We start from the raw sequence: 72,089 nt of genomic DNA on the forward strand, positions 1-72,089 counted from the left end.
AAGACTCTAGTATTAAATTCACTAATATTAATATCCCACTATAAGGATAATTGATATATATTAATATGAAGAGAGAAAGAAAGAAGGGCTTTATTAATATGAAGAGAGAAAGAAAGAAGGGCTTTATACCGTACGTAGAGAGAGAGGAAATGTTTTATTGATTGTTGTGTGTAATTTTTTGCCTCAGTTCATGCTTTTATAGGCGTACAAGGTTTGCTTGTCAATCCTCGTTAATTTTGTTTCAACATAAAAACTTGTTCCTCTCAAAGTTGCTCATTAATGGACATCCATTCTTATCCATCATCGTCACAACACTCTCCTGAATGTCCATTTAGGATTATGCCTCATTAAAACCTTACTAAAGAAAAACCCAATGGAAAAAAACTTTAGTGAAGAAAAAAGAGTACAGTATCCTTTGGGGACTGCCTCATTAAAAACCTTGTCAAGAAAAACATAATGAGAAAAAAACCTGACTAAGGAAAAAAAAGTACAGTCTCCCCCTCTTGTCGACATTATTTTATATCTCGAAATTGGCGCATCCCAATCTGAAGTACCAATCTTTCAAAGGAAGATTTTGGGAGTGACTTTGTAAATAAATCTGCCAGATTGCCACTTGAGCGGATCTGTTGGACATCAATTGACGCTTGATTTTGAAGATCATGAGTGAAGAAGAATTTGAGAGAAATATGCTTTATTCTATCACCTTTGATGTATCTGCCCTTAAGTTGAGCAATGCATGCTGTATTATCTTCAAACAGGACAGTTGGAGCTATCTTCTGATCAATCAGTCCACATGATGATAGAATATATTGGATCAAACTCCTGAGCCAAAAACACTCACGACTAGCTTCATGTATCGCTAGTATTTCAGCATGATTAGATGATGTTGCCGCAATCGTTTGTTTTGTGGATCTCCATGATATAGCTGTACCACCATATGTGAATAGGTATCCTGTTTGAGATCTCCATTTATGAGGATCAGACAAGTATCCAGCATCAACATAGCCAACTAATTGTGACTTGGATCCATATGGATAAAACAATCACATATCTACTGTCCCATGAAGATATCAAAAAATTTGTTTGATTCCATTCCAATGTCTTCTGGTTGGAGAAGAACTATATCTTGCTAGTAAATTCACAGAAAATGATATATCGGGTCTTGTATTATTAGCAAGATATATTAGCGCTCCAATGGCACTAAGATATGGTACTTCAGGACCAAGGATATCTTCATTTTCTTCCTTAGGACGGAATTGATCATTTTCCACATCCAAAGATCTTATAATCATTGTGGTACTTAATGGATGTGACTTGTCCATATAAAATCTTTTCAAGATCTTTTCTGTGTATGTTGTTTGATGAATAAAGATCCCATTTTTTGTATAATTGATCTGCAGGCCGAGATAAATCTTAGTCTTTCCAAAATCTTTCATCCCAAACTCTTCTTTTAAAGCTTTTATAGTTGTTGGAATCTCTTTAGGAGTTCCAATGATATTTAAATCATCAACGTACACAACAATTATAATTAATCCAGATGAAGATTTCTTTATGAAAACACACGGGCAGATATCATCATTCTTGAATCCGTTTTTGGCCAGATACTCAGTAAGACAATTATACTATATTCGTCCATATTGCTTTAGACCATATAAAGATCTTTGCAATTTAACTGAGTATAATCCCTATGAATATTCATTGGATGGTTTAGATATCTTTAGTCATTTAGGGACTTTCATATAGATATCACGATCTAATGATCCGTATAAATAGGCTGTTACCACATCCATTAAATGCATATGTAGTTTATGATATGCGGATAAACTGACCAAATAACACAATGTTATTGCATCCACTACAGGGGAATATGTTTCTTCATAATCTATATCGGAACTTTGTGAAAAATATTGTGCTACAAGTCGAGCTTTGTAGCGTACAACTTCATTTTTCTCATTTCGTTTTTCTCACAAATACCCATCGGTATCCAACAGGTTTTACATCTTCTGGTGTACGGACTATAGGTCCAAAGACTTCACGTTTTGCAAGTGAGTATAATTCAGCCTTCATGGCTTCTTTCTATTTTGGCCAATCATTCCTTTGTCGACATTCTTCGACTGATCATGGCTCAAGATCCTTACTTTCATGCATGATATTCAATGTCACATTATATGCAAATATTTCATTGACAATTGTCTTATTTCGGTCCCATTTTTCTCCTGTAAAGACATAATTTATTGAGATCTCGTCATTTTCACAATTTTCAGGTACCTAAACGTCTATGGCGTTAAAATTATATCAGAATTTTGGACAACTACAGGTGTCTTTACTATGTCTTTTTCAACAGGAATAATATTTACCTCTTTTTTTTTCGAGGATTTTTGTCTTTGGAACCGACAGGCCTGCCACGCTTTTGGCGTGAATTTGTTTCAGTGGCTATTTGTCTGACTGGGACATCAATTCGAATTGGGGCATTTTCCGCTGATATATAAGATTTGGTTATCCTCTTTGTATCGGAAAATGCATCAGGCAATTCATTTGCTATTCTTTGCAAATGTATAATCTTTTGAACTTCTAGTTCACATTGCCCGGATCGAGGATCTAAATGCATCAAGGATGATTCATTCCAATTAAGTTCCTTTTTAGGAAGCTTATTATCTCCCCCTAATGTTGGAAATTTTGATTCATCAAAATGACAATCCGCAAATCGGGCTTTAAATACATCCCCAGTTTGTATCTCAATATACCTTATTATAGAGGGAGAATCATATCCAACATATATCCCAATTTTTTTTGGGATCCCATTTTGGTGCGAGAAGATGGTGCAATGAGAACATATATCGCACACCCGAATATTCTTAAATGGGAAACATTTGGCTGCTGGCCAAAAGCTAATTGCATAGGAGAGAACTGATGGTAACTCGTTGGCCTCAAACGAATAAGTGCTGCGGGATGTAAAATAGCATGCCCCCAAATTGAGGGTGGGAGATTTGTTCTCATTAGTAAGGGTCTATCAATTAATTGGAGGCATTTAATAAGTGATTCTGCTAACCATTTTGTGTGTGAATATAAACCACTGGATGTTCAACACTTATTCCATTAGCCATACAATAAACATCAAAGGCTTGGGAAGTAAATTCACCTGCATTATCAAGACGAATTGCTTTAATTGGATTTTCTAGAAATTGTGCTTTTAATCGAATAATTTGAGCAAGTAATCTCGCAAACGCCAGATTGTGAGAAGACAATAAGCACACATATGACCATCTCGAAGATGCGTCTATTAGGACTATAAAATATCTAAAAGATCCACATGGTGGATGAATAGGTTCACATATATTGCCTTGAATCCTTTCTAGGAATTCAGAGGACTCAAATCCAATCTTTACTGGTGATGGCCTTGTTCCGAGGGTTACCTGAAACTGAAGGTTGATCTCGGATGAGATCTACTGTGGTGGCCAAAGTTGTCGTGTCCGACTTGTTGGATCTAGTGGCCGGAGCTGTCGTGTCCGACCTGGTGGAACTGGTGGAGCTGGAGATGCTGTTGATCCTTCGTCACCGGAGGGTGGTGGTACCTACAAGAGACTCCGATGCTTAAGTTAGCATGGGCTTTAAGCAGGTTTATTGTGTAGAATCAGAGTATGAGTTATACCTGGGTGCTCCAGTGTATTTATAGTAGTGTGGAGTGACCTTTCTGGATAAGATAAGTTAGTTATCTTATCTTATCTTTTAGTGAAGTCGTCTTATCTTTTTAGGGGAACCGCCTTATCTTTCTAGGCTTTTGACGCCTTTAGATTGGGCTGTGTTCCTTTGTTTGGGCCTACTTTGGGCTTCTATGCCAATTTGGCCGAACTCTTTGTGAAGAGGTCGGTAATGGGCCAACTTTCCAAGAGGTTGGTCATGGGTCAACCTTCTAAGAGGTCGGTCATGGGCCAACCTTCTAAGAGATCGGCCAACCCGGTCCTTTATAGCTCGAACCGATGTATGAACAGTGCCCCTGCTTGAGCTTCGACCTTTCCATGAGGTTGTGCTTTCTGAGCTTCGACCTCTTTGGGGAAGTCGTGTTCAAGCATCTTCTTGCTGTCCGAGCTTTATAGTCAATTTCCAACAACTTTTAAGGTGTGTCCTCATATTGAACCCTTTCCTTTTAGTTTGTTTGGACGACTTTTTAGCTCCGTCTTTGAGGCCGTGCTGTTCGCTTTTTAAGTAGTGTCTTTTTTCAAGACTTCGTACCTTTCAGCGAAGCACTTCTGGCTTTGGCCTTTTGACCTTTCCTTGGCCTTTATGATATGTTTATAGAGTGTTGGTACTTTGCTGTCTGACCTCTTTTTTATCAGATCTTGTTTTGTCTGTCTTCTATTTGGGCGAGATGACCCTTGGGGCTAACTTGTCCGACAACTTTTTAGTGTTCTGGTAGAACCTTTTTAGTTAGTCTGAACAATTTTGATAGCCTTGTCATGGAGCCGTGGCTTTTTGGGCAAAGCTACGTCACTTTTAGCGCACGCTTTTCGTTGGTCCGACTTCTCTTGTCGATCCTTCTTTAGCTTTTGTGGGTCCGACTTCTCGTGTCGGCCCGAGCTTTAACTTTCGTTGGTCCGACTTCTCTTGTCGGTCCAAGCTATAGCTTTCGTTGGTCCGACTTCTCTTGTCGGTCCGAGTTGTAGCTTTCGTTGGTCCGACTTCTCTTGTCGGTCCAAGCTGTAGCTTTCGTTGGTTCGACTTCTCTTGTCGGTCCAAGCTAAGTTATTTTTAGTAGTCCATTTTTAGTCAGACCTCGTCAGGCCGCTTTTTATGGATTACTTTTTATAACTTCTTGCATTAATCTATTTTTATCGCTTTCACCTTGCCGACCTTGTCGTAATCGGGTGATGAATTTGGTTTTCACCTTGCTGACCTTGTCGTAATCAGGCGATGAATTTGGTTTTCACCTTGCCGACCTTGTCGTAATCGGGCGATGAATTTTTGCGCTCAGATTAATGCGTCTTGGTAGGAAACTTTTTAGGAAATCTGCAAACTTTTAAACAATAAAATGAAGATATGAATAAGAGTGCGTACATATTAGTGCTTACCCTTCTAGGTCAGGCAATCTTTTAGATCTCGGCCTAGCGCCCTTCTTAGATTGCAGGCATGCCATGACCTTGGTCGAGGTCGGACACGTTGTGGTGACCTTTCCCCAGTACTTCTGAACAACTTGGTATGGTCCTTTCCAGTTGGCTGCTAGCTTCCCTTCTCCTGACCGACCTTAGATCCATTCGACGCTCTAGTGCTTCCTCTCTAATCTGAGCTCTTTCTCGGACTTCTGGAAGTAGGTCGAACTCTTCCCTTTGATTTTGGGAGTTGGCCTCTTTATTGTAGAGGATTATTCTGGGGGATCCTTCCTCTATCTCCACTAGGATTATTGCCTCCATTCCGTAAGTAAGTCGGAAGGGTGATTCTCCTATGGTGGAGTACCTCTGACTTGAGGTAATTGATTATGGGGGTCATCCACCCTAGATTCTGACCTGATATGGTTAGGACCTTTTCTTCCTCTGAGATTGATGGATTTTGCAGTGTTTCTTGGATGAGGCTTCTATTATTGCCCCCTGGTTTGGTGCTGGCTAGTTTTGAAAGTGTATCAGCTCGGGCATTCTGTTCCCGAGGTATATGTCAGACCTCATATCCCCCGAATTATCCGAGCTGTTGGTGCTGACTTTGTCCAGGTACTTTTTCATGGTGGGATCCTTAGCTTGGTAGTTCCCTTCTATTTGTGAGGTGACTACTTGTGAATCACTGAACACGGTAAGCTTTTGAACTCCTGCCTTTTTAGCCAGCCTTAAACCAGCCCATAGTGCCTCGTATTCAGCTTGGTTATTTAGCTCGATTTGGGTTTCCTGATCGCTTTCTATAATTACACCTGCGCCCCTCCCAGTTTTGTTTGAAGAGTCATCCACGTAGAGATTCTATTTTGTGGGAGTTCCTGGGGTGTTAGTGTATTCTGCAATGAAGTCGTCCAGATACTGTGATTTGATGGCTGTCCGAGCTTCATATCGAATATCGAAGTCGGATAACTCCACTGCCCACTGTAGGATTCTTCCAGCTAAGTCTGTCTTCTGTAGGATGCCTTTTATGGGCTGGTTGGTCCGAACTCTGATAGTGTGAGCTTGAAAGTATGGGTGGAGTCGTCGAGAAGTGAGTATAAGGGCGTAGGCGAACTTTTCTATCTTTTGATAGTTTAATCCAGCCCTTTGTAAAGCCTTACTGATAAAGTAGATGGGTTGTTGCCCACTTTCGTCTTCTCTGACTAGTGCTGATGCTATTGTCCGACTTCCTACGGCGAGGTATAGTATGAGCTCTTCACCTTCCCAAGGTCGAGTAAGGACAGGTGGTTGCCCCAGAAATTTCTTGAAATCTTGGAAGGCTTGTTCGCATTTTGGGGTCCACTCAAACCTCTGTCCCTTCCTTAATGTTGCTAGAAGGGGAGAGATCTTAAGGCTGATCCGGCTAGGAATCTAGATAACGCCGCTAGTCTTCCATTGAGTTGCTGGGCCTCCTTGACACAGGTCGGACTTTTCTTGTTGAGTATGGCCTGGCATTTATCTGGATTTGCTTCGATTCCTCTTTGGGTGAGCATGAAGCCCAAGAATTTGCCAGCTTCTACCGCGAAGGTACACTTTGCGGGGTTAAGTCGCATACCATGCTTTCTTATGGTGTCGAACGCTTTAGTTAGGTCGGACAACAATGATTCCTCACTTTGTGTTTTTACCAGCATGTCATCGACATAAACCTCCATTAGTTTTTCAATGTGGTTGGCGAAGACTTTGTTCATCAGTCTTTGGATATGCTCTGAGCTCTTTTTCTTGTAGGCCAAGCTTGTCGGAGGTGGTTTTGAACGAGATATCAGCAGAGCTTCCTTGGTCTACTAGTGTTCTGTGGAGATTAGCGTTGGCCAATATGATAGTAATGACCATGTGATCATTATGTCCCGGGATAATGGCCGTTGCATCTTCTTGGGTAAAGGTGATGGTGAGGAGGTCAGATGACCTCTCTCCTTCCCCTACATGGTACACCTCTTTGAGGTGTCTTTTGCGTGACGACTTAGAGATTCCCCCTCCTGCGAATCCTCTATTTATCATATGAACATATCTCTCAGGGGTGTGAGGTGGGCGTCTGACTCGTCCGACCTCTTCATCCCTTCTTCTTTTCCTTGGCTCATCTGTTTTATTAGCTAGAAACTGATCTAGTCTCCCTTCTCTTGCAAGTTTTTCAATGACATTCTTTATATCAAAGCAGTCGTTGGTAGAATGTCCATAGATTTGGTGATATTCGCAATACTCTGTCCGATTTTCTCCTCCTCTTTTATGTTTAATCATACGAGGGGGTGGGATCTTTTCAGTGTTGCTTGATCTCTTCTTGTACAGAGCTTTTGTTTGAACTGTTGGTAGAGAAAGGTTGTAGCTTTGATGATGATCTGTTAGAAAAAGGTTGTAGCTTTTGATGATTTTTGCGCGGTCTGTTGATGATGATAGCTTTCTTGCTGTTTGTATGGAGTGACGTTAGAAAAGAATTAATCTCTTTGTATTTTCTATTGAGAGGTTTTAGGGCACAGACTGTCGACTTCCCTTTTTCTGAATTCTTGCCTTGTTGTTGTCTCCAAAGGGTGCCCCTGGACTTTAGCGTGAGTCCTGGGGTTTCCCTTTTATTGTCATATCTGATACTTGCTGATTACTTTTTATTGTCCGAGTTGTTTCCTTATTTGCCCGAGTTGTTTCCTTGTTTAATTCCTAACAGGCTTGGGGTGTGTTTGGTCTTATCCTTCTAGATGGAGAGCCTAGTGAGGAACTTTTTGGCTAGGTCGTCAAAACTTTGTGATTGATCTTGGAGGTAAACTGTCGAACCATTGCCGTTTTCGTCAGAGTAGTCGGGAATGCTTTGCATCAAATTGCGTCTGAGGCGTCCGTGAGATACATCCTACTTCTGAAATTGCTAAGATGATGGCTTGGATCCGATGTGCCATCGTACGGGTCATGTCGGGGGCTTTGAAGTACTTTGGAACTTTAGCTTTCATGATCTATTTGGTGAATGGGTCTTGATCTCTGTGGGAGTTATCTTCATGACTGGAACAAGTAGTTTTAGTTTTGAGATCGGCCTCGAGCTTAGTGAGTTTGTCTTCTAGCTCTCGGCGACGTCTCGTTTCTCTTCGAAGGTCTCTCTCGGTCTCCCGCTAATGTTTGGCCTCCTGTTCGAGCTGTTTGAGGCAATTCTGCTTGTTCGTAGAGGGCATCTAAGATTTCAGTGTTTGGAGATTGGTTGTCCCCCTTGGATTGAGGCACATCCTTTGATGTGGCATCCGTATTTTTAAGCGGGGTTTTTTCTTCCAAACTGGAGTTGTGATCGTTGTCAAGATTGTCCGCCATGATGATGGGATGACTTCCAGGTTCCCCAGCAATGGCGCCAATGTTCCAAGAGTTACCTGAAACTGAAGGTCGATCTCAGATGAGATCTGCTGTGGTGGCCGGAGCTGTCGTGTTTGACTTATTGGATCTGGTGGCCGGAGCTGTCGTGTCCGACCTGGTGGAACTGGTGGAGCTGGAGATGCTGCTGATCCTTCGTCACCGGAGGGTAGTGGTACCTGCAAGAGACTCTGATGCTTAAGTTAGCATAGGTTTTAAGCAAGTTTATTGTGTAGAATTAGAGTATGAGTTATACTTGGGTGCTCTAGTGTATTTATAGTAGTGTGGAGTGACCTTTCTGGATAAGATAAGTTAGTTATCTTATCTTATCTTTTAGTGAAGTCATCTTATATTTTTAGGGGAACCGCCTTACCTTTCTAGGCTTTTGCTGCCTTTAGATTGGGATGTGTTCCTTTGTTTGGGCCTGCTTTGGGCTTCTATGCCGATTTGGCCGAACTCTTTGTGAAGAGGTTGGTAATGGGCCAACCTTCCAAGAGGTCGGTCATGGACCAACCTTCTAAGAGGTCGGTCATGGGCCAAACTTCTAAGAGGTCGGCCAACCCGGTCCTTTATAGCTCGAACCGATGTATGAACAGGCCTTAAAATTAACTTTCCCTGAGAACATGCAGCACAACAAAATTCACTAGATTTAAGAATCTTCTGGTTCTTTAGTGAATGTCTATGGGGGTTTTCAATAATTCTCCGCATCATGGTTGTTCCCGGATGACCCAATCGGTCGTGCTAAGTTATGAATTCATTTGGGCTAGTAAACTTCTGGTTTACAATTGCATGTGATTCAATTGCACTAATTTTGGTGTAATATAACCTAGATAAAAGTAAGGGTAACTTTTCTAATATAACCTTTTTATTTAAGTCATGAGTTGTGATACATAAGTACTCATGATTTTTCTCATTCATTGTCTCAATATGATATTCATTTTGGCGAATATCTTTGAAACTCAACAAGTTTCTTAGAGACTTCGTAGATAATAGTGCATTATTTATTATGAATTTTGTTCCTCCGGGAAATAAAATTATAGTTCTTCCGGAGCCTTCTATCACATTGGCTGAGCCAATAATAGTATTAACATATTCTTCTTTTAGCACAAGATGGGTAAAATATATATCACTTTTGAGAATGGTGTGCGAACTTGCACTATCCGCAAGGCATACATTTTCATTATATATCCTTGTCATTTTCTTCAAAGATAAATAATAATAAAATGAGTAGTAATACATGCATAGTCAAATTGAATTCTTGATTTGAATTATTTTTCTAAGAAACACAGCACATAATGTCATATACTAAAATTTTATTATTATCACTATTATTATTATTATTATTTTTAAAACTTAACATATTTAATGATTTCAAAATTTTTAAACATAAACATTAATATTTCATTACTTATATACATCATATTTGAAACTTAAATATATAGAAAGTAAAACTTAACAATAAATTTCTTACATTATTTATTTACATGAATACTTAACAATCTCACATATTAAACTATTCCATCATTGATTAAATGACCAATATTTCTTTCAGGATCTTCAAAAAAATCAGATACATCATAATGAGTGGTGGAATTTTTAACATCATTTGAAACAAAATTTATTTCCTTTCCTTTGTCATCATTTTTCAAAGATGCTTGATAAAGATCTACTAGGTGCCTTAGGGTACGACAAGTACGTGACCAGTGACCCTTTCCACCACAACAGAAACATTTATCTTCTATTGATTTATTTTGCCCAATATTTCTTTCTTTATCCCACTTCTGGTGAGATACTCTCTTATGAACATAATTTCTTTTCCTTCCATAATTTTTCTTGTTACCAAAATCATGCCATTTACCTCTTTTGGGGTAATGACTTGCCACATTTACTTTAGAAAATGGGGCAGCGCCAGCTGGGCGCATTTCATGATTTTTTAAGAGTAATTCATTGTTGCGTTCAGCAACAAGAAGGTAAGAAATTAACTTAGAATACTTTTTAGATCCTTTTTCTCGATACTGTTGCTGCAGGAGCACATTCGAGGCATGGAAGGTCAAGAAATTTTTTTCTAACATGTCATTATCAGTTATTTTTTTCCCACATAACTTCATTCGTGAGGTGATTCGAAATATTGCTGAATTATATTCATTTATGGATTTGAAATCCTGTAGATGCAAGTACGTCCATTCATATCGGGTTTAAGGAAGTATCACCATCTTTTGATGATTATACCTTTCTTCAAGGTCTTTCCACAGATTTGCAAGATCTTTTAATGTGAGATATTCATTTTTCAATCCTTCGTTAAGATGACAACGAAGGAAAATCATGGCTTTGCCTTTATCCTTCTAGGATACATTATTTTTAGCCTTAATGGTATCTCCAAGATCCATTGAATCAAGATGGATTTCAGCATCTAGTATCCATGATAAATAGTTGTTTCCAGATATATCAAGAGCATTAAATTCAAGATGAGAGAGTTTCGACATAATAAAAATTTGTTACCTGAGTCTTCCTAAAATTTGGTCAGAGTCTCGTGCTGATAACATGTTGTAAAATAAATAAATAAAGAAGATAAAAAAGAAGTATAAAAAGAAGACTCTAGTATTAATATTCACTAATATTAATGTCCTACCATAAAGATAATTTATATATATTAATATTGTATTTGTAGTATATAAAGAGAAAAAGAAAGAAGAGCTTTATATTGTACGTAGAGAGAGAGAGAAAATGTTTTATTGATTGTTGTGCGTAATTCTTTGCCTCAGTTCATGCTTTTATAGGTGTACAAGGTTTGCTTTTCAAACCTTATTAATTTTGTTTCAACATGAAAACTTGTTCCTCTCAACATCGAAAAATTGAGTTGCTCATTAATGGACATCCATTCTTATCCATTCTCGTCACAACAGTTAAGTATTTTTGTTTATTAAAATTAATACAAAATTAAAAAAAAAACTCTTCCCCTTTCCATCAGTTTTCTCTTCCCAAAACACGAGTTGTTGTCTATTTTTCTAACTCAGAGCACTTCACCTTCAACTTTCAGATCTGAATCTCTCCCACCACCACCGTTCACTACCGCCGTTCACCACCGCTAACCAACACTGCCACATCCCTTCTATCTCACACTCCTTCGTTTATCTCCATCTCCATCACCGTCTATCCTGTCCTTAGCCTCCGTGACCCCGATTATAGCACCCCCTATTTTCGCCTCCAACAACAGTGTCGCCGCCGTCTCTCACGTCTTGAGCCTCCGTCTCTTACAAAGTTTACAAGAAATGTGTAAAAAAAAACTAAAACAAATGTATTCTGAATAATAAATTATAATTTAACAATTTACTTTCACAGGTTAATCTCATGTAAGTTGTTCTTGGTGATTTCGAGATCTAATACCTATATGCAAGCTTCAACAAGAACTCAAACCATTTTATCGCAGCAAGCCAATTACCAAATTTCTAAAAGTTTAAACAAAAAAATACTAACAACTATTTAAATGACCTGATACAATCCACTAGCATGCCAAATTTACAAGAAGCGTAGAACTAAATATAAAATTGAAAAACAATTAATATAAAAGATCAATCTATATAGTAGACATACAGCTCAAAAAATTGTATTCATGGCAGCAAGTTTGATCCATAAATTAAATGTAATGGCAATCTTAAAAACTGATTTGGTAATCACCAGAAGGAATCAACAAAATAAAACTCACGGTTTGAACATACAAGCATCAAAACAAGCCCAGATAACAAAAACAAAATGAAATTCATTGTTTGAATAGAGAGTGAACAGAGAATAATTTGAAGGATGAAAACCTAACCTAATATCACCATTGAACAGGGGTCACGTGTGGACGTCAGAGACGGTGATGAAGACGCGGCTACGTTGGTGGATTGGAGGCGGTGGACACAGGAGTCACAGAGGCTCAGGACGTGAGAGACAGTAGCGACACTGCTGTTGGAGTCAGAAACAGAGGGCGCTGTAATCGGGGTCATAGAGGCTAAGGACGGGATAGACGGTGATGGAGATGGAGATAGACGAAGGAGTGAGAGATAGAAAAGATGTGGTGGTGTTGGTGAGCGATGGTGAACGGCGGCAATGAACGGCGGTAGGGAAGAGGTTCAGATCTAAAGGTTGAGGGTGAAGTGCTCTGAGTTAGAAGAGACAATAACTCATATTTTGGCAAGAAAAAACTGATGGGAAAGGGAAGAGTTTTTTTTATATTTTGTATTAATTTTAATAAATAAAAATACGTAACCATAGTTAATTATATATGATTAAGGTATATACGTATTCGTATTTGTATACAAATAATATTTGATATACTTTTGAAATACATTAAATTTTAATTTTTTAAAATCATTTAATTATTAATTGACTGGGAGTAATAAATAATTAATAATGCCACATGTCTGTATTGTATTGGTCCACATAAATAGGGTATGAGTTTTATCACAAATGTTGGGGTATGAGACAATCACCATTTATGTAAATATAGACCGTCATTTTTCAAAGTAAATAGAATTTAATTAGATGGTAAATGAAGACTATTGTTGGAGATGAAATTAAGTTGGTTTCCAATAACTCATAAAGGCAAGTTGATTATGGTTGAATAATTTTTAAATAGTATTTATTTTTTGTAACTTTAATTAGAATGATATACAAGTTTCTTTTGGTTAGATGTTAAAGCTAACAATATTAATTGCCTTATAACCATAGTTAATTTATTTATCATATTGAGTTAGGTTTTAATAAGGTTAATTTTTTTAATAGCTATAAATAGTGGATAACAACAATAAGTACTCTTTTGTACTCCGTTGTTCTATTTCAATTTTAGATTTGTATTTGTTCATATGACAAATCTCCTTTTTCCTAGTCTTCTTCTCCAATCTCAGTCTTATTTTTTTCACTAGAATTAGATCAGACCACGATTTCTTTGTGGTGCAGTGAGCGTGGAGGATCATCTACCATAAAAGAGGTTTATTTTTGGATACAAATAGAGCATTGAATTAGCGTTAATGGCCGACACTCCTTCCGACCTAATGTCTGGTGGTAATCACGGGTCACATGAGAACCAGGAGCTTTTAGATGGTGAATTTTGAAATCAATCTAGCTCGCATTCTAAGCCAACTCTTGGATTTGCAGCAAGTAAGTAGGTATTTGTACTATTATATTTATTATCCTAAATGATAATTTAAGTTACTTATTTTGTATGTTAAATAATATCTTGTATCTTAAATTCATCAAATATTAAGATGAAAAAATTGTGCAATAAATTATATAAATAATCATTACAAAAAAATATTTATCATATATAATAATCCTTGATATATGTAGTGTCATGTATATATTATGATTATCTATTTTAATTATGTGAGTGATTATTGTTATTTTTACTTTTTTGTTATATTAGTAAATAATATTTAAAACTAAAAAAAGGATAATTATTTTGTTTAATTTGAATTAAAAAATCTCTTGTAAATATATTCAATTTTACATATACTAAGTGTTATAATATTAAATAGTATAGTATTTGTTATAACAATGACTTAAAATATTAATCCAAGATATACTTGGGTCTAGTAAGACCTCAATTTAAGGAAGATTAACTTAGGCCCATTGTTAGGGTCCCAAATTTGACTTAGGTTCATTGCCTTAAAGGCCCAATGCAGATGAAGTCTACGTGTCCCCTCTCAAATCGGCTCAAATTGGATCTCCGTTGCTAGTTAGGTATGGTAATGTGTACTCAGGGGAGCGTGGCAGGTCCCTTTCCATCCCTCACTCCTGTTTAAAAAAAAATGCCCTCATTCCTTCTCTATCTTTGCAAGTTCCTATTTAATTATCCCTTAGAAAATGCAAATCTCCTCGAGTATATATCTACGAATATTCTTTGAAAATTTTTCAAAATTTTAACACAAAAAGACATAATATAATAATCATACAATAATCAATTCAATATAATTCAACACAATTCATAACATACTCATGATGAAAAATAACATTTCAAAAATAATAATAATAACATATTTATCATAATAACATAACATAATTTTTTGGGACGATACTGAACGACATAGTGACGGACTTAAGAGGTAGAGAAAGTAAGTTTTAGAGAGAGAGAGAGAGAGTAGAAGAAAAAAAGAATTCAAATTGGAGGCAAAAAATAGGGTTACTAAATTCAAGAAATGAATTTATGTATATATAAATTAGGATAAATTAATAATTTTATATTCGCATGTATTTAATAGGTTTCATGGCGAGGGTACTTATGTCCGTGTCCTCATCCATTTTCCCGTGGCAGGTCGTGAGGATTTTACGAGTCCCCATCTAGCCCCAAAACGGGAGTAATCTCCGTAAATATCCGTTTCGGTTGTTTTGTGAATTGTGATAATCTCTATTGCTAGCATTCATTGGTTCGTGACGTAGAGCTATTCCAACCCCTCAATAAATTCTTAGAAAATTAAAGTTTAGGTTATATCATTCTTATAAAGTCACATGTATCCTTATTATAACAATATTAATAGAAGATAAATGGATAAACACTAAATGAGTCACATTTTTCATATATATAACAATAACTAATATCACATATAACTTATGAAATCATAATATTTTGAGAAGTGATGTATAGACAACTTAAATGTTGATAAGTCTGTTAAAGAATAATTACCCAAATCAGTCCTTAAGAATTTTAAAAGCATACATTTTAGTCTCTAAGAAAAATTAATACACATATCAATCCCCAAAGTTTTACTCCGGCAGAGTAATTACCCAGATCAATCCCCAAAGATTTTAAAAGTGGACATTTTAGTCCCCTAAAAAAATTAATACACAGATCAATCTCCAACGTTTTGCTCTGTCAGACATACCAGTCCTCGTCTATTTTACTTTTACTATATGTCGATCTTTATTATTATTAACTTAGCTTTTTGCATGTGGACCATGACATTAGCATATTAATACACTCTTTTTGTTTAGTAAGGTGAATAATGATGTTTTGAAATCTAAATTAAAATATTTTCTTTTAATACAAACATATTTTTTAAAATAGGACGTCTTTTAATTATATTATAATATATATATATATATATATATTATAAATACATACATAAGAATTTAATGAATAAATTTATTATTATTTTTGTCCAAAAAATACAAAAAATTATGGTATTGTATTATTGTGTAATTAATAATAATAATAATTTTATTTTAATTTTTTTTATAAAGGACTGTTATGTCTGACGAAGAGAAACGTTGGGAACTGATTTATGTATTAGTTTTTCTTGGGAACTAAAATGTTCGCTTTTAAAATCCTTAGGGACTGATCTGGGAATTACTCTGCCAAAAAATGAACTGGGGACTGATTTGTCTGCTGGAGAAAAAATTTGGAGATTGATATGTGTATTAATTTTTCTTGGGACTAAAATGTTCGATTTTAAAATCCTTGAAGACTAATTTGAGTAATTACTCGAAAAATTTTAAGAAAAAATAAAAATATAAAAAAATTGCATGTTGATCCATAAGATTTTCTTTTTAGAAATTTGTCCATAGTCTATGATTGATAACTTTAAAATTATATATATGTTATTTATTTTATGTATTTTTTAGGGTTAAGTACGATTTTGGTCCCTAAGATATAGGCTGAAAATTGTTTTCGTTCCCAACTTTTTTTTGCATACAAAATCCTCCCTAAAATTTAATTTAGTTTTAAAATCGTCTTTCGGACTAAAATACCTTTCTCCTTCCTAACCAAAATACTCAGTTTCTATTCTTCTTCTTCATCACAACAACATCTCTTATTTTTCTTCTTCTTCTCCAGCAACAACAACAACAAAGCAAAAATAATGTAATAAACATAAAAATATAGAAACAGAAATAGAAACAGAAGTAAAAAAAAAACAGAAGCATAAGAAGAATTAGAAACAAGAGCAGAAGCATAATTGAAAACAAAAATAAAAGCAGAAACATAAGCAGAATCAAAAGAGTAAAAAACAGAAGCAGAATCAGAAGCAGAAAAAATAGAAGCAGAAGAACAATAAATTAACAAAATAAGAAAGAAAATCATAATTGAAAACAATATGATTAACAATGGATTAACAAAATCAGAATCAAAATTGGTGGGTTTAACAATCTTATTAACAAAATTAGAAACAGAAGCAGAATTGGAACCCTAGAGAAGATAGGTTTTCCAATCTGATTAACTAAGTTCTATTGTAGCTTCAGCATGGTCCTTCAGCAATTGGAGGGAGAGAGAGGTTGGTACATTTGGAATCGAAGATGCTGAGGAATCAGAGCATGCAAGTCCCCATTAGAAGACTCTAGAAGATTCCAGAACTTACAGAAATCGCCGGTGGTGGTGATGGAGAAGACCTGGCGGAGGACGCCGCCGTTGCGGCAGCAACAGCATAGGAGGGCAAGAGTATGGTTGAGGGTGACTTCGACGACAATGCGACGCTCGTTGAGGGGTTGGGCAGTGGCGACGCGGATGACAGAGTAGAGGTTGTCGTAAAGGAGCTGAGTTTGGCACAGTCGGCTCTCTCTCCCTCTGATTCTGATTCCCGATGGCGGCTCCAAGCCTCGTCGCCGCCATTCCCCCTTTCCCCTTCTTCCTTTCTTTTCCTTCTTCTTCCCTTCCCCTCCTCCTTTTTCTTCTTCCCTCCCCCTCGCGTGATTCCCTTTCCCCTTTTTCCCCTCATCCGTTCTCTTTCTTTTCTTTTTTTCTTTTTTTTTTAATTTATAATTTTTTTTGGTTAGGAATAATTTGGTAATAAAATTTAAGTAAAAAGAATGATTTTAAAACCAAATTAAACCTTAGGGACGATTTTATATGCAAAAAAAGGTTGGGGACGAAAAAAAATTTTGGCTTATACATTAAGGACAAAAATCGTACTTAGTCATATTTTTTATTTTATAGAGACTTATAATTTTTTTATGGGCGATGTTAGTGGTTATAGAGAGATTTTAACCTTTAAATAAAATTATAAAAAAATTAAAAACAAAATTGGTTGCTATTTTTCTGACAATTTATTTTGTTTTTAGTTTAACTTAAAATTAAATTATATATTTAATTTAGATTTGTTTGTTTACCCTAATGATTTTATATAATAGATAATATATTTAAGCATGTTTTAAAAGAAACTATTGAATTTTATATAATTGAAAGTTAACTATGAAATTGAGACTAAGATGAAATGAAATATAATAAACATATGAAGAGTAAAAAGTAAAATAAATAATTAAAAAAAGTAATAAAATATTAAAAAAATAAAAAAATAGAAAAAATAATGCTTGTAGTTGATAAAAACACACTGTAAAAAAAAATTAGTATAATCAATGATATAAAAGATGAAAAACAAAAATTAAGATATATTTTTATTAAAAAATTCAAGAAAAATATTGTGAAGAAGAACCTATTAATCAAGTTCTATAAAAATATTATAAAAAATTTAAAATATTAGTAAATAAAATAGTAACTCCTTTAAGAATTATTAATCAAAATACATAAAAGCACATTCTGATTCATATATATAGAAAATAATAAGAGAATAATTTAAATTAAATTTATTTATTTTATTTTCTTATTTATTATTTATTAAATAATTTAATATTTATCTTGGTCAAATTAAATAATAATTGATTAGTTATAATTAATATTACTCACTCTAATGGTATAATTGCATCATGTGTTGTAGTGCATATTGAAATTCTAAAGGTAAAATTAAAACTAAAATATATTAAAAAAAATTAAAATAAAATAGCATTTGCTATCTTGTAAATTTTTTTAATAAAAATCTCATTTATACATCTTTAAAATGCATCACTTTAATATAAATGATACTTTTATTAAAAATAAAAATTATGGTAAATATCTTATATATTTGTTAGTAAATTATATACAAATATTTTTTTGAAGCATATCACTTTTATTAAATAAAAATAACTTAGATATTTTTAAATGTGATTATGATAATTAACTAAATATTATATATTCTTTACTAATTTACATTTAATAATTTACCTCTAATAATACATTTAATAATGTAACAACTAGTTTGTTGTATCTATAAAACTTTTAATTATAGTAAAAATGTAAGATAGAATGCAAAAAAAATTAAAATAACAAAAAAATTTTACTAACAAAAAAAATATATTTTTTGTTTATTTTTTAGACATGTATCTATCTTTTTAAGTTCTAAATTTTAATTGATATAAATTAATAATAATTAAGTGTACAAAAAAAATACTAATCAATAAAGAAATAAAATTTAAGTAAGACAAACATGTTCTAAAAAAATTGAAATAAAATAAAGACTTCTAATTATGATTATTAATTATAATCATATATATTTAGTTCAAAATTTATACTTCAAAAATTCAGAATATTAATATCTTATATTTTTTATTTTTTTTATTTTAGACTATCACAAATATTAATTACTCTCCATTCTCCAATAATGATAATGCTTTTAAAAAAATAAACATAATTAAACGATCTTAAAAATATATAATAACTTTTAAAATAACAAAAATATATAATTACCTAAAATATAATATTTGTATAGCAACTAAAATTTAATTGCCAATATAAAAATTACATATAATATAATATCATATCGTAATCAAATAACTGTTTAATCAAAGAATTTAATATTTATATAATAATATGACAAAATAAATTGAAATCGAGCTTAACCATAGTAAGTGCTCAAGTTTAAATTTTTATAAATTATTTTTTTTGTTAAAGTAAATTATGCAATAAAAGAATTCATAAAGACATTATTGATCCTCAAATAATAGAAATAAGATCATATTAATTATATTTATACAATAATCTACAATTATAAATTATAACTTGCAAAAATTATCTCTAAAATTTATTACATAAATAACAAAATTATAAAAGTCATGTATCTATATAAATTAAATTATATTAAATTATAAGATATCTAGATATTTAATCAACCTAATTAATTAATTATAATTGATTTGATTTAATAATTAAAAAAATTGAATAACACTTTTTAGAAATATGCTAATCCAAATAATCTAGATTGAAGATAAGAAAAATATAACTAAATTATAATACAATATAATATTTGTAGAAGTTTTTTTTATAGTAAATCTAATGACAAAATATTTATAATTATCTGTGGTATAATCTAATTTTACAATTATTTAAACATTGATTTTATGAAAAAAATATTTACTCACTATTGTAATTTAAATAGAATAAAAAATAGATATTAAACTATATTTTTTTAACAATTACTCAGTCACAACTATCCATCAGGGACATGAGCTTTAAGAGCATACAAAGTAAAGATAACACCTATAACTTTTACACTAATACGATAAGATGATCATCGTAAGCCTTTTTAACATAAATTAAACAGAACAACATATAATAATAAAGAAACAATCAAATCTAAAAAAATTATAGAACACCTATCATGCACTATGAAGGTTTGTATTAAGGAAGCTTTAACCATTTATTCTTTTATTAGCTATCTTTTTATCTATTCGACACTTCATCTACGAATATATCAAGGACCAAACCTATGCTTAAGCTTTTCAAAATTTCACATATTCTTGCCAAAGACAATATTATTATGCGTCGTTCATACACACCAACGAACTAAAAATAACAAAATCATCCATCTTTTTTTTATAGAAACTACTAAATGGAAGAACCCTTGGTAAAAAGATGAGATTTTCTTATAATATATATGATTTTTTATGATAATAAAATAAAAATAAAAGGCACAGAATAATATTGTGTATATTTAAGCTAATTTTAATTTTTTTTAATAATCAGATTTGTCATAACGTAACTGATAAACAATGACAGTTAATACGGATTGGATATTGTAACACCCTCACTATCAGAAGTCACGCTTCCGGCTGCACTACTCAGTTAGCAAGAAGTATTACGACTATTTTACATACTAAGTATTAAAGTAGGAGCCTGTGACTCGACACTATATCGCTAATTTCTTTGAAAAACCAGAAATAATACTTTATCTTAAGGAAAACACAAGCAAGCATAGATTCACATACAAGACTCCTTACGTAATAACTTAATATATTATACATATAAAACATACAATTCCTATCCCTCTTATAAACTTGTAATAACAAAGACGAGGGAAGAAAATAATCTAATTAATACAACAGCATATAAACCAAACGCAGTATAACTCTTCTTAATGCTTCTTCATCCGGTTCCTGAAAAGGTAAAACTGTAGGAGGGTGAGAACCTAACCACACGGTCTCACCATGGAATTTCAAAGTTGTCATAAGAAGATATTTAATAAGAAAACTATTCTCAAACTCAGTGATTATCATTGCCTTATGAATCTTTTAAAACCCATAGGAAATCGTTCAAAACTTTTTCAAAGAAACAATGTTCAATCTTTCAGAAATCAAAAACTTTTCCTTTCTTATAAGAAAGTCTCAATCAGAAACCAACCACGCAATCAAACAACACAGTCATCAATTCAGCACCAAAATTCATTCTCAAATGTAGCACGCCATGACAAACACATGCAAGACAAACAAGGAAAGCACAAGTAGGTAGCAGTTACAGCAAATAGTTTAAGTAGTAGTTAAGAACAGTTTAGCAATTAGGCAAACCAAAACAAGTTCAAACCCAAGCAAAGCATACAAATGCATATGATGCATGCCTGTCCTATGGCTGATGAGGCTCATCTGTCGATTATCCAGCCAACCCGACAAGTCTGAATTGTCCTTAGACTGTCCCCCGACGTGCATCCCCAAAAGTCTATGCATAGCTTTTTCTTAAATAATCAATATTGCTCAATGGGGGTAACATTCCCTGGAATTTATATAGTGCTCGGTCAAACTTACGTCGTAGAGTCAACAGAGTATCGAGTTTTCAACCTGGTACACGTGGTGGCAAGCTACGGCACTTAATCCAGGGAACCTCGTATCTCAGATATTTCAAATTCATAAGCTATATGAATAATTCAAAGATCATATCTCAACATTCTTAACATCATAATCATTCATCAATCCAAATCTCATTTCCAAATTCATTCAAAAACCATATTTCAGAGAAAATTTTCAATCATCCTTCTTTCCATTCCGTTCACTAACAATTCCCAATCCAAAACATAACTCTTCCTTTGATAAATGAGGTAGTTTTAAATCATATAATACTTAAACCTTTTTAAAATAACTACTTTCAATGAAACTTCTGATTTTATAAAATTTTGACAACATCTCCTCTAAAACTCGGATACTGCCACCCTTTTCGGGTCTCATCCAAACATTTCTCAAACCATTTCCAAATCTCAATCACTTTCCAAAATTCAACCAATTCCAGTATCAAATTATTTTCAAACTAGACCAATCCAATAATAAAACTCTTTTTAAAGTCAAACCAGCTCAAGTATTAAATCATTTATAAAATCAGACCGACTCAAAATCAAACCGCTTTAACTTCAAACCAAGAAAAACCACTTTTCCTAATAATCAAGTAAATAACTTTTCAAATCCACTTCTTATCAACATCCGTACTTCATTCAAGTAATCAAGCACCCAATAATCCAGTCCAACAAACCATCACATCCACAAGACAAATATAATCACAGAAATATATCTTTTTGCATCAATATCTATTTATCACAACTCTGTAATGTAAAATAGATTTCAAGAAAAACCCTACCTCAAAGAATCAAACCCGCAGCGATTTTAATGCGATAAACCCTCTTTTCACCTTATTCTGCAGCAGCTACGACTCTCACGCAACTAGAACGGCAGTGGCCATGATTGCAGCAAAATGGAAGATTCAAATTGGATAGGAATTAAAAGCAATTACAACCTGGGGAGTCAAGACCAAGTAAGGACTAGAATTAAAACCATAACATGGAAACCATGGTAGTGATAAAACAGGACATACGAATTGACCAACCCTAAGGGAAAGATCAGACCAGTACCATTTGTACCAAGATAGCAAAATCAGAACTAGCAGCAGCTTCAGCAGCCCCGCGGCAACACTAGCGTCAATACCCAACCTAATAGTAGCAGAAAATAGGATAAAAACAGAGTAAAAGTAAAAGCAGAACAAATTTAAGGAAGCGAATGACCTAAAGCGAAATAGAGGTAGCAGAGATACCTCTATCAGCGACTAACGGCAGTGACTCAAACCAAGGTTCTAGCGGCCACAGCACCGTTCCCAGCGGCCAGAAGCTCAGCGACGGCAACTGTAACAACCACGCAGCGACAATAATCTTTCCGAAACCCACAAGAACAGAGACCAACCTAAGAAAGAAAACCCTTACCGGCAATGGACCTCAGCTACGGCAACGGCATTTTCCGAAGACACCGGCTCGGCAACCCACTTCCAACGGTGGCGACGGAGCTTGCGACGGTGGCGGCTGGGTTCGACCACAACGGCGACACCATTTGTGATGATGACGGCGACGGGACTTGCGGCTCCTCACGGCTGCGACATGGGCAGCTTCATTCTCTCCCATTCGCGACAACCTCGACGGTGGTGGAAGTTGGTGGCGACGGCAACAGGTCCGGCGGCGACAAGAGCAACAGTGGCGGCGCAAAACGGCGGTCCTTCTCGCGCGGTCCTCCTCGGCGCTGGCGCAAACGGCGACGCGACGCGACGGCGATCCTGAGCAGCGCGGCGGCTCCCTCGCGACACTCTCCTCTCTCAGATCTCCTCTCTCTCCTCCATCAGCAGCGGCTGCGATGGTGGCAGTGACACCCACCGCGCCGCCTCACTCTTCTGCCCCCTCTCCTTTCTTCCTCGGTCCCCCTTCCTTCTTCCCCTTTCTTTCTTTTTGTTTCTTCTTTTTTTTTTGAAGTTGTTGCCGTGTGTTCAAAGAAGAGTGTAGTGCATTGTGTGTGTATTGTGCTGAGTGAGGAGTGGCGGCAAGTGTGGGTGAGGTGAGTGTGTAGTTAGAAATTAGGGTTAGAAATAGTTTAGTAATTTTGAATAAAATTAGGGATAATAGAGTAATTGAAAATCTATTTTAATTCGATAATAATTTTTATAAAAATACTATCTAATTATTAAATTATGATTTATTTTTGAATTAATATTCAAATACAAGAATTATAGATAATATAATTAATTTTTTTAATCATAAAAATTAATGTATCAAATTATAAAAATATCAATTATTTAGATTAAATCATATAAAATTTTTATTATTTTATAACTACTAATTTTATAATTTAAATATAGAGAATAATTTAATAATTATAAAATTAGACATAATTCTAATTTAAATAGCCAAACCTCATTATTTTCGAATTTTCAGAACTTTAAATTATAAATAGAAAAATAATCCATAGATATAGAGTTTGGATAAAAACCTTAATTTATTTCAAGTCTAATTAATTGCCTTTAATTATTTTTAATAAAAAAATTTTCTGAAATTAAAACGATAAATAAATATATAATTTGAGATTACTTTAAAATAGGACTTTTCAAAAGTCTTGGGTCTTACAGATATGTTTTGAGCATAATATATGTTTTACTATTTTATACGAAATAATATTTGTTTTAATTTATATATTTATTATTGGGTATTAAAAGTAAAAAATATTTGTATTGTTAGCATTTTTTAAACCTTCCTTAACTCCGACCGTGAGTAGGTTTAAAAGCTCACACACCTCGTTGGAAATAAATGTAATCTAATCAATTTTTATCTGATAATGCTATATATTGGCATAGTCATAGGAGAATTAATTTTAACGAATTAACAATATGGTGTTTAGTTAGCACATGAATATTTTTATACATAAAATTATCAATCAATTATGTATGACTTCTGATGAAAATAATATATTCAACATAGATATTGTTTGTTAGGTAAAAGATAACATATTAATAAAAAAATTAATTACAATGGGTATATTTATTTTAAGAAATATTCTTCTATGTAATACTATAAAAAATACCATGGTCACTCTGAATTACTACAGGTTCAATTTCTATCGACAGCGGTAGAATGCTAAAATTAAAGACATTTTCGGACTATAGCATTCGTCAAACAAACAATTAATGAAACACCTATCCATACATTCTCATTTTGAGTATATTTATACATAAAAAAATTATAAAAAAAAAGAGTTGAAATAGCAAAGGTGATAAAAATTGTGATTCTTATAATTTTATGTGGCTATCTATATCTAGAAGACCAAAAGACCATGATTATCTAAAAAAATTAATTTCTATTTATTTCATTTAATTTGAATAAATAAAAAATCATCTTATTTTAGTTTAATCCTTAATTCACATTATCTGAATTTAACTCAATATATATTATTTGATTTAAATATTAGTGAAAAATACCTCGAGAGTCTATTTTATTCATAGATTTATTATTTTAATAATTAATCTAATTAATTAATTAATAAAGATAATTAGTATAATTAATTTGATTTAATAAATTAAAAAAATAAATTAAAAGTACTTACAGAACATTAAAAGAAATAAATTAAAAAATACTACCAAATCAAGTTGATATAAATTATAATAAATTATGTGATATTTAAATATCTAATTAAATCAATTAGTTGATATAGTTAATTTATCGTAATAAATTATATTTAATGAGTTAAAAGAAATAAACCGCTAAACACTCTCACAAGCATGTTAAGTGTGCAGAAACCTGATTTTTATATAATAGGATAAATAATAAATAGAATAGATGAGAATAGAATATGTGACATACTTTAATTATAAAATTGGTAATATATAATAGATTTTTTATAAATCCTTATTGCTTGTTTGTTGTTAACTTTTTACGTTATTACTTAATAATTTCCGTCTATGAAACTGTCAACTACCTAATATTATGGTTTAGTTAATAAGAATAATGATATTAATATTTTGTTATAAGTCTTGTTATTATTTATAATTAGGAAAGAGCCATAAATAAATTTATTTCCTTAATGAATGTTAATTTTGTTGTGAAATTTTATATTACCTTTAAAATTTTAGCGTAATTGAGTCTAATTTCTACATTTTGAAATAAATTTATTCAAAAAAATTAAAATATAAATCACATTATTATTACAAAATTACTTTATTAACATAATTAGTGGTGCTTAGTTGAACAATTAAATTTAGCTTTTAATGATATTAAAGTCAACCTATTTTATTATGTTGTGTTTTCAAAGAATTCACAAGATTGACATAAAAATCTAACCATTGAAAAAGAAGATTGATTACAATGGGTGTATTTATTTTAACAAATATTCTTCTATCTAATACTATAAAGAAATATACTGACCACCTTAAATTACTACAGGTTCAACTTCCATTGACAGTGATAAAATGCCTAAATTGCGATATTTTGGGCTATAGTATTAGTTAAACAAACAATCAATGAAACATTCATCCGTGTCTTCTCATTTTGAGTATATTTACATAAAAAAAAAATTATACATAAAGAAAAAAAGAAGAAGAAAATAAGAGTTAAAATAACAAGAGCGATAAAATTCATGATTCTTATAATTTTGTGTGGCCATCTATATATAGTAGACCAGAAGATTATGATTATCTAATAAAATTAATTTGTATTTATTACCTTCAATTTGAATGAGTAAAAAATCATTTTATTTTAGTTTAGTCCTTAATTCACATGATTTAAATTTGGCTCAATATATATGATTTGATTTGATTTGATTTAATTATTAGTTGAAAATATCTCAGTTGCTCATTTTATTCATAGATTTATTATTTTAATGACTAATAAATTAATCAAATTAATTAATTAGTACACATAATAAATTTGGTTTAATAAATTAAAAGAAATAAATTAAAAATACTAACAGAATATTAAAAAAAATAAAAAATATTATCAAAACAAATTGATATAAATTATAATAAATTTTGTGATATTTATGTTAGGAGTTATATATGCAGCAGCAGCAACTTAACTCAGTTTTTTAGTTCAATAGCTTTCCCTTCCAACAGTTAATTCTGTTAATTCTGTTTTTTGTTATAAGTTGTTAACTCAGCAGTAGCTTCTAGGCACTTCTATAGTTTGTTACAATTTGTTAGCTTAGTTTATGAGTCAAGTCAGTGTTAGTTAGCTAGCTGTACATATAAATTGCAATTCCTCATATGTTGTAAGTTCAGTTACTCAGTTGAATGCTATTTCACACTTTCTCAGCTTCTCTCTCTCTCTACTCCTCTCTTTGAACTTCTCCTCTAAGGCCTGGAACCTTTCATGGTATCAGAGCCTCCAAGCTTCGCTGCTCATTCAACAATGGTGCAAGGATTCATAGCAACTCCTATATCGATGAAACTGGATGGGGACAATTTCGTGCAATGGAAGGATCAAGCAATCTCAACAATAGAAAGGAATGATATGCTGAGCCACGTCACAGGAAGAGGAATTCCTCCACAGCTAGTGCAATTGAATGATGGAACAGATACTATAGTGAATTCAGAGTATCAACAATAGAAGAGGCAGGATGCATTTCTCAAATTTTAGTTACTGGCTTCGATGAGTAAGCCGTTCACCTCAAGAATGGTAGGGTGTGTGTTTACGCATCAAGTATGGAAAAGGCTAGAGGATCATTTCTCCTCTCAGATCAAGGCTAAGGTAATGCAATTGAAAAATAAGCTCAGCACGCTCCAAATTGGAGGATCTGTGACTGAGTACGTATTGATGATTAAAGGCACAATTGATGCTTTGGCATCTATAGGGGAGTTAGTGAAGGAAAGTGATCATGTAAACGTAATCTTACATGGTATATCTGAAGAATATTCTTCAGTATATACGTCTATGCTTGCAAGATCAGAGAGCATAACTGTTGTTGAACTGGAGGCATTGTTGCTAGCTCATGAGAGCATGTTAGCAAAGTTCAGAAAACCAGAGGCGTTCGTGCAAGCAAACATAGCTCAATTTAGAGGATATAATCAACAGGTGCAAGGAAGAAGAGGAGGCTTCAGAGGAGGATTCAGAGGAAGAGGAGGAAGAGTGCACAGAGGCGGTAGAAATTTCTCCAATGAAGGAAGAATGGTGTAAGAATCTAATATGAGCAGACAGTTCACAAGTGAGGGTCAATTCATGAATAGAAGAGGACAATCCACCAGAGGAGGCAGAGTGTACAATTCAAGAAGCTATGAATACGCCACAATGTCAGTTGTGCAACAAATTCGGCCACTCTGCAAGGACTTGCTGGTACAAATACAGTGAAGATCAATATGAAGACCAAGGTTATGGTGAAGAAGGTTACAATAATGTTAGCCACAATTAGGACACTCAACCACAAGCAAATCTCTGCAATCTGATAGCAACACCAGTAACAATTCAAGGCTCCAATTGGTATCTTGATTCAGGAGCTACACATCACATGACACATGATGAGAAGAATCTGATGGAGAAGGAGGAATACTGTTGAAATGAACAAGTAGTAGTTGGCAATAAAACGGGTTTGCATATCTCTTTTGTTGGAAATTCTTATTTCAAGACTGACTTGAGCTCTAAGCTACTGCACATGAAAAACTTGTTGTGTGTTCCTGAAATTACAAAGAATCTAATAAGTGTGCATCAATTGTGTTGCGATAATCAAATCTTCTTTGAATTTCATGATGATAAGTGTTATGTAAAGAGTAAAGACACTGAGAAGATTGTGCTTCAAGGCACTGTAGGAAAAGGCCTCTATAAATTTTCTAGTGTTAACAAGCTGCAAGCACCAGCTAGTTATGCTACTACATATGCTACTGCAGTAAGTAATAGCAATAAAAATGATTCCCTTGTTTGGCATGCTAGGCTAGGACACCCTAACCATGCTGTATTGTAAAAAGTATTAAAAGTCTGTAAGCTTTCATCTATACCAGTAAAAATAAATTGCTCAGCCTGTTGTATTGGCAAGTCTCACCAGCTCCCTTTCCCTTCCTCACAAACTGAGTACACACACCCCTTAGATCTTGTATATTCAGACATTTAGGGCCTTGCCCCAGTGCCAGATAGCAATGAAAACTGGTATTATGTTAATTTTGTTGATGCCTTTTCAAAATACACCTGGCTTTATCTAATTAAGTCCAGAGCTCAATTAAAAACAGTCTTTGAAAATTTCAACAAAAGGTTGAACTGCAGTTAAACACTAAGCTTAAAATGTTGCAAAGTGATAATGCATCCGAGTATAGAAGCCTGTCAAAAATTCTGCAGGTTAAAGGAGTTCAGCACAGGTTTGCTTGCCCCTATGTTCACCAACAAAACGGCTCTGCTGAAAGGAAACATAGGCATGTGGTGGAAATGGGACTAACCTTATTGGCAGGAGCTTCAATGCCTACAAGGTTCTGGGGAGAAGTCTTTTGCACAGCAGCAAAACTAATCAACATCCTTCCAACACCAGTTCTAAATGGTGTGTCTCCAGATGAGAAACTGCTTGGCAAGCAACCCCTCATATGACCAACTCAGAGTGTTTGGATGCCTGTGTTTTCCACATCAAAGACCATATAACAAGCACAAACTAGACTTTAGGTCCTCTCCTTGCACATTCCTTGGGTATGGAACTGATCAGAAAGGCTATAAATGCCTTACTCAACAAGGAAAGATCATCATCACACCAAATGTGGTGTTCTTTGAAGATCAATTTCCATTTCAGCAAGCCAGTCAAAGCCTCAAGACAGCAACAGCCTCAGCTCCTCAACACTGTATTCCAACAATTCCAAGGCTCTCAGCATCTACTCAAGCTCCTCCTACTAACCACCAACCCCAATCCTCAAACAATCTCTCTCAGTCCACACCACCTCATAATAGTTCCCTGAACACCTCAACACAAGTACCTTCTCATCAATTAAACAACCAACAACAGCCTTTAACAGCTATCAACCCTGCTTCCTTACAATCACTAAACCCTTCTAGCAGCTTGCAAGAAGTCACAGTACCAGTAGCAAGTTCTTCAGTCCCAACTTCTATTCCTATCAATGACATTGAAATTGTTCTCCCCCTCACTGAACCTGAACCTAGAAATACTGAACTCATCCAAAACACTCATCCAATGATTACTAGAGGCAAAGCAGGAATTGTCAAGCCAAAGCTGTTCCTAGCAAGTGTAGAGCCAAGGAATGTTAAACAAGCACTTAAATGCCCTGAATGGAAGGCAGCAACGGATCTAGAGTATGAGGCCCTACTCAGGAACAATACATGGAAGTTGGTTAAGCTCCCACCTGATAGAGAGGCAATTGGAAGTAAATGGGTGTTTAGGATTAGGTATAATGCAGATGGTTCACTTCAGAAGCACAAAGCCAGGTTGGTCGCTCTAGGCTTTGCTCAAAAACCAGGCTTTGACTTCACAGAAACCTACAATCCAGTTGTTAAGCCCACCTCTATTAAACTGCTGCTTTCAGTAGCACTATCAAGATCCTAGACAATCAGACAATTAGATGTAAACAATGTCTTCCTGCATGTTGATTTAGTTGAGGAAGTATACATGAGGCAGCCCCAAGGATATGAGCAAGAAGATCCTTAATTTGTATGCAAACTTAACAAGGCTTTGTACGGCTTGAAACAAGCGCCCAGTGTATGGTACTATAAGCTTGCAAATGGGTTAAAAGAACTAGGATTTGCAGCTACAAAATCTGACATAGCAGTGTTCACTCGTGTTGCACATCACTTAAAAATATATCTCCTGGTATACGTAGATGATATCATTGTTACAGGTGAATGTGATAACTTTATTAAGGAAGTAATCAAACAGTTGAACAGCAAGTTTACTTTAAAAGACCTAGGTGATCTGCACTATTTTCTTGGAATTCAAGCTACAAAGACTAAGAGTGGAGGCTTAGTGTTTACTCAGCAGAAATACATTGAAGAGGTAATGAAAAAGGCTGGTATGGTGGGATGCACAGCTTGTCACACTCCTCTTCCCTCTACAACAAAAATTTCTGCACTTGGAGGTTCAAATTTTCATGATCGAAGTCTGTATCGTTCTGTCATTGGAAGCTTGCAATATCTAACCATTACCAGGCCTGAAATCAGCTTCTGTGTCAACAAACTTGCTCAATTTGTTCAATCTCCTCTGGATTCACAATGGAAAATGGTGAAACGTGTGCTAAGGTACCTAAATGGTACAGCATCTCATGGCCTGCATCTTAAGAAGGACTCTGAAATGAACACTGCTATGAAGATCACTGCTTATAGTGATTTTGACTGGGCTGGTGATCCCGATGATAGAAAGTCAACCACTGGATATTGTGTGTTTCTTGGCTCAAATCTGGTGTCCTGGGCTTCGAAGAAGCAAACGGCTGTAGACAGGTCCAGTACTGAGGCCGAGTACTGGAGTATGGTAGAGACAGTGGCTGAGCTAGTGTGGATAAGGAATCTAATGGCTGAGTTAAAACTAGCTATCTCTGAAGCACCTATGGTATATTGTGACAACTTGAGTGTTGTACTGTTGGCAGCCAATCCAATCCTACATTCCAAATCCAAACATTTCAAAATAGACCTTCACTTCGTTAGAGATCATGTCACCAACAAAGAAGTTCAAGTGAGTCATATTCCAAGCTCAGCACAAGTGGTCGATATCTTCACCAAAGCAACACACTCTGAGGTTTTTCTACACTTTCGAACCAGGCTGAACATTTATGATCAACAAGCAGTTGCAAGTACTCAAGAAAGGAAAAACTAGAGATGATGTTAGGCGTTATATATGCAGCAGCAACAACTTAACTCAATTTCTCAGTTCAATAGCTTTCCCTCTCAACAGTTAATTCTGTTAATTCTATTTTCTGTTACAAGTTGTTAACTCAGTGGTGGACGAAATTGTGATCCATATTCTTTAAGTTGTACTCCTTGTACTTTTATGGAATTTGAAATTGGCACGAGTGGACACAACTCCGTTCAATTAACCAGCAAGTGTACTGGGTCGTCCAAGTAATAAACCTTACGTGAGTAAGGGTCGATCCCACAGAGATTGTTGGTATGAAGCAAGCTATGGTCACCTTGTAAATCTCAGTTAGGCAGATTAAATTGGTTTATGGTTTCGAAAATAGAAATAAGAAGAAATAATAAAAGGGATACTTATGCAGATTCATTGGTGGGAATTTCATATAAGCGAATAGAGATACTGTATGGCTCAAGAACGCCTGCTTTCCCACTGCTTCAACTCAATCCTTCTTACCCCTTTCCATGGAAAGCTGTGTATAGGGGTTCACCGTTCGACGATGGCTACTTTGTATCCTCTCTGGAAAATGGTCCTCTGCGGCTGTCACTCGCATGGCTAATCGTCTGGAGGCATCACACTAGCCGAAGGCTACATCCCATCCTCGCAGTGAAAACTACGCTCACGCGCTCTGTCACAGCACGGCTAATCACTGGTTGGTTCCCGCTCCTACTGGAATAGAATTCCTTGATTCTTTTGCGTCTGTCACTAACGCCCAGCACTTGCAAGTTTGAAGCACGTCACAGTCATTCATTACCGGAATCCTACTCGGAATACCACAGACAATGTTAGACTTTCCGGATTCCCAGGATCCTACTCAGAATACCACAGACAAGGTGAGACTTTCCGGATCCTCATAAATGCCGCCATCTATCTAGCTTATACCACGAAGATTCTGTTGGGGAATCTAAGAGATACACATTCAAGCTCGGTTGCATGTAGAACGAAGGTGGTTGTCAATCACGCGCGTTCATAGGTGAGAATGATGATGAGCGTCACATAATCATCACATTCATTATGTTCTTGTGTGCGAATGAATATCTTGGAATAAGAATAAGTTGAATTGAATGGAAGAAAATAGAATTGCATTAATACTTGAGGTACAACAGAGCTCCACACCCTTAATCTATGGTGTGCAGAAACTCCACCGTTGAAAATACATAAGTAAAAGGTTCAGGCATGGCCGAATGGCCAGCCCCAAAAAAATGATCAAAAGCCGAATGGTCAAGAGATTCAATACATTAATTAAATGTTCTATTTATAATAAACTAGCTCCTAGGGTTACATGAGTAAGTAATTGATGCATAAATCCACTTCCGGGGCCCACTTGGTGTATGTTTGGCTGAGCTTGATCTATCCCGAGCTGAGGCTTTCTTGGAGTTGAACTCCAGTTATGACGTGTTTTGGGCATTCAACTCCGGATCATGACGTTTTTTCTGGCGTTTAACTCCAGACAGCAGCATGTACTTGGCGTTCAACGCCAAGTTACGTCGTCAATTTCCAAATAAGTATGGACTATTATATTTCTGGAAAGCCCTGGATGTCTACTTTCCAACGCCGTTGAGAGCGCGCCATTTGGAGTTCTGTAATCCAGAAAATCCATTTGAGTGCAGTGAAGTCAGATTCCAACAGCATCAGCAGTCCTTTTGTCAGCCTTTTTCAGAGTTTTGCTCAAATCCCTCAATTTCAGCCAGAAATTATCTAAAATCACAGAAAAACACACAAACTCATAGTAAAGTCCAGAAATGTGAATTTAACATAAAAACTAATGAAAACCCCTAAAAGTAGCTTGAACTTAATAAACTACCTAAAAACAATGCCAAAAAGCGTATAAATATCCGCTCATCACAACACCAAACTTAATTGTTGCTTGTCCCCAAGCACTGAAATCAATAGGATAAAAGAAGAATATACTATAAATTCCAGAATATCAATGAATATTAATTATAATTAGATGAGCGGGACTTGTAGCTTTTTGCTTCTGAATAGTTTTGGCATCTCACTTTTTCCTTTGAAGTTTAGAATGCCAAACTTAAATTGTTGCTTGTCCCCAAGCAACTGAAAATCAAATAGGATAAAAGAAGAGAATATACTATAAATTCCAGAATATCAATGAATATTAATTATAATTAGATGAGCGGGACTTGTAGCTTTTTGCTTCTGAATAGTTTTGGCATCTCACTTTTTCCTTTGAAGTTTAGAATGATTGGCTTCTCTAGGAACTTAGAATTTCGGATAGTGTTATTGACTTTCCTAGTTAAGCATGTTGATTCTTGAACACAGCTACTTATGAGTCTTGGCTGTGGCCCTAAGCACTTTGTTTTCCAGTATTACCACCGGATACATAAATGCCACAGACACATGACTGGGTAAACCTTTTCAGATTGTGACTCAGCTTTGCTAGAGTCCCCAGTTAGTGGTGTCCAGAGCTCTTAAGCACACTCTTTTACTTTGGATCACGACTTTAACCATTCAGTCTCAAGCTTTTCACTTGGACCTTCATGACACAAGCACATTGTTAGGGACAACATGATTTAGCCGCTTAGGCCTGGATTTAATTTCCTTGGGCCCTCCTATCCATTGATGCTCAAAGCCTTGGATCCTTTTTACCCTTGCCTTTTGGTTTTAAGGGCTATTGGCTTTTTCTACTGCTCCTTCTTTTTTTTTCGCCATTTTTTTCGCCATTCACTGCTTTTTCTTGCTTCAAGAATCAATTTCATGATTTTTCAGTTCATCAATAACATTTCTCTTTGTTCATCATTCTTTCAAGAGCCAATAGTTCTAACATTCATAAACAACAAGATCAAAAATATGCACTGTTCAAGCATTCATTCAGAAAACAAAAAGTATTGTCACCACATCAATATAATTAAATTAAATTCAAGGACAAATTCGAAATTCATGTACTTCTTGTTCTTTTGAATTAAAACATTTTTCATTTAAGAGAGGTGAAGGATTAATGGATTTTATTCATAGCTTTAAGGCATGGTTACATACTAATGATCATGAAGTAGAGACACAAAACATAGATAAACACAACATTAAAAACCGAAAAACAGAAAGAAATAAGAACAAGGAATGAATCCACCTGAGTGAGGGTGGCGCCTTCTTGAAGGTCCAATGGTGCTCTTTGAGCTCCTCTATGTCTCTTCCTTGCTTCTGTTGAATGATTCCTAGTAATTTTGGTGTTCCTACCCTTAGTTGCTTCCAATATTTGTGTGGAGGATAACTTATCCCCTGAGGTATCTCAGGGATCTCTTGATTTGCAGCCACATGTTCTACCACTGAGCTATGACGGCTTTATATGAGTCTTTCCATCTCCCAAGACTCAGAGGTGGAAGCTTTTGTCTTCCCTTTTGAGGTTTCTCTGGCCTTAGGTGCCATTAATGGTAATGGAAAAGCAAAAAAAGCTATGCTTTTACCACACCAAACTTAAAATATTGCTCGCCCTCGAGCAAGAGAAGAAAGAAGAGAGGAAGAAGAAGAAGAAGAAAATGAAGGTGAGTGAGGGGAGATGGATTCGGCTATATGGGTGGGAGTGGGTGGGAAAGAGAAGTTGAATTGTAAAGGTAGGTGGGGTGTATGGGGAAGAGTGGATAGATGTAGATGGTGAATGAAAAACAGAAGGGATGACCATGAATGGAGAGAGAGAGGGCGAGGTAGGTGGGGATCCTGTGAGGTCCACAAATCCTGAGGTGTCAAGAAATTCCATCCCTGCACCAAATAGGCATGTAAAATGCCTTTGCACACCATTCTGGCATTTAAACGCCCATTGGTGCACATTCTGGGCATTCAACGCCCATGTAAAGCATGTTTCTGGCGTTGAACGCCAGTTTCATGCTTGTTACTGGCGTTCAGCGCCAGTTTTTCCTCTCTGGGCACATTCCTGGAGTTCAGCGCCAGGATGTTGCTTGTTTCTGGCGTTCAGCGCCAGAATGGTGCTCTGTTCTGGCATTGAACGCCGGCCAGATGCACCGTACTGGCGTTGAACGCTAGCCTGTGCGTCCTCCAGGGTGAAAATTTTTTCTTCTGCTATTTTTGATTCTGTTTTTAATTTTTATGATTTTTTCGTGACTCCTTATGATCATGTACCTAATAAAACACAAAATAACAATAAAATAGTATAAAATAGAAATTAGATAAATAAAATTGGGTTGCCTCCCAACAAGCGCTTCTTTAATGTCAATAGCTTGACAGTGACTCTCATGGAGCCACAAGGTGATCAAGTCAATGTTGTATAGTCCCAACACCAAACTTAGAGTTTGGATATGGGATCTTAACACCAAACTTAGAGTTTGGTTGTGGCCTCCCAACACCAAACTTAGAGTTTGACTGTGGGGGCTCTTCTTGACTCTGAACTGAGAGAAGCTCTTCATGCTTACTCTCTTTTGTCACAGAGGGATGGCCATGTGCCTTAAACACAAGGTATTCCCCATTCAATTGAAGGACTAATTCTCCTCTGTTGACATCTATCACAGCTCCTGTTGTGGCTAGGAAAGGTCTTCCAAGGATGATGCAATCATCCTCTTCCTTTCTAGTGTCTAAGATTATGAAATCAGCAGGGATGTAAAGGCCTTCAACCTTTACTAGCACGTCCTCTACTAATCCATAAGCTTGTCTCAATGACTTGTCTGCCAATTGTAATGAGAACAAGGCAGGTTGTACCTCAATGATCCCCACCTTCTCCATTACAGAGAGTGGCATAAGATTTATCCCTGACCCCAGATCACACAGAGCTTTTGCAAAGTTCATGGTGCCTATGGTGCAAGGTATTAAGAACTTGCCAGGATCTTGTTTCTTTTGAGGTAGAATTTTCTGAATCCAAGTATCCAGTTCACTAATGAGCAAGGGGGGTTCACTTTCCCAAGTCCCATTACCAAATAACTTGGCATTCAGCTTCATGATAGCTCCTAAATATTGAGCAACTTGCTCTCCAATTACATCTTCATCCTCTTCTGAGGATGAATAGTCTTCAGAGCTCATGAATGGCAGAAGAAGATTCAATGGAATCTCTATGGTCTCTGTATGAGCCTCAGATTCCTTTGGATCCTTAATAGGAAACTCCTTCTTGCTTGAAGGACGTCCCAGGAGGTCTTTCTCACTAGGATTTTCGTCCTCCTCCTCCCTTGTGCATTCGGCCATATTGACTATGTCAATGGCTTTGCACTCTCCGTTTGGATTCTCTTCTGTATTGCTTAGGAGAGTACTGGGAGGAGTTTCAATGACTTTCTTACTCAGCTGGCCCACTTGTGCCTCCAGATTTCTGATGGAGGATCTTGTTTCACTCATGAAACTGAAAGTGGCTTTTGACAGGTCAGAGACTACATTGGCTAAATTAGAAGTGTTTTGTTCAGAATTCTCTGTCTGTTGCAGAGAAGATGATGGATATGGCTTGCTATTGCCCAGCCTGTTGCGTCCACCATTGTTAAAGCCTTGTTGAGGCTTTTGTTGATCCTTCCATGAGAAATTTGGATTATTTCTCCATGATGAGTTATAGGTGTTTCCATAAGGTTCACTCATGTAATTAAACTCTGCCATGGCAGGGTTCTCAGGATCATAAGCTTCTTCAGAAGCTGCCTCTCTAGTACTGTTGGATGCATGTTGCCATCCATTCAGATTTTGAGAGATCATGTTGACCTGTTGAGTCAACACTTTGTTCTGAGCCAATATGGCATTCAGAGCATCAATTTCAAGAACTCCTTTCTTTTGAGGTACCCCATTATTCACGGAATTCCTCTCAGAAGTGTACATAAATTGGTTGTTTGCAACCATGTCAATGAGTTCTTGAGCCTCTTCAGGCGTTTTCTTTAGGTGAATAGATCCACCTGCAGAATGGTCCAATGACATTTTTGAAAATTCAGAGAGGCCATAATAGAATATATCTAATATGTTTGAACATCCACTCTCAGCTTGCTCAGCTTTTGAGGAGGAAAGAATTTATCCAAGAAGGCAGTGACTTCTAGCTCTGTCTCTTACAGCAAAAGGGAAAAGCATGAGTCTGTAGACTTCAGATCAACTCCATTTGTCTTTACAGTCTCACAGATCTGCAAGAACTCAGTTAAGAACTGATAGGGATCTTCAGATGGAAGTCCATAAAACAGTTTTTTTGTTGCATTAAAGCACTAGCTGAGGTTTCAGCTCAAAGTTGTTGGCTCCAATGGCAGAATGGAGATACTTCTTCCATCAAACTTGGACGTTGGCTTTGTGAAGTCACCAAGCATTCCCTTGCATTGTTATTATTTTCAGCTGCCATCCTCCTTCTCTTTTCGAAAATTTCTGAAAGGTTGTTTCTGGATTGTTGTAATTTAGCTCTCTCTTAATTTTCTCTTCAGAGTCCTTTCAGGTTCTGGATCAATTTCAACAAGAGTGCCTTTATCCTGGTTCCTGCTCTCATATGAAAGAGAAGAAACAAAAAAGAAGAGGAATCCTCTATGTCACAGTATAGAGATCCCTTTATGTTAGTAGAAGAAAAGGGGTAGAAGAATGAAGAAGGAGATTCGGATAAATAGATGGAGAGAGGTGAAGAGAAGTGTTAGTAATTAATAATTAAATAGAAGAAGAAAAGAAAGGAAATTTCGAAAATAATTTGAAAAATGGGTTAGTAATTTTCGAAAATTAGAGATAAAATGTAATTAAATTAAACATGAAACAATTAGTTAATTAAAAAGAATTTTTGAAAAAGGGATGAGATATTTTCGAAAATTAGAGAGAGAAAAGTAGTTAGGTGATTTTTGAAAAAGATAGAAACAACAAGAAGTTAGTTAGTTGATTGAAAAGATTTGAAATCAAAATTGAAAAGATAAGAAGATAAAAGTAGATAAGATATTTTGAAATCAAATTTTGAAAAAGATAAAATTTTGAGAAGGATAGATAAAAAGATAAGATAAAAATTTTAATAAAAAGATATTTTGAAAATATTTAATTTTTAAATGACTTGACTAACAAGAAACTACAAGATAAGATTCTAGAACTTAAAGATTGAACCTTCTTAACAAGAAAGTAACAAACTTCAATTTTTTAAACCAATCACATTAATTGTTAGCATATTTTCGAAAATTTGATATAAAGAGAAAAAGATTTTGAAAATATTTGAAAAAGATTTTGAAATTTCGAAAATTATAAAAAAATGAAAAAGATATGATTTTTTTGAAAAAGATTTTGAAAAGATAAGATTTTTAAAATTTGAAATTTTGACTTGACTTGTAAGAAACAACTAATTTTAAAAATTTTTGACCAAGTCAACCCAAAAATTTCGAAAATTTGGAGGGAAATAAGGAAAAGATATTTTTGATTTTGAATTTTTAATTATGAGAGAAAAACAACAAAATACTCATGCATGAAATTTTTAGATCAAAACAATGAATGCATGCAAGAATGCTATGAATGTCAAGATGAACACCAAGAACACTTTGAAGATCATGATGAACATCAAGAACATATTTTGAAAAATTTTTGATGCAAGAAAACAGCAAGACACCAAACTTAGAAATCTTTAATGCATGGACTCTAACAAACAAAAAATGCATATGAAAAACAACAACAACACAACAAGAAAACATCAAGATCAAACAAGAGGACTTATCAAGACAACGTGAAGATCATGAAGACCATGAATGCATGGATTTTTCGAAAAATGCAAGAAATTTTTAAAAGCATGCAATTGACACCAAACTTAAAATTGACTCAAGACTCAAACAAGAAACACAAAATAATTTTTTTATTTTTATGATTTAGAATTTTTTTTTGAATTTTTATTAATTTTTTCGAAAATAAAGTTTAGAAAAACGAAAAATAAAGAATTTTGAAAAAGATTTTGAAAAGAAAATTACCTAATCTGAGCACAAGATGAACCGCAGTTGTCACAACAATCCCCGGCAACGCGCAAAAACTTGGTGGACGAAATTGTGATCCATATTCTTTAAGTTGTACTCCTTGTACTTTTATGGAATTGAAATGGGCACGAGTGGACACAACTCCGTTCAACTAACCAGCAAGTGTACTGGGTCGTCCAAGTAATAAACCTTACGTGAGTAAGGGTCGATCCCACAGAGATTGTTGGTATGAAGCAAGCTATGGTCACCTTGTAAATCTCAGTTAGCAGATTAAATTGGTTATAAATTGGTTTATGGTTTCGAAAATAGAATAAGAAGAAATAATAAAAGGGATACTTATGCAGATTCATTGGTGGGAATTTCAGATAAGCGAATGGAGATACTGTATGGCTCAAGAACGCCTGCTTTCCCACTGCTTCAACTCAATCCTTCTTACCCCTTTCCATGGCAAGCTGTGTATAGGGGTTCACCGTTTGACGATGGCTACTTTGTATCCTCTCTGGAAAATGGTCCTCTGCGGCTGTCACTCGCATGGCTAATCGTCTGGAGGCATCACACTGGCCGAAGGCTACATCCCATCCTCGCAGTGAAAACTACGCTCACGCGCTCTGTCACAGCACGGCTAATCACTGGTTGGTTCCCGCTCCTACTGGAATAGAATCTCTTGATTCTTTTGCATCTGTCACTAACGCCCAGCACTTGCAAGTTTGAAGCACGTCACAGTCATTCATTACCGGAATCCTACTCGGAATACCACAGACAAGGTTAGACTTTCCGGATTCCCAGGATCCTACTCAGAATACCACAGACAAGGTGAGACTTTCCGGATCCTCATAAATGCCGCCATCTATCTAGCTTATACCACGAAGATTCTGTTGGGGAATCTAAGAGATACACATTCAAGCTCGGTTGCATGTAGAACGAAGGTGGTTGTCAATCACGCGCGTTCATAGGTGAGAATGATGATGAGCGTCACATAATCATCACATTCATCATGTTTTTGTGTGCGAATGAATATCTTGGAATAAGAATAAGTTGAATTGAATGGAAGAAAATAGAATTGCATTAATACTTGAGGTACAACAGAGCTCCACACCCTTAATCTATGGTGTGCAGAAACTCCACCGTTGAAAATACATAAGTAAAAGGTTCAGGCATGGCCGAATGGCCAGCCCCCAAAGTGATCAAAAGACCGAATGGTCAAGAGATGTCAAATACATTAATTAAATGTTCTATTTATAATAAACTAGCTCCTAGGGTTTACATGAGTAAGTAATTGATGCATAAATCCACTTCCGGGGCCCACTTGGTGTATGTTTGGGCTGAGCTTGATCTATCCACGAGCTGAGGCTTTTCTTGGAGTTGAACTCCAAGTTATGACGTGTTTTGGGCGTTCAACTCCGGATCATGACGTTTTTCTGGCGTTTAACTCCAGACAGCAGCATGTACTTGGCGTTCAACGCCAAGTTACGTCGTCAATTTCCGAATAAAGTATGGACTATTATATATTGCTGGAAAGCCCTGGATGTCTACTTTCCAACGCCGTTGAGAGCGCGCCATTTGGAGTTCTGTAGCTCCAGAAAATCCATTTTGAGTGCAGGGAGGTCAGATTCCAACAGCATCAGCAGTCCTTTTGTCAGCCTTTTTCAGAGTTTTGCTCAAATCCCTCAATTTCAGCCAGAAATTACCTGAAATCACAGAAAACACACAAACTCATAGTAAAGTCCAGAAATGTGAATTTAACATAAAAACTAATGAAAACATCCCTAAAAGTAGCTTGAACTTAATAAAAACTACCTAAAAACAATGCCAAAAAACGTATAAATTATCCGCTCATCACTCAGCAGCAGCTTTTAGGCACTTCTATAGTTTGTTACAGTTTGTTAGCTTAGTTTATGAGTCAAGTCAGTGTTAGTTAACTAGCTGTACATATAAATTGCAATTCCTCACATACTGCAAGTTCAGTTACTCAGTTGAATGCAATTTCACACTTTCTTAGCTTCTCTTTCTCTCTCTACTCCTCTCTTTGAATTTTTCCTCTGAGGCCTGGTACTTTTCAATTTAAATATCTAATCAAATCAATTAGTTGATATAGTTAGTTTATCATAATAACTTGTATTTAATGAGTTAAAAAAATAAATTAAAAAATATTTTTAAGAGTATGTCACATCAATTTTATCATTAAGTGGAGAAATTCGATTTTTATATAATAGAATAAATAGATAATGATGATGATAGGATAATTAGTGATTTTTTTTCCACGGATGGGCCTCGAGATCCTTTTTGTGGGTGTTTTTATTGATTGTTTTCACTATATATTTTTGTCTGCTTGTTTTGATTTTATTTTTGGAATGATGTATATTAGAATCTCTTTGGGTGGTTGGTCTTCATTTTTTATGGTATGTCCAAAACTTCAAATAGTAGCTATTAATGTTTAGAAATACATCATATTGTTCAATGAATTTACATTAAAAAAATGAATTGAAATTAACAAACTTAAAGAGCTCATTGTTTCTTAGTGACAAATTATTATTTAGCGTCCCTAATTTTAATGATAATAACTAATAGCTATGGGGTGCAATATTTTATTTGGTGATAATTTTTTATTTATTCCATTCATTTTTTTTTCAATGATAAATTGATTTATCAATATTGTTTGATAAATTTTTAAATATAAACAAAGATTAACTCTAATTAATTATTAGAGCATAAATAATGTCTAAATATAAATTCTTTAGTATATTCTTTTCTAGCATAATATTAAATATTTTTGGTCTTCTACTTTACTCGAAAAAACATATAGTAAAATTAGACAAAATTTTACAAACAGATATATATTAAATGTACCAACAAAATGATAGCAAGCGTGATGCTAATCCCTTCAAACATACTAATTCAGTTTATTTTAACATTTATACCACTTAACAAATTTTTTAAATTAATATTTATAATATTATTAAATTTTTAGTTAGGTCTTTATAATTTAAACATTTATAATTAAATCTATATACTAGAATAAAACTTTCAATTAGATCGTCTCTTTTATTTCTGTTAAAAAATGCTATTTCCGCAGAGTTAGCAAACTCCCTCAAACTTAGACAGCAGCGAGAGTGCGAATCACTAAAATGTTGTCATCCTCAACCTCAAGGTTCACTTTCATTTTTAGGTATTCTCTTCTCCATATCCCTAATTTTGTTTCCTTCCCTTCCTCTTCATCCCTTCACTATCATTCTACTCGCCAAGTTGATGAAGCTATTCATTCCTTCACTCGCATGCTCTCTATGCGTCGCCCTCCATCCATCATCCAATTCACCAAGATTTTGGGATCTCTTGCCAAGACCAACCATTTCCCCACCGCCGTTTCCCTTTTTCAGCAATTGCAAGCCAGGGGAATTGCGCCCAGCATATTCACTTTGAATATCTTAATCAATTGTTGCTGCGGCATGGGTCGTATGACGCTTGCTTCCTCTGTATTGGCCAAGATTTTCAGAATGGATTATCAACCTGATACGGTAACATTGACAACAATCCTGAAAGGTCTCTGTCTCTGTGGTAGTGTTGAAAAAGCAGTGCGCTTTCATGACAGAGTGCTAGCTCATGGATTTCACTTCAACCACGTCACTTATGGGACCTTGATCAATGGGCTCTGCAAGACCGGACACACATCAGCTGCTATTCAAATGTTGAGAAAGATCCCACGGTATGGCATTGCTCCTAATGTCTTCATGTACAGCGCAATTATTGATAGCCTCTGCAAGGATACACTTGTAAGTCAGGCTTTTTATTTATTCTCTGAGATGCTTGCTAAGGGAATTTCTCCTAATGTTATCACATACAGTTCTCTCATTTTTGGATTGTGTCTTGTGGGTCAATTTAAGGAAGCCATTGATTTGTTAAGTGATATGGTGCTTAGAAACATTACTCCTGATGTTTATACCTATAATACTTTGATTGATGGGCTATGCAAGGAAGGAAAGATCAAAGATGCTAAGAGTGTATTGGCTGTAATGACAAAACATGGTGTGAAACCAGATGTGGTTACTTATACCAGCTTAATGGATGGATATTGTTTGGTTAATCAGGTAAATAAGGCAAAATATATATTCAACACAATGGCCCAAACTAGAGTGTCACCCAATGTTCAAAGTTACAGTATCATGATTAACGGCTTCTGCAAAAGTAAAATGGTCGATGAAGCCTTGAATCTCTTTGAAGAAATGCGTCGTAAGTACTTGGTTCCAAACACGGTAACTTACAGCACTGTTATTGATGGCTTGAGCAAATCGAAGAGAATCTCCCGTGCTTTGGAGCTTCTTGTCGAGATGCATGATAGAGGTCAACCCGCTGATGTAGTCACTTACAATTCGTTGTTGGATGGGATGTTCAAAAACCAACAACCTAACAAGGCATTTATGTTATTCAATCAAATGAAAGAGTGTGCCATTGATCCAGATATATACACTTACAGTATACTTATAGATGGCCTATGCAAAGGTGGAAGACTTATAGATGCAAAAGAGATTTTTCAAGATCTTTCTGTTAAAGGCTATCGTCCAAATGTGAGGACATACAATATTATGATCAATGGGCTCTGCAAAGAGGGCTTGATTGAAGAAGCATTGGCACTCTTGTCAAAAATGGAAGGCAATGGTTGCTTACCAGATGCTGTGACTTTTGAAACTGTTATCCGTGCTTTGTTTGAAAAAGATGAGAATGACATGGCGGAGAAACTTCTTCGGGAAATGGTTGCTAGAGGCTTATTGAATTGATAAAAGAAGGTAAGATACGTCAACTCAAATTGAAATACATCTCATTGTTGCTGAATATGTATCATAGTTTTGTAAATTCTGTGTCTGTTGGGTCAGAGGACTTCGGCAATGCCATAACATTAATTAATTTTGCACTTTCGATCTTTGCAATTGCTATTATCCTTTTTAATTCCACTACTTTATTGATTCTTTAGGTGATATTCCTAGTTATAGCTTACAGTTTTAGTGTTTAAGATCTCTTTATAGCAATAGAGTGTTCTTTACTGTTATTCTATGAGATCATGCTACAAACTAAGCAAAACTAAAAAGATTGAAAATTTTGTGTTGTTGTTTGTTCTCTGCTATTTTGCCGTGCAACTTATTTTTCCTTATCTTTGTAGGTACCGTATATAAATCAAACTAATTCGTATGACTGTTTTATCATATAAGCAACCATGAACTATTGTTTATTGGATTGGATCCTCCAGGAATTGTCGTAAAAGGAAATTTAAGTACCTGTTAAGGATTTATTCTTAAGCTATATGGTTTTTCATTTCCATCTTAAAAATTAAACCCACCTTCTAAAATGCATGTCCCTTCTTTTCATCATCCTGAGCAACATTGAGTTAAGGTTAATATGGTTCAGTTGTCTCAAAATTTTTGGCCATTTACTTAATTATTGCTACTCAGTTGTAATGCTTGGAAATCGCTCCTGCTGAAAATATGTACATTATGAAGTACTTTTCCAGAGGATGTTTTTTCTCTTAATTCTTAGATAAATTACCTCATTATTTCTTGTCTAATATCCTGTGTAGACATTATTCCATTGTCTCTGACTCTCTGATTATTAGCATTTTAAAAAAACTCTTACTGGCTTGGAGTTTCATTGTGTGTTGTTGTGACGGAGGTGTTAAAAGTGAAACAATACAGAACTCTTTGAAATTGAATTTGATTTTATTTGGTGAATTTCTTTGCATTTATTTATTATTTTGATTAATGTTGTTCTGGAAGGATTACTTTTGATGACTCTGAAGTCTGAACTTTATATTTGCTATGCAGAGGAAGATACTGTTGAGATGGCCCTCGATACTGTAAGATTCTGTTTTCTTTTATTGCGATGTAGTTTCATTAAGCAAATTATTGCCATAATTAGTGAAACTCAGTGGATGTGACATATATCTCTTGAATCTACAGGCCCGAGGAATAAACCATTTGCACAACTGCACTCGAGTGATTGTACACCATGATTTGAAGTCACTAAATCTTCTTGTTGATAAAAATTGGGTTGTGAAGGTGTCAACTAATTGTCATGATTGAATTTTCTTGATAGCATGCTGATAGCTACCTGTAGATATGGTTTAATTGTTTTTTTTCACTGTTTCTTTTTTCTTTCGTATAGTTATGTGATTTTGGCTTATCAAGAATGAAGCACAGTACATTCCTTTCTTCCAGATCAACTGCAGGAACAGTAAGCTGTCATGATCCTCATTTCTAAGCTCAAATACTGTGTCATACCCTCTGCCTTCTGAATTATTCGTTCTTTCATGTTCTTGTTCTATATTTTGCTGCATAATTTTTATGTTCGTTGTGCTTTATATTCTTCTGAAGATATACAAACATACACAAATGGAGGCATTTGCTATTATCTTTTAACAAAAAATTTGGGAAACCAGGAGCTTCTTGCCGTTTAAAAATTCATTATGTTTGGCATGTTATATTAATCCTGTTGGGATGATGAATACCTATCTTTAGCCTGGGCTTATGTTATGTTCAATTTATAATACAATTACTAATTCTATGTGCCAAGAAAATGTCGATTGAATAGGGTTTGAGAGAATGAGAGAAGGAAGAAAACAGAGAGTGAGAAAGAAAAAAGAGGATTTGAAGAGAAAGACAAGAAATGTATGATCTGCATTACTAGTTAGCTTATCACTAATTTGTGCTTATGTATATTGAAGAGTAGCTTGCTGTGCAAGCTAGTACAAAAGGCACAACAGTCCGTTCATTCTTAAGTTAGTTATGATAGCTGTAACTAACAGCTCTCCTATGTAGCTAGCACTGTTCCAACAGCCAACAGTTCTCTCATAACTAACTCTTGTAACTCTTCTCTAGACTTTACCAACTCACTCTACTACGATGAATGGTCTTTGGTAACAAATGAGCAAATCTTTCTTAATTTTGTTGAGGCCTAAAGTTATTGTTTGGTAAGAGTTTCTGCCTTTCTGGACCAAAAATGTAAAGACAGGAGAGAGAGAGAGATAATTGGGCAAATTTTGTCTTAGGGAAGAGAAACTTTGTGCATTTTTCTGTCTCCTTTTCAAATTGGTCTGTGTCCTCTGATGATTGCCAAATGGAGCCTTAGTGTAACTACATGCTTTTCATCTCTACCTCGAGCTCCTCTCTTTCGTATGCGTGATCAGTTCCGATATGCTGCACGTATTTAGTTTTGCTGCTAAGCGTTTGTTTGGCATTGCAATATATTCATTTTTTATGACATGTTGCAGGCCGAGTGGATGGTGCCTGAAGTGTTAAGAAATGAACCTTCAAATGAAAAGTAAGCTCAGTTATTATTGGTTTTCATCATTAAATTTTTCTTTATTTTGCTTGTGGAGGAGGATTTTATTGTCTGTGTTCCTCTCTGACCTGAATCATCTGGCATAGGGAAAAATAAGTTGGAATTTTTATTACATATAACTGTTCTTTGGCTTCCTTGTCTTGTCGTTCTTCTCATTGGTTTTGCCACCCTTTTAAGGCATTCATAATTTTGTGATTATAACAAGTGGTGATTGGATATCCAGGTGCGATGTTTATACTTTGGAGTCATATTATGGGAGCTCTCTACTTTGCAACAGCCCTGGGGTGGAATCAATCGATGCAAGTTGTGGGTGCTGTCGGTTTCCAGCATCGTTGCCTTGTCATTCCAGATGATATGGACCCTGCTATCACGGATATTATCAAGCAATGCTGGCAGACGTGAGTGTACTCTTCAATCATTTTATCTGTATTCTAAGATATCAGAACTCTTGCTTATAGCATTCTGAAAACCGCTTGTTCTATCGGATATGAATAATCACATGAAAGGAAATACACATCTGATCTTGCCAAGGTACAGTTTTGTTTCAATATAACCATTTTTTTAATAAAAAATCCTTATAAAGTGCAAGCCAGTTTCAACAAACCCCTGTAATGACGACTCGTTGTTTTCTCTAAAGATTTTTATGCATGATAGGGACTTGATTACACAATTTTTAAACTAGAAGACTTGGTTGAAAAATATTTGTACAGCATATGGACTTAATTGAAAACTTCTAGACTACAGGGATTTGTCGAAAATATTTCGCATATACAGGATGCCCTTGCAAATGTTTAAGCTTTAGGAACCTTTATAATACTTAACCTACAATCATGGTTGGTGTGATATGATACTCTTTTGTGCAGTAGAGATCCAAAGTTGAGAACTACAGAAATAATGGCGGCGCTGAAGCCGTTGCACAAGCCGAACATTGGTTCTCAATCTGAAGTGTCGAAACCAGGTAGGCATGAGAAGGCTCAGTCATCAAGAGTTGGTGCCGACTCAGCTAACCATATCTTTTTCCATTTTTGCTGATAAAGAAAATGATGGGAAGACGAGTTGTATAGTATTTTTGCTCATTCAGTTCTGTAATTCTTTTCAGTCTTGTCCCTTCTCTTTCCTTTTTTTTATTTATTTCTTTCTTCTCATTTACTTTTAATTTTTTTTGCAGTGGAGTCATTATCAGTTTGTACCATTTGTTTGTGTACACAATTCTTTGTAATTTTGCTGTAATCAATTCTAAATTTTTATGTGCATAAATTATGAGATGTTGCAGTTGTAGCTTGAATGCAAGAAAAATTGATAATGCGTGGAAATTGTTTGGTGCTGTAAATGCAAATTGGATAAATTTTTTATTTTTATTTTTATTTTTTTTTCATTTTTTAATTGGATGGGGCCAAGGGTTATGTCTAAGGCTTGGTGATAAAGTTTTTTAAAAAAGTATTTTTCACTGAAAAGCACAAATTTTTTATTTTGCATTTGATAAATAAAAGAATTGTGTTCATACTTACAAATTTTAAAAGATAAGAGTGTTTTTAAAAGGATTTAAGATAGAATTTTTTAAAAATGATTTTATTTATTAAAATTAAAAGATTTAATATAATTTTATACATTAATTGATATCTAAATATAATTTTTATATTAATGTATATTATAGTATATTTAAATCTTAAAAGTTATTTTATTAAATGTTATTGTTATTTGTGTTTATTAAAAATTATTTTTAATTTAATTTATCAAATATAAATACTATAATTTTTTTAAAAATTATTTTTTAAAATTAATTTTTATAAACTATTTTAAAAAATAAAAATTTTACTAAACAAAGCTTAACTCCTTCACCCTTTTTGTTCGAAAAAATAATATTGTTTATATTTTTATCAAACTCGTAAAAATGATGTCTTTTGGTTTGAATTTAATGGATAGAAAAGAATGAAAGTGCTTTAGTATTTTATTAATTACATATATTTAATTACATGAGGTTATATTTGTAAAAATAATATGAATAGTTATTTAAAAAATTATATAATTAAATAAAAATATAAAATAATTTATATTTTTTGTATATTAAAATTAAATATTTTTTATCTTTTAAAATGATTTTGTTAGCAGATCAAACATAACTTTTTTAGAGAAGTGATTGAGAAGTGATTGAGAAGCCAATTCAAATAGATTAATTGTAGTAAACAAAGAAAAAATATATCTTTTTAATTTGCTTTTCTTAATTAATGTTATAAAATAGACTTACATAAAATTATTTTTATATAAAATTAATAGTTAAAATTTTTTAAATAGTAATTAATTACATTTATTAAATTATTTAATAATTTTTAAATATTATTTTCATAAAAAAAATGAATGTAAGTTTTTTTTATAAAATATAATTTTTATCAATGCTTTTTAAGTGAAATAAAAAAAGTAAAAAAATGTGATATAATAAAAGATTATTGTTATGCTAATGAAACTTTTTTTTTTCTTCACATGATGAACTGAAGTAGCATACTTAGTCTTGAGACAGCTTTTCTGCTTCGTTACAGAAGTTTTATTTCCTCTATAGCATATTAGCATGATGTAATTAATGTTAATAGGATATAAAAGAGGAGATGTGGACAGTGGGTTATTCGATACTCGGTGACACAATTATTTGGTTGAATCAAACAAAAATTCATGCTAAATGCACTAATGAAGTGTTTCTACAAAAATTGATAGTATGCAATGGTATTTTTGGACCTTGTAATATCATGCGCCTCACTTATACACTGACTGATATATATATACCCCCACATTTACTTAAACAGACTAGTGAGCTAATCATTAGACCAACTCAACTTGATTTTTGACTGATATATATATATATAGGGGCTTTGCGTTATGAGGTAATGGGCATATTTATCAAGGCCCATCACACTATTAGAAGATCCAGAAAAGTCCAACTGGATGGTTTTGTTGACAATTATAGAATTAGATCCATTTAGCCATTTTTTTGTATTTTTCTTTTGAGTAACGGGTATATATGAGAATAACATAATATAAAAGCTGTTCTGTTTCTTGAACTCTAACTATTAAAGGGTATTAATTAGAATTTTTTATTTTAATAAATAAAATAAATGTGATAATTTTCACAATAAATAATTTAAAAAATATTTATTGATTTAAATTCTTCAGTCATATCTCATTTACAGTATAAACGAGATAACATTTTATGTATCTCGTTTGCACCGTAAATGAGATAAGACATATCAGCGGTAACGTGTATATCTCGTTTACATTGTAAATGAGATATGTATATATCGTTTACACTGTAAATGAGATACATGAAATGTCTATTTCGTTGACAGTGTAAACGAGATAAATGGAGGACAAAGTGGCAGCAACTATAAAAGGATGTGTAACCTTTAGTATTCTCCACAAACATTTCCTATCCTTTTCATGTCCATCTCGTTTAATGGCCAGTAACAGTCCATACATAGTTGTGCTTCTTTATCCCAATTGTCATATGAGAAATGGCGATAATGGAGTGATATTTGAGTGTGAGGATCTGATATTGTTTCGCACTCAGCGTGTGAATACATTGTCGGATTTGAAGAGTTTGATATTGAGCAAGCTCGGTAGTACAGAAGTGAGGGAGATCAGAAGGGTGGCGTATAGGTTGCTAGCATCCATGGGTGACGGAGTCTTCCGGTTTTGACTATTTCGACTTCAAGGGGACGAGCATGTCCGACTGATGTTCGACATCCATGGGAGGATCATGGTGGAGCAGGTAATGGAGTTTTCTGCCGAGGTGGGACATAGTGGTGGTGGTGGTTCTATACACTCGACCTATGTACAGGACGACCGACCTCTCGCACCATCGCCCATTCATGTCGCCATTCCAGTGGATAAGGAAGAGGAGGGCGAGGAGGAGTCGGACGAGGATTACATAGCGGACAGTGCGGACAGTCATTAGTCCGATGGTGGAAATGAGGATATGTTTATTCCGGAAACACCTGTCTAGACTGTGGCGCGCCATGTCCTGCCACCACCTCACCCAATTTCGGCGTTATCGGTAGTACCAAGTCACTATCACAGTCTGGATCTGGACGCCATGCCTGAGAGGACTCCATTTTCTGACACGGGTGAAGAGGATTATAACCTAGACGGCGGTGTAGAATATCAAGTCGGCCACAGGTTCAAAAGCCAAGAGGCAGTGCTTCAGGGTGTGAAGAACTACAGTATTTGCAAGAGTGCGAAGTACCGGGTGATCGAATCGGACCGGTTAAAGTACCATGCACAATGCTGTCAAGTCTCGAGTGGGTGTCAATGGAGCCTCCATGTGGCCCTTCGGCAAAACTTTGGTTACTGGTAAGTTCAACTTTAATTATGCTTTTCGGTACTTCTATATGATATATTAAGTAGATTTGAGATATGGCTAAAGCAATACTGTTTTGTTGTGTTCAAGGAGGTTCAGAGGGTTGGTGGAGCGCATAGTTGTCTAGCACCTACCATGTCTCAAGACCATCGTCAGTTCGAAAGCAGTCTGATCTGCAGGGTCATATTGCCGTTGATTCAGTCCACATTCCGATTTTGCAAGGTGCGGTGCATGCAAGTTATCACTTCAAACCATCCTACAGAAAGGTGTGGATGGCAAAGAAGAAGGCAATTGCAAAAATATAAAGGGATTGGGAAGAGTCACACAATAAGGTGCCGAAGCTGCTTCAGGCACTGCAAAACTGCTTTCCTGGAACCATTTGTGACATACGCGTCAAACCGTTCTACGATGGACACCTCCTAGTACGCGACTGCAGCATGTTCGACAAGGTGTTTTGGGCTTTCTCGTCATGTGTCAAGGCCTTCAAGCATTGCAAGTCGTTTGTATCTATAGACAGCACGCATCTGTATGGCAGGTACGGTGGAGTGTTGCTTATTGCGGTGGCGTAAGACGGGAACAGCAACATCCTGCCTATTGCTTTTGCCATTGTCGAGTCCAAGAGCACCGAGTCATGGTCGTTCTTCCTTAATAATCTGAAATGCCACGTCACCTCACAAGACGACCTGCTGGTTATCTCCAACAGATCTCAGGCCATCAAGGCCGCGCTATGTAATACCCTCACTACCAGAATGTCACGCTTCCGGCTGCGCCACTCTGATAGCAAGAAGTATTACGAGTACTTTATATATTTAATATCAAAATAGGAGCCTGTGACTTAACACCGTATTGCTGATTACTTTGAAATTCGGAAATAAATACTTTATCTTAAAAAAAACAAGCAGGCATAGATCCATATACAAGACTTCTTACATAATATCTTATAATATAATATATATAAAACATACAACTCCTATCCCTCTTACAAAATTGTAATAACAAAGACGATGGGAGAAAATAATCTAATTAATACAACAACATATAAACCAAACGCAGTATAACTCTTCTTAATGCTTCTTCATCCGGTTCTTGAAAAGGTAAAGCTGTAGGGGGTGAGAACCTAACCACATGGTCTCACCACGGAGTTTCATAACTGTCATAAGAAGATATTTAATAAGAAATCCATTTTTTAAGTTCAGTGACTATCATTGCCTTATGAATCCTTTTTAAAACTAATAGCTAGTCATTCAAAATCTTTTCAAAGAAACAATGTTTAATCTTTCAGAAATCCAAAAACCTTTATTTTCTTATAAGAAAATCTCAATCAGAAACCAACCACACAATCAGTCAATATAATCATCAATTCAGCACCAAAGTTCATTCTCAAAAGTAGCACACCAGGACAAACACAAGCAGAACAGACAAAGAAGGCACATGTTTAGGTAACAGTTACAGCAAATAGTTCATATAGAAGTTAAAAATAGTTTAACAATTAGGCAAACCAAAACAAGTTCAAACCCAAGCAAAGCATACAAATGCATACAATAATGCATGCCTGTCCTATGGCTAATGAGCTCATCTGTCGGTTATCCAACCAACCCAACAAGTCCGAAAATCTTAGACTGTCCCCCGACGTGCATCTCCAAGAGTCTATGCATAGCTTTTTCTCAAATAATCAATATTGCTCAATGGGGGTTACATTCCCGGGAATTTATAGTGCCCGGTTACACTTACGTCGTAGGGTCAATAGAGTATCGAGCTTTCAACCTGGAGCAAGTGGTGGCAGGCCACTACGTTTACCCATAAAAACTTGTGTCTCAGATAATTCAATTTCATAAGCCATATAAATAATTCATTCAACATTCATCAATGTTTAAGTCATTCTCAACAACATCATCATCCATATCTCATTTCCAAATTCATTTAAAATCATATTTCAAAGAAAATCCTAATCGGCCTTCTTTCCATTTCGTTCACTAACAATTCCCAATCCAAAACATAACTCTTCCTTTGATAAATGAAGTAATCTTAAATCATATAATGCTTAGAATTAAACCTTTTAAAATAACTACTTCAAATGAAACTTCTAATTTTATAAAATTTCGGTAGCATCTCCTCTAAAACTCGGATTCTGCTACCCTTTTCGGGTCCCATCCAAATATTTCTCAAACATTTTCTCAATTATTTCCAAATCTCAATAATTTTTCAAAATTCAACCAGTTCCAATATCAAATTATTTTCAAAGAGAATCAATGCCAATAATAAATCTCTTTTTAAAATCAAACCAGTTCAAATACTAAATCGTTTATAAAGTCAGACTAACTCAAAATTAAACCGTTTCCAAAATTAATTCAGTTTCATATTTCAAATCATTTCCAAAGCCGATTCGTTTACATTATCAAAAATAGCTTCAAAATAAAAAAAGCCACTTTTCATAATAATCAACTAAATAACCTTTCAAATTAATTTCCTTTCAGCAATCACAAACTACTCAAGCAATCAAGCAATCAGTCATTCAGTCCAGCAAACAACCATATTTATAAGACAATCATAATCATAGATATAGGTTTCTCACATTAATATCTATTTATAACAACTCTGTAAGATAAAATAAATTTTAAGAAAATCCTACCTTGACAAGCAAACCCACAACCAAACGCGTCAGATAATTTCTTTTCTCCTCGGCCTGAAATTGAACGGCATCAAGTCCGACTATTTCCCGCAGCCGTAACATCCCCAAAAGCGCCACTCACAACAAAACTCGATCCTGAGATATTAACGTCGCGTAAAATTTAATAATCTATAACAGAACGGCAACTGAAAGAGTTCGGAACCAGGAATGACTTACTGGGCTTACGAATAATTGAGAAAACGGAGCAACGGCATCCCCGGTGACGACGCAGCAGCTTGAGGCCGCTTGCAACAGCCATTAAACTCAGCACGCAAGACTCGGGGCTCAATCCTACGTTACCAACATCTTAGAACCTTCAATAACTCATAACAGATTACCAATTTTTAAAGATCTTAGAACGAAACGCTTACTGAGTCAGAAGATCCAGTGGCAGTCTCGTTTCCGGTGGCAGAGACAAGGTACGGAGACAATTTCTGGCAGTGGCGGTGGGGACAGCTTCACGAATGGTGACGCGGTTTGGTGACGCGGTTCAGCGACGGGTCAGGTGCGCATCTCCTTTCTCCATAGCTCTCTCACGGTGCAGCTCCCCCCTCTCTTCCTCTCCTTTTCTCCCTTTCGCTCCTTCTATTTCTTTCTTTCTTTCTTTCCATGAATTTGCTGCTGAGTTTGGGAAAGAAAAGGGATTTGGTGGCTGAAGGAGGTAAGGCGGCTAGGTTTTTGGGGAAATTAGGGTTAGGGTGATATTTTGGGGATTTAGGGTTTTGGTAAAAATTAGGTATAAGGATAATTTGATAATTTTAATAAAATTAGAGCATAAAGTATTAATATTAGAAAAACTAATTTAATCTCTAAAATTACTTTAAAATATTATTTGTGGTATAAAAATACTAATTGATTCTCAATAAATTACTCTAATTGAAATTACATGGTAATATAATTAATTTTCTTTACCTTTAACTTAAAGTATTAAATGATATAAATATAAAGCATCTAAAATCGAATCATATAAAATTCTTATTATCTCATAACTACCAACTTTATAATTTAAATATAGAAAATAATTCAATAATTATAAAATTAGACAAAATTCTAATTTAAATAGCCAAACCTCATTATTTTTGAATTTCTAGAACTTTAAATCATAAATAGGAAAATAATCCATAGGTATAGAGTTTGGATAAAAACCTTAATTTATTTCAATTCCAATTAATTGCCGTTAATTATTTTCAATAAAAATAATTTCTGAAATTAAAACTATAAATAAATATATGATTTGAGATTGATTTAAAATATGACTTTTCAAAAGTCTTGGCTCTTACACGCTAAGCTCCGATAACAGTGATTGGCATCCCCCAAGAGCCTTCCATGCCTACTACATCAGACACATGGCGACGAATTTCATGACTCGGTTCAAGTTAGCCGAGGGCAAGAGATACCTCATAAATGCTGCTTACATAATATAGCACCTGGCGTACTGTCGGAGGGTCGTCTGTCGGGGGCATCTGGCGGACACGATACCGTAGCCACACCAACTTCAGCATGAAAGACTCCTTCCTCTACACAGCCTGCTGTGCCGCCACCGGAGGCCTGGCATCCAGCAGCTGCTCTACCATAGCCCACGTCTCCGTGTCGTACCACCTACCGAAATCACGGAGGCACCCCCAACGGGGTTACTGTGTGCGCGTAGGCCTAGGTGGTATGCCACGTCCTGCAGGGTGATGGTGACCTCACCCCAAGGGAGGTGAAACGTGTGCGTCTCCAGACGCCACTCCACAAGTGCCGAAATTAGGGAATTGTCAAAAGTGAAGTCCCTGGGGGGAACCATGTCGCCGAATCGAGCCTCAGCCAGATACGGGACGATGGCGTCAGGTGGAGGAACAGTATGACTCACTCGTCGAGGCAGTAGAAGGCGAGTCCTTTGAAGAATTATAAAAAAAATTCAACCTTATAAAGAGATGATTATAAATTTTTGTTTTACTGAATTCTTTTTTTTTATTTAGTAATTAGATCAGCTTAACATGATACACAACACATTAGACGTTAAGCAAATATTTCTATTTAAACTACAGCTACTTCTACTTAGCAACATACTTCCATATTTTTAGCTTACACATATCTCTAAATTACATATGGCAGTAAGCAAATCCTAATTAGAACGTTATAAATACTAACAACATAGCACAAGAAAAACAGAGTTCCAAACCAATAAATAAGTCATAACATCTTTGCACAAGCAAATAGAGTTCTAAATTCCTCTTAGAGACCTATCCCTAAACCATTTAACTACGTACTTGTCACTATAAGACTACCCTAACAATGGCCACATACTTAGATTAAACAAAAAGAACGTAACTAACCTCAAAGTCGGCCGCCCCGGCGTAATGCAACGTTTCGTTTATCCTGTTGATGTCTCCGTCATTCTCCGCCTGGCGCGCCATCACCTTATCAGTCTAAAATAAGGTAGGAAAAAGTTAAAAGATGGGAGAAAGAGGTTGACTAAGTCAAAATGGAGCCCTGCACAATGCTATAAACGACATATACTTATAGGCGCGGATAGACCTTATCTTGTTTACAGTGTAAACGAGATAAGTAATATATCTGATGTATCTTATCTCGTTTATACTGTAAACGAAATACACATAATTTCATCTTGTTTACAGTGTAAAGAAGATAAAAAAAAAATTTAAAACGGTAAATAATTTTTAAATTATGATTTTGGTAATAATTACATTTATTTTATTTATAAAAATAAAAAATCCGTATTAATTATGAGAAATGAAGCAAAAATAGAATTTGGCACACGTTGGATATATAAGTAGTGATGCAATGCGTATGTTTCCTATGGTTCTTTCCCTATCAATATTTAAAAATCTTTGGCAGAGAAAATATTTTTTGGCCACAAGCCCACAAGAACTGAATAATGGAGTTGTCAATTTGCATAAGAAATTTTAATTTGTCGTTTTTTTTTTGTGATATTTCTTAATTCAATATGTCAAGAATTAACTTATTGTAAATTATAATTTTATTTAAAGGTTTGTTATTGACTAATTAATTATTATATATAAGATAAAATTTAAAAATTTAACACTTATTTAAATAAATTAATACGTTAATCATTGTATTAATTTATCTTATTTATTTATTTTTTTGGTCTTGTAATTTGTCTTATTGTTTAAGAGGTGGTAATTGTCAAAGGGCGCAACTCACAAAAAACCCCACACATCCACACACGTTGCCTTTTTCCAGCTAAAGTGAGCTATACAGCTGTCTCATAGTTGGCTTCAGATCGATCTCTCTACTTTTATAATTATTCAACTAAAATATCATCAGCTGCATTTTATATATATTGCTTCCTTTTAGCTACCCATTTTCTTAATTAGTTAAGCACTTTCTCATAGTATACTATATACTCTACTATCCTATATGATATGTTTTAATTATTATGGATCAATAATACTCCGATTAGTTGGAATTATCAATCATCAATAAAATAATTCATACGTAATAAATGTACAATTATTATAGGGATATATACTCATGAGGTCATGATCAATATTTAGTTGAGTCTTAGTCTTACACATTTTCACTAGTTAGCTCAACAAAATTATGTATTAGCTCCTTTGTTATTATCTAGTCAGTTATGAATTTTTTTTAAATAAATAAAATAAATTTTTTATTAACAGAATAGACAATTTATAGTATTTTTATAAAAAATTACTGTATCTTTTATTTTGTTTACACAATAAACGAGTTATGTATATTCTTATTTTGTTTATATTATAAGAGAGATATGTAAAGAATTATGACATTTACTGTATAAATAAAATATATTATGATAAATTTTCAACAACTATAAAAGAATGTGCAACCAATCCTTTGAATTTTTTACAAACATTTCACTACTTCTTCTTTTCCATTTTTTTTTGAAAAATTAGCCAAAATGTCTAATGGTGATGGATATATGGTTGTAAATGTGTATTTCAATTGCCATATAAAAACCAGTGACACCGGGAGCATATTTCATTGTGATAATCTCATTTTGTTGTGCACCCGACGAGTTAGTTCTTTGTTCGAGCTGAAGAATTTGATTGAGTAGCATTGGTGGTGGCGGGAAAGAAGAAATAGGAAGGGTGGGGTATAGGTTGCTACCACCGATGGAAAATGGAGTTTTCTGGTTTCGTCTGTTTTGTCTACATGGCGACGAGCATGTGTGCCTCATGTTTGACATCCATAGAAGAATCATGGCGGAACAAGTTATGAAACTTTCTGCAGAGGTTGGTGATGTTGGTGGCGGTGAATTTGGCTACTCAGATTTTGTGCAGGACGACCGACCTCTCACGCTACCACCGATACATGTTGCAAGTCCAGTGGAAGACATTGACGTGGATGGTGAAAAATCCAACGAGGAGTATGTTGCAGATAACAATGATAATAGTTCTTCTAAAGATGATGATGAGGAGGAGTTTGTACCCGAGATGTCGGTGGAGGCATCAGTTCGGTATCTTCTTCCTTCTCCCCACCTAATTTTGGCCTTATCAGTTGTATCCAATCACTATCAGATGTTGGATCTGGACGCGATGCATGAGAAAACTCCATTTTCAAACATGGGTGAAGACGATTGCAACTTAGACGGTTATGTGGAGTTTTAGGTTGGCCATAGATTCAAGAGTAGAGATGCAGTGGTGCAGGGTGTGAAGAATTACAGCATTCCCAGAAGTGCTGAATACCAAGTAGTGGAGTCGGACCGATTAAAGTACCATGTTCATTGCTGGCAATATGCAGTTGGATACCCGTAGAGTCTCCATGTTGCCCTCTGACAAAATCTCGAATATTGGTGAGGCCTCGCTTAATTGTGGTGTAATTGACATCATTTATCACGGTTATATTTTGTGTAAATACCAACCATGTATGTGTTATTTCGTTAGGGAGGTACGTAGGGTTGGAAGAGCACACATGTGTTACCAACCATGTCTTAGAACCATCGACAGTTGAACAGTAGCCTCATCTGATGTGTCATCCTGCTATTGATATAGTCCAACCCATTCGTCAGCATCCCTGTACTACAAGGTGCAGTTAGGCAAAGCTATCACTTCAAACTTTCGTATAGAAAGGTCTGGATGGTGAAGTAAAAGGCAATTGTGCAGATATATAAAAATTAGGAGGAGTCATACAATAAAGTGCTTAGGTTGCTGCAAGCACTGCAAAGTTGTTATTCTGGAACAATATATGAGTTCAAGGTCATACCATACTATGATGGACACCTTATGGTGCACGACTGTAGCATGTTTGATAAGGTATTATAGGCCTTCCCTGCCTGTGTGGAAGCATTCAAGCATTGTAAGCTATTCGTCTCTATTGTTGGCACGCACCTGTATGGCAAATAGGGTTGTGTTTTACTTATTGCAGTAGCACAAGACGGTAACAACAACATTCTTCCTGTTGCTTTTACAATTGTTGAGTCTGATAACACCAAGTCCTGGTCTTTCTTTGTTACCAATTTGAGACAATATGTGACCCCACAAGATGGCTTGTTGATTATTTCTGACAGATCCCAGCGATCAAGGTTGCACTAAGAGCCGACGACAGTGGTTGGTATCCTCCTAGAGCGTTTCATGTTTATTATGTCTGGCACATGGCCGCAAACTGTGTGTCTCGTTTCAAGTTTGCCGAGAACAAGTGATATCTAATAAACGTTGCTTATAGTCCAAGCAAAGTTGGGTACCATTGGTACATAGATGCCTTAAGATGTTTGTCGCGAGAGATGGCAGACTGGGCTAGTAAGTTCAATATGTGCATCCGGTGTATTTGCAGTCTGCTGTGTTTAAGGTGTATGAGACGGAGTTTCCACCGATACTTGCAAAGCTTTGGTCGGAGTGGTACAGAACACGATTACGTCCTAATCCAGCCATGCGTAGGAAAGCTACTGGCAAACCTGTTTCCAGCAGATTTCGTAATGAGATGGACGAGGATAAGCGTCAAGAGAAGAAATGTGGTCTATACAAGCAAATCGGGCATACCTAAAAAGATTGTCCAAACCAACCTACAGACGAAGTTTAGTTTAGTTTCATGATGCAATTGTTTGTTAGTTGTCAAAAAGCATTTAGTGTGTTCTTTATTTACTGTTTATTTTGTACTTGAATGTTAGTTTCTTGTTTAGATCCTTACAATGTTTTTGTTATTAAAGTTTTAGGTTTAGGGTTTACTTTGATTAAATTGAACTTTAATGTACTTTTTTTACATTATTGAATTTTAAAATTTTGAATTTAGCACGGTAACTCATCTACATACAACAATGACTAAAATTACATAAAAGGTGGCTAACAACATAAATAACAGTAAAGACACAATTTACAACAACGATGCTAACGAACTTAAATATTGTGCCAAGCTACTTAAAGTCTAATAAAACATATCAATATCATCGGTGCTGATTATCATGGTAATGCAGGTGGTGATCATTATGCTAATGCAGGTGATAATCATCATGTCGTTTTCAATCGATTGATGTCTGTATCATGTGTATTGGCGTGCACTATGATCTCCTAGTAATTCGATAATATGATTAAAAAAAGATAAAATTAAAAAAAAAGTTAAAGAAATGGATATAATAAGGACTCAAATGGCGTTGTGAATGAAACACATATATATAGAATTCATCTACTCTTAGCTCGTTTATAGTATAAACAAAATAAGAGTATATATATCTTGTTTACACTGTAAAGAGATAGAACCGTTATACATCACGTATACAAACATGATACGATTACGTTATTTCATGTCTTATCTCATTTATAGTGTAAACGAGATACATGCATTTTTATTTTATTTATGAAATAAGAGATACCATAATTTTTATAAAAATACTATAAACCGTATGTTTTGATAAATAAAATAAAAATCCATTCAGTTATTCACATTAATAATCTATGCATTCAGATTTATGTTTTTCCTTAGGCCAAACAAATATATCTGAATTTGGATATGTGGACATTCCTCGTATAATAGGAATAAAAAGGGGGGGGGGGGGGGAGGTAAAATGAGAAATAAATCCAATGTGAATTGTGAAGTCTTAATAATGAATTGTGAAGTGAAGTGTCTGATTCCTGTCTCAAGCAAAGCAAGTAAAAAATCTGTGCTGTATTCATAAATAAATTGTTAATATTGGGCATTAATCAATCAAACAAAGGGAAAACTGCATTTAAAATTATAAGCATATTCCTTTCCAACCTGACATATCCTATCAATCACCACTGCAAGACAACTGGTGTGAGGTGCCAAACCAAACATTTGCCAATGCTTCCACCGTCTTGTCTTTTAAGGATAAGCACTTAAATGATCTAAAAACAACACATATATACGATCAATATTTATTTCTATTTATTGTTTCAAATATATTAAATCATTAATATTAAAGGCATTGCAAACACTAAAGTCATGAGAGGAAACTTGCTCAAGCATACTATAATGAATAATCACCATAGCTCTAAAATAATAATCAGATCAATCTGGTTAATAAAAAACTTACCATCAGACAATTCTAATTTAAAACAAAAATTATTTTACAGTAATCAGTTAAAAATAATAAATTATAAAAAAAAGTTTTTTAAATTATATATCTTATACGTAAATATATTATTTTATTATATTTAATTTAACATTAATTGAACTTCAATTGAATGTTTGAATTTTTAAACTTTGAAATTTATAAATTCGATCATCATTTGAGTTTTTAAAACCTTGATAATCACCATTCACTTGATGACTTTTTTATTTTTGAGGCTGCTGGCGTCATTAATACAAAAGCTTAGGCACAGAACATTTGAGTGTGGGTTAGTAAAAAGATACGGTAGACATTAGTAGAAAGAAGGTGTCACCGTTGCATGTGACTTTTGGCGTTGAAATCCAATAACATTACCCCACTTCACACTCCATGTGCCATGCTGAATCTCTCTGCTGTCTCTCTTATTTTTTCTTTCTTCTATTCTTCCTATCACATGACACTGTCATAACTCATAAGTCATGTTTCACAACTAGTTGTAGTAGTAGATACTATGCTACTATCAACTTTCTAGCATTTTCATTTTTCACCAGCACATACAAATCTGATTAACGTTGTTCAGTGTTTAGTTTGTTATGCTCTGACAGTTTTCTCTGCTTCTTCTTAGCATGGATTCCAAGGCTGTTCTGGATTATGCTTTGTTTCAACTCACACCAACCAGGACCAGGTAATGTTTTGAGGCACCCCAGAATTTCTATGATCTCAAGAATTAATCTTTTTTGGTTTCCAAGATTAGTGGATGGGTTTTGGAATTTTGGGTTTGATCCTTTTTCTTCTGCAGATGTGAGCTGGTAGTGTTTTGTGGTGGTGTTCGTGAGAAAATAGCTTCAGGGTTGTTTGAGCCTTTTGTTTCTCACCTCAAGTTTGTGAAAGATGAGATCTCTAAAGGTGGATACTCAATTAAGCTTCTCCCTCCAAACAATTCTGCATTCTGGTTCTCCAAGGCCACCTTTGAAAGGTGATTATTCCTTCCCTCCTTATCTGGTTTTCCCTCTTTTCACTTTTATTCTTTTGTGGATAATCACGGTGTTTGTAAATGATTCTTCATTTGTTCTTTGGTTTCAATAGAGTACTTATCCTGTTTCCAATTAAGTTTGAAGAACCCCGGAATCAATGAATCAATGAATCAATTACCTTTGCGTTGAAAGTGCTTAAGTGCTTTAGATATGATTGGGAGTGGTTTTTCAAATGCATATTGACTTAGGAATTTCTAAATGTTCTTAATTATTAGTTAATTAAGCAGGGATTGATGAATGAAATCCAACTAGTTGAATGATGACTATCACATTAATCATGGAATTAGTTTACTTGGTTTTATAGATTTGGAGAATAGGGATTCATTTTTTGTTGGATACTTTGATTCAAACTATTTCGACAATATAATTTGGAAAGTAGTCTACCCCGGAGAGTGGCGAGGCTTTGGAAATTAAGACAATGTTGTGCATTTTTTGCTCTGTGCATTACCTATATCCTTCATCCAATTCACATCAATCCAATCTCTTCATCCTATTAAGACATGCTGTGCAATTTTTTTTTTTTTTAGATTTGTGCGATTCGTTAGCACACCTGCAATTCTGGAGAGGTTCGTCAGCCTTGAAAAAGAAATCCTGCAGATTGAAAGTTCATTTCAAGCAAATGCTTTGTCGATGTCCACTGCATCTTCCGACGAAGGTATGGCTAGGAGCTGCAATTTCAAGCATGTTTTGCAGATATTTCTTTGAGAATTGATTAGTAATTGTTCTTAGAATATAATTGAATTCCAAGAAACCGCACTTATTAAGTAGTTGTCTTACTAAAATTCCTTTGTATAGGAACCACGCCACAAGCCAATGGAATTACAAGGAGGTTGAGTGATTCTGCAAAGGTATTTATCTCCCAACATGTATGTCAAAATTACTTAAGAGTCTCTAAGAATTCTATTGATTTATGTTTGTTATTTGTTTCAGTTAAATGGAGTAATTGATGATGTTGACAATAAAGAAGAGGAAAGCTCAAAGTAAGTTTCTACCTCTTCAATTGAAGTGTAATCTTCTTTGTTTTGCTAGTTTAAAATTTGTTCCTAAGTTCAATTTCCATATTGTTTAGGGTCTCCCTGCAACGATTATTGGAGTCTCGAATAGCACTACTCCGGAAAGAGCAAGCTATGGCTTATACACGTGGTCTAGTTGCCGGATTTGAGATCAACAGTATTGATGATCTCATGCATTTTGCAAATGCATTTGGAGCATTGCGTTTAAGGTATGAACTGGAATGATTAGCATATTAAGAAGGTTTTGTAAATTATCATGCACTAAAAGAAAGCTGATTCTTACATGCCTATAGGGAAGCCTGCATTAACTTCAAGGATTTATGGAGCAAAAAGCATGCTGATGATCTTTGGATAAAAGAAGTTGCTGCAATGCAATCATGCTTACCTCCGGCGATCTTATTTTCCGAGACATCCGGAATTGTGCTAGCAAACGATACTATTGAGAATAATAGCACTAAGGATGCTGGTGAACTGGAAACACCAAATTCTGGTAAAAAAGAAGGTATCATTTTATTGTTTTTCAATTTTCTTTTACCATATTATATGAAGTTTAAACCGAGTTTCTACAATCTGCAGATGTGAACTTGGCTTCAACTGATCCGAAACCACCACACATGGCGAATGTTCATATGCCGATGCCATGGCCTTACAATGTACCTCCTCCATATATGTACAATCTTCAGCAAATGCCGCCATATCAAGGATATCCTATGACTAATATGCAGCCTGTTCCTCCTCACCTTTTAAGAAATATGCAATGGTCTTCTGACATGGCAATGAATCAGAAACCATCAGAAACCAAGAAGAAAAAATCAACAAATAAAAAGGGGCATGAAGAAGATGAAGATGAGAAGACCGAGTCGAGCGAGTCTGATTCAAGGAGTGAGTCTAATTCAGATGAAGAGCAGGAGTCGAATCATTCGGTGAAGGATGCTCTGAAAAGGAAAAAGAACAGAAGAAAGTCTTCAGGAACTGTTGTGATTCGTAACATCAACTACATTACTCCAAAAAGGAGAAATGGAAATGATGGTGAAAGCTCTGATGAATCATCTTTAGATGATGGTGATGACAGTGTCAGCGAAGAAGCCATCAAACAGAAAGTTGGTGCTGCTCTTGAGTCCTTGCAAAAGGTTCATAAAGTTGAAAAACATGCTAACGGAAAGAAAGCACATTCTCGGCGCAGTTTAACTAAATCGAGTGATTCAACTGATCATGATCTCACTGAAAACTCAGGCAATGCATCTGAAGAAGGAAACAAAAATGACAACTGGGATGCTTTTCAGAACCTATTGAAGATAGATGAAGATATTGGAGAAAAGGTGCAGCCAACAATTGATGTCCACAATGAACATCTTATGGTGCGAAACTCCATAGAACCAATGCCATATTCTAGTTCATCTCCACACATGGACTTCAAAGAGGTTCCGAAGAATCCTAAAGTCCCAAGTGACTCCTTCATTGTGGCCAACAGAAATGGAGCAAATGAAGGTGGATTCAAGCTGGATGAATATGTAGACAGCCGTGGTTCGGTTACCAAGAGGAGGGACAGCATAGGAGAAGAGATACTGATGTCTAATAGGCTAAAAGAAACCGGAAATGAACTCGGCAATCCATTATCTACTTTTGTAGCCGATTCGTCGTTGGTAACAAAGAGCATAGCAGCAGATGATTGTTTTATTGTTGATAATTTGGATAAGAACAGGAGTCCTGTTCCCACAGTTGATGGTGATTGTGTTTTGTCATCAGTCAATGATAGCTCCCATGCTGAAAAAAGAAGTCAAGAAAGTTTCATTGATGATTCTTTTATGATACAAGGTCAGTTGGTTGATAATAGTCCTTCTGATTCACAATGGAGGACAGACATAGTTGTTGAAGATCTAGTTTCTGCGAATATGATGGAAGCCGACACGGCTGCTTCGAGTCAGAAGCGTGAGGAGGAGCCCAGTGACCTCTATGTAGTGTTACAACGGGATTCTGGATTGGATTCTGTTGAGGCTTCGAGGACAATGGACTACGAAATTGACTTCTCTTTCACGGAAACTTGTAGAAGGTCTTCTATTGATGTCAACAAGGATGTTCCTGTTACTCCTGAGAATGACAAAACCAAAAGCAAAGTTTCGGGAACCAGGAGTTTGGAGAAGGACAAGCCTAATTCCAAGAGTATTCGCGGATCGTCCGTGAAGAGCAGGCCTGAAATCACGCCAAGGAACAAAAGGACACCTCTCACGAGTAGACCAATAGTTCAAAAGAGCAAACGGGAACAGGTATACAAAACCTCTGATAAAGTCACTTGTCCCAAAAGCTTAAGCTCATAAGAGAAGTACACGAATGATTATATGTCTATTATGTTATATCTTGGTTTCTTTGCATATTATTGTTTTGGATAACAATTGAATAGTCCTAAATCTAATTCTCAATGGTGTATGTTAAATAGGAAGATGAAATTAGGAAGAGAATGGAAGAATTGGCGCTCGAGCGACAGCGGAGAATCGCAGAAAGAACAGCATCGTCTGGTCTAGCGAGAGCAGCACCGAGGAAAGACCAAGGTGAAGGGAAAGCAGCAAGAGTTAATAGCAAGACTCAATCCATAAACAGGACTATTTCTACCACCAAGGTCAGGGGAACTTAGCCAAGATCAGATTCATTGAATTCAATTTGGACAAGTACATTATTCTTTTCATTGGTTACAAATTGTATTTAAATAACTGTTGATTAAAGTGAGAATGCATAGTTATGGTTACTATAATAAACTGTAAGTTATTTGGGTGATTTGATTTCTTTTGATTGGTGGTTGTATGTCTATAAGGTTTTGTGGGATAAATAAAAGTTGAACAGTTCTGTGAAAAATTATATTTATATCCCATTATTGGGTCCATTTTAATTCGGTAAAACGCTAGAGTAAAATATTTTTGGTAGAGTTAAGTTGTGAGAATGATGTTACATCGTTATTTATTTAGCCTTGGACGATGAATAAGTGGGTGATCATGATTCATGATAATTTATTTCATTTGCACAAATCAATGGCCATCAAATCAATCTTGTTAAACAAGTGTAACTGCATACTGCATGTTGTTATGCGTATGAGAGGTAGCTGGCTTCTGCGTTCTGCACCCACTATTTTACTGCTTCATAGCCTTAAACCTCACTTATGTTATGCCTACGATATGCAATTTTTTAACTCCATTCGTAAATTCCCCTGCCCAATTAATTTCATTCGAATAATCCACATTATAATCATTGTTTGAACATCATTTTCTTCAAGAAAACAAAACAGCGAATGTTACTCAATGATTAAAGCATCCTTGTTTCTTCAGCCTTTGTTTCCGGCCATTGAAGGACCAAGGTTTCTCAAAGAAAAGGGAGCACCCTTTCAGTTCTCAAAATTGAAAACCTTCCCCAAACATTTTTCAAAAACCCCTTACGCAGTAATGTTATTTTAGTCCACCACTTAGTCGGTAAATATTTTACACCCATATTTACAGGAATTTGTGTACAAAAACACATACTTCATATTTATATTTATTAGAATTTATGCACGAATCAATACAGCTTGTACCTATATTTACTAAAATGTCTCTATTACCGCCAGTTCCGTTTATTTCTCCTTACGGAGAAGGCAAGATACCTGTAGGTATCCATGAATAATTGAATATATTAAATTTTAATTTTTTTTTAAAAATTTAACACAACTCTAATAAAATTTTATATAACTCAACTAGATATATCAAATCAAACATAATTTAAACACAAATTTAACATAATAACATACACATAAAATTTTTCATATACAAGGAAGTAAGCTTTTTTTTTTTTTTGCAGAAATTTCCTGAATTCCCATGGTGCAGCTACTTCAATCCCCGCTCCGTAAAAGAAATTTTGCAGGTTCTGTAATTTCCTAAAATTTTTTGCCATCCTTGCGGCCAAGTAGTCATAATATTTTTGTACTCCGTATTTTGTTATAATAATTTCTGAACATATGCCGACAAGGCCACAACTATTATAACCATTTTTGCACTACGTATTTTGTATCCATATCAAAGGTCCAACGAACCAAAATTCCTCAACAGTCAACATGATATTTAATTTTCATTCATTCTGATGATAAAGAAGACTTCTACTTCCAGCTATCAACAATGACATCCCACAGTAAGAAATACATAAGCATATACACAAAGGGTAATTGATTTTGGATAAGTTGAAGGTTCTTCATGCACTCCCCTTTAAGGAGCACACTGGATATCTATGCCAATCATTTATGACCATCACAATTTTTTAATCTACATCTATCTTTACAACTCTGAATAGTAAAGTGGCCTGGAACATGTGAAAAATATATAAATGAATTATCAATGCATTTGATCAACCTGCACAAATGTGTGGTGTTGGTGGGAGCAGCCAAAAAGAGTGTCAGGTAATATAATTGTAAATTCTGCATTACAACTATTTCAGTCAATATCTCTAGAGTTGAATACTTTTTTGTGTTAGGTTCTGTAAGTGTTCAATGTTTGTGTATAATGAAAAATAATAGAGGAATTGCTGAATTTCATATATCTAGAACTTGGAGCAAATAGTTTAGCTGCCCAAAATATGACTTAAAAATGGAAATGACATGAGAGATATATGTTATATTTAAATTGCTAGATATAATCATTGATTTACTTCTATTTATTAATTTAAATTTTTAGATAAATAATTCTAATATTGTATTAGAATTTAAAAAATAAATAACTTTTGTTGATTTAAAAAAAATAATTGAGTAAAGTGACAAAGTAATATCTGAGAATTTATATTTTGGACAGGTTAGTCTCTAAAAAAAATATCAATTAAAGATAGTCAATATAGACAAATTAGTTCAAATTAAGAACATTTATTCTAATTATAAAGACTAATTTAAAAATAGTGTGTCTATATCTGTCATTTTAAAGAACTTTATTAATATTTTTCTTAGAAACTAATCTATTGTCTAAAGTGTAAATTTTTAAAAATTTATTTGTTACTTTACTCAAAAAAATTTAAATATAAAATAAAACAATAAAAAGATGTCTATGCAAAATTTACGCATCAAAATCCAAACAATCTTACATCACAGTTATATAATTCAATTTTGTAATTGCTTATCTCTAATAAGCAAATATTTACTTTATTCTATGGATATCTCATTTTCTTTTTCTTAGTTACACAACACTTCTTTTATACCACTAAAGAAAATTCAATATATCATATCCTAATTTATTATTTTGTTTAATAAATTGTGCATAAATACCCCACTTTCATTTGAAATAAGTAACATTGCCTTTTTAATCATGTGGCATATAATATTTTTCCTTATATAGCTTTCTTGTATTTTTCACTTAAGTACACAAAGATGAGTTACAATATTTCAAGGAAAGGATCAAAGTACTTTAACGAGTTACATCAAATACAAGTAGAAGCAGAACTGGATAGGGTATATATGAAGCATCTAGCTAACAATATCTGTGCAAATTCAAATAATTACTATGATCATGGCTATGCATGCATCTATCAAATCACTTTTACTGTATTTCCGCATGTATAGTTTGTTGTCACTTCAACGGCTATTGATGTGATGGATTTTGATAGTACAATTACATAAATAAATAAAAAATTAATTAATTTTATCCAATTATAACTTTTTTAAAATATTATATTTCAATTTTATATTTACTCTATATAAATTATTATAGGATATAAAAATTTTAAAATTTATACATAAAACACTTAAGAATATAAAAGTTTACTTAAAAAATGACTATTATCATAAATTGCTATAAGTCATCATAAATGGATAAATGGTATAAGAGTTTATAGGCTAATTTTTTTGGATATTACAATCGGAAGAGTGTAATACATTAATATTACACTAATTTGATGTAATGCATTGATATGGAAATTTTCAATGTTACAAGAAATCGTGACTTACAATTTCAGAAAGAGACAAAAAAATTGTGAAAATGAGATTAACGATTTTAAGTAAGACAATTTTTTTTTTTTCAGAATTTCTACAACCATGAAATCGTTACTCTCATTTTCTAAGTTGATTCTAGCCATTGATTATTAATCCAAAGCTTTCTAATTATTGTTCCTCTTCACTCAAATCGTTGGTAACGATTTTAAACAAATCGACACTAACGATTTTTTTTAAAACCAATTATGAGTCCCATAATTAGACATTACACACCCAAAACTTCATTTATACGTATTACACAACTGTAATGAGCATATAAAAAATAATTAGCGGGATTATATACTTTTTTATTTGTTTTCTCTTCATTATCCTGTACTATTTCTCTGATTTAATATATATATTATATATTTTATTAAACTAATTATATTAAAAATAAAAAATATTAGAGAGTCATCAGAATTTATTATTTTTAGTGATTAATTAATCGTTAATATTTAAAAATGAGATAAAATATATTATTAGAGTACTAATAAACTAAAAGAACTAAACTAAAAAAATTGAGTTGATAATTAAGTGATTGCCAAAAATAATAATTATGATGATTTTCTAGCATTTCTCTTAAAAATAGTTTTAATTAGTTAAATTTTTAGTATAATATATAAGAATTTAATTAGTGTTTAAGAATCATCATTATTATTTTATTATTCTATTCAATGATAAAAGAGTATACAATAATATTTTATAATTATTTTTATAATTTAAATATTTTAATATAATTTTTTAATATTATAAAAATTTTATTGAGTAATAATTAATTTTACAAAGTAAAAAATATTTTGTATGCATTTATATATTTTATTTAAAAACAGAAGACTACACTTGCTATTTTTTAAATTTTAAATTGATTTCGAATTTAGAGCAATATAATTTTAAATTTTAAAAGTGATAAGTGTTTTTTTGCTTTTAGATAAAAAATATATAAGTAAATACAAAATACTTTTTTATTTTTTAAGATTAATTATGATGTAATAAAATTTTTATAATATTAAAAGATTAGTTTTAATTACAAAAAATAAAATACTTAAATTATAAAATAATTACAAATATTATTATGCACTCTTTTATTATTTAATTTAACAATAAAATAATAATGATGGTTCTTAAACACTAATTAAAACTATTTTTTAGTATATTTATTTTAATAAAAATATCATAAAATGATAGATAAATATTAAATAAGAGAGATAATATAAGATAATAGAAAGAATAAAATAAAAGAAAACATATAAACAAACTACACCCTATAGCAATTTGTGTTGATAGCCAATTTTCACATAAATTTTTACATCTTATAGCGTTTTATACATAAACTTTTATATCCTGTAGTAATCTATGTATAAATTTTGAAATCTCTATATCCTATGACAATTTATATAAAGTAAATATAGAATTAAAATATAATCATTTTAAAAAATTACAATTCAATAAAATTGATTCATCTTTTATTTATTTATTTATGCAATTTGCCCGATTTTGATATTTTGCAAGATGAGTTATGCTTATTTTATGCAACTTTGTAATTGTTCAACAACTAAATCTAATTGGGTGTAAAAAACAGAATTTAAAAAAAAATCAAAATACAAAAGTTTGGAAAAGGTGAAATTATGGAATTCATATTTATATTATACTCAATTAAATTTATTTGATAACTTTTGAATTGTAAGCATTTTTTTCTTAAATACTGCAAAGAAATACATGGATATATGTTTATAGGAGAGTTAATATCAAACGATATTAGACTTCTGAATTTAGATAAATTTTATATTATTGAACATTTTTCTGTATAATTTTCGCAAAAAAATATCTTTATGGGATTCTAAATGTATACTTTAATTATCTCAATAATAAAACTTCATATTAATAAAAAATATGCTACAATGAAGTTTGCATATATAAATAAAACCTAGAGTGATTCCATATGATCGTAGATGATATATAAATTGAGAATGAGAACAATGAAGTTTGGATTCGCTGGATGCATAGATCTTGATGGAATGATTACAGTGCACATGGAAGATCTGAATGAAATGAATTTCAGTTAAATGTATGTGTTTGATGATGTGAGTATTATATGAGTGATGAGGTTGATGAGGCTAAAAATGGAGCCATGGAGGAGGCTGGTGTGTGTCTTATTCTTCCAACTTAATTCTCTTGGAGCCCCCTTTCATCTCTTCGTACCAATCCACATGCATCCATCAGTAGGGGCCTAGAATTATGGCAATTCATCAACCATCAAAGTAACTTTGCCCTTCTCTTTTTTGAAAAAAAAAATCTGTTTATGTATTTCTTCGTATAATGATTCTTGGCACTGGTTCAGTATCCCATACATGAAAGTTATAGGTTAGATATATATAACTATCTAAGTGCTATATATACATATATTTGTTTTAAGTATTTTAAGAATAAAGTGATTTTGCCAAGAGATATAATTCAAATGACATAATTTTTCTATAATACTAAAAGATTGCGAGTTTGAATCTTCTTATCTTCCGTTAAAAAAAAAAAAGTTATTTCATAATATAATATTAAAATTTATATTTAAATTAAAATACTTTAAAATTTGAACTTTGTTATTGTTATCCAATTCTTCTAAATAAAGATAGAATATTAACTTATATATATATATATATATTTGGCCAACATGTAACTAGCAGAGAAAGATGAGCCACTGGATGAAATCTCACACCAATTTCACACTATCAAATCATCATTGATGGCTAGTTAATGGCTACTAATCACAAATGTTGCTAACTCCCTAGTATTACTCTATATATATATTGATACAAAATAAAAAAATATTATTTATACATTAAATATTCTTAAAAATTTTATATAAAAAATATATTAGATATATAATTATTAATATATTTTTATTTAATAATTTAAATTTTTAGAAGATATAATTTTGTTACCTTATGTGTATGTTTGTGAGGAACCTTTCCTCCCTAGAGACTAGTAGAGTACAAAAGATATTGAGAGTTGTCATTCAGCCGTATATGTTAAATCCACATTGTATTTATCGATTTTTTTTTCTTTTTTGAAAGTTGGCATAAATGATAAAGATTTAAAACAATTTTACAAGAATATAAGTTTGAATTCATTGTCATTGTGAGAGGCTTTTTTAATAGGCAATTTATAAGTATTTGGTTAAGTGTTCATTGAACCTTGACATATGACTTATTAGTTTTAATGGATTGGCTGATTTTGAATTTACTTAAATTTTGTTCAAATGAAAAAAAAATCGTTTTTTTTACCCTTTATTATTATTATTATTATTATTATTATTATTATTATTATTATTA

The 72,089-nt window shown here is 34.1% G+C and overlaps 2 protein-coding genes and 1 long non-coding RNA gene across 10 annotated transcripts; 2 read left to right on the plus strand and 1 right to left on the minus strand.

The window, feature by feature from the left end:
* Window positions 1–20,157: 20,157 nt before the first annotated feature.
* Window positions 20,158–23,302, minus strand: LOC130981871 (uncharacterized). Its single transcript, XR_009087050.1, has 5 exons — window positions 22,721–23,302; window positions 22,555–22,642; window positions 22,376–22,453; window positions 22,105–22,260; window positions 20,158–20,656 (listed from the first exon to the last, which is right to left on the minus strand). It is a non-coding gene; the product is annotated as an uncharacterized LOC130981871 (long non-coding RNA).
* An 18,692-nt stretch (window positions 23,303–41,994) lies between these two features.
* Window positions 41,995–47,423, plus strand: LOC130981869 (putative pentatricopeptide repeat-containing protein At1g12700, mitochondrial). 7 transcript variants are annotated; one of them, XM_057905609.1, is made up of 8 exons: window positions 41,995–43,695; window positions 44,725–44,756; window positions 44,860–44,958; window positions 45,065–45,133; window positions 46,170–46,219; window positions 46,464–46,771; window positions 47,104–47,198; window positions 47,409–47,423. In XM_057905609.1, exon 1 carries the CDS (start codon window positions 42,043–42,045, stop codon window positions 43,684–43,686), a length of 1,644 nt encoding a protein of 547 aa, XP_057761592.1. In that variant the 5' UTR covers window positions 41,995–42,042; the 3' UTR covers window positions 43,687–43,695; window positions 44,725–44,756; window positions 44,860–44,958; window positions 45,065–45,133; window positions 46,170–46,219; window positions 46,464–46,771; window positions 47,104–47,198; window positions 47,409–47,423. The 7 variants fall into 7 exon arrangements, with proteins under 7 accessions (XP_057761592.1, XP_057761594.1, XP_057761589.1 ...); XM_057905611.1 differs by lacking the exon at window positions 47,409–47,423 and having other exon boundaries at window positions 46,464–46,638; window positions 46,747–46,771; window positions 47,104–47,345; XM_057905606.1 differs by lacking the exon at window positions 47,409–47,423 and having other exon boundaries at window positions 47,104–47,345.
* Window positions 47,424–61,092: 13,669 nt separating this feature from the next.
* On the plus strand, window positions 61,093–65,665 carry LOC130981944 (COP1-interacting protein 7). Of its 2 annotated transcripts, none has more exons than XM_057905713.1 (9): window positions 61,093–61,439; window positions 61,554–61,730; window positions 62,316–62,443; window positions 62,584–62,636; window positions 62,719–62,768; window positions 62,858–63,010; window positions 63,095–63,291; window positions 63,378–65,065; window positions 65,236–65,665. In XM_057905713.1, the coding sequence occupies exons 1-9, from the start codon at window positions 61,381–61,383 to the stop codon at window positions 65,428–65,430; spliced, it is 2,700 nt and encodes an 899-aa protein (XP_057761696.1). In that variant the 5' UTR covers window positions 61,093–61,380; the 3' UTR covers window positions 65,431–65,665. The 2 variants fall into 2 exon arrangements, with proteins under 2 accessions (XP_057761696.1, XP_057761695.1); XM_057905712.1 differs by having other exon boundaries at window positions 61,095–61,439; window positions 63,095–63,303; window positions 65,236–65,664.
* The last annotated feature ends 6,424 nt before the right edge of the window (window positions 65,666–72,089 follow it).

Source organism: Arachis stenosperma, chromosome 5, assembly GCF_014773155.1.
Source record: "Arachis stenosperma cultivar V10309 chromosome 5, arast.V10309.gnm1.PFL2, whole genome shotgun sequence".
NCBI classification, from domain to species: domain Eukaryota; kingdom Viridiplantae; phylum Streptophyta; class Magnoliopsida; order Fabales; family Fabaceae; genus Arachis; species Arachis stenosperma.

Excerpts from the sequence above, each read along its gene's own strand:
- LOC130981869 (XM_057905609.1), top strand. The coding sequence starts at position 42,043 with ATGTTGTCATCCTCAACCTCAAGGTTCACTTTCATTTTTAGGTATTCT.
- LOC130981944 (XM_057905712.1), top strand. The coding sequence starts at position 61,381 with ATGGATTCCAAGGCTGTTCTGGATTATGCTTTGTTTCAACTCACACCA. Across the intron at positions 61,731-62,315 it reads TCCAAGGCCACCTTTGAAAG|ATTTGTGCGATTCGTTAGCA; the intron begins GTGATTATTCCT and ends TTTTTTTTTTAG. Across the intron at positions 63,011-63,094 it reads TTTGGAGCATTGCGTTTAAG|GGAAGCCTGCATTAACTTCA; the intron begins GTATGAACTGGA and ends ACATGCCTATAG.